The sequence below is a fragment of the Trachurus trachurus genome, assembly GCF_905171665.1.
Source record: "Trachurus trachurus genome assembly, chromosome: 17".
NCBI classification, from domain to species: Eukaryota; Metazoa; Chordata; class Actinopteri; order Carangiformes; family Carangidae; genus Trachurus; species Trachurus trachurus.
This window is the reverse complement of record NC_139900.1, coordinates 17,516,703-17,588,791: the sequence shown is the minus strand read 5'-3', so window position 1 is coordinate 17,588,791 and position 72,089 is coordinate 17,516,703. Positions and strand designations below refer to the sequence as shown.

General features: G+C 41.6%; 1 protein-coding gene across 1 annotated transcript; it reads left to right on the top strand.

Moving 5' to 3' along the window:
• Nucleotides 1-28,094: 28,094 nt before the first annotated feature.
• Nucleotides 28,095-64,636, top strand: tnn (tenascin N). Its single transcript, XM_083991914.1, has 19 exons — nt 28,095-28,191; nt 33,400-33,588; nt 38,590-38,790; nt 39,316-39,690; nt 43,777-43,910; nt 43,997-44,126; nt 45,639-45,821; nt 46,182-46,271; nt 51,831-52,094; nt 53,802-54,065; nt 54,442-54,705; nt 56,277-56,540; nt 59,929-60,059; nt 60,441-60,579; nt 60,715-60,866; nt 61,285-61,381; nt 61,495-61,659; nt 62,185-62,348; nt 63,794-64,636. Exons 2-19 carry the CDS (start codon nt 33,402-33,404, stop codon nt 63,941-63,943), a joined length of 3,354 nt encoding a protein of 1,117 aa, XP_083848040.1. The 5' UTR covers nt 28,095-28,191; nt 33,400-33,401; the 3' UTR covers nt 63,944-64,636.
• Nucleotides 64,637-72,089: the final 7,453 nt, after the last annotated feature.

Below are 72,089 nucleotides of genomic sequence, written 5' to 3'. Positions count from 1 at the left end.
TGTGTGGCTGCCATTTTGGGTCATTTTACCATATCTATTAGATGATATAATAATAATGATGATAATAACAACATTTCTGACAGGATGGTCAGGTGAGTCTAGTCTAGTATCTTGCCAAAGAAGAAACAGTTGACTTATTTGTCTCTACCTTGCAATGTTTGGATTAAAATGTGCAGTGGGTGTATCAGGTTTCCAGGTTCCCACTCTGATCTAAGCCCCCGAATGACTCTTTGCTTGCTTATGTTTATCCTCTTTCGTTCTCTGCCAGCATTTAAGCTTGCTTCAAGGCCCATCAAGTTTTTCTGAGTGTTGGAGAAACTTCTCCAGCTTTGCTCTTTGGCAAAGAGTCAGACTGTTGGTGGTTGATCCCGTGCCTGTTTAGTAGATTAGACACACTGGTGGTTGGCAGATCTACAAAAGGCCATGTTTGGAAAACAGAAGTAAAATGAACTTCTTTGACTTAAACTCAGCTACGACCCCTGTCACTCCTGGGATGTACAGATCTGTGAGTGCGCTGAGGTGAACACACAAGAAGCTCTTAATCAAGTAGCTACTTGGTATTTTCACCGTTTTCATATGAAAATGGCAATCTTTATTCCTCTTTTACCAAGTGCTATATCCCTGAAACAGTATGCAATAAGAAACTTAACATCTTGGGGATTTGGACTCACGGTTGTATAAAAGAAGGAGTTTGAAGATGTAACCTTATCTTTTTTACTATTTTAAAATCATGGACGCTTTGAGAGGAAGCGGAAGTGACATTATCACCGAGGGCTTGTCTTCAGCAAGCAATGTAGCTATAAAGTAACATTGCCCTGTAGAGGTTTGTCATTTAATGTGGTACATTTATATGAAACGGTGATCTCCTGACAGCTGTTACAAATGTGTGAAAAACAAATGTTTTCTGTTATTGTGATTTGAAGGTTAAGAAATGGACATCCTTAATTTTCAACTGGGTTGAGATGCTTCTGCAGGAAACCACCAAAGGTACAGAGGTCATTGGAAATCAGGTAAAAACAATTATTAGCACAGTGTTGTTTATTCTACTCATTGTCATGTAAAGCAGCCTTAGATTGCACTCTCTCATGGTGTAGTGTTATTACAGGATGTTGAGTTGTGTGACGATACTCAGAACTTCAGGAACACTTCAAGTTTATTAGGCCTCTTCTTTTCTGTAAAAACAGACTGATTAATATTTAAAAAGAGTGGTTTGCTAATACTCCAATTACATCGAATTAACTACCTGAAAATAATGTTAAAGGTACAGTATGTAAGAAATCTAAAGCAACTGGCTGTAAAATCGTCCTAATATGTAACAGAGACTCAGGAATAATGTTCATATAACATACTGAACTCACCAACAACAATCCTACAGCCAAGATATTCGCATTAAAAAAAAAATTTTGCGGACCGCAAATCATGTTTATGTTTTGAATTTCTATGGTTGGCTTGTGTCGCCACCCAGCGCTCTCTCCCTGTCACAGCGTCTGTGGCATTTCAGCCTCCGGGTTGCCAGTTAGCTTCCACTGAGCTGCAAATACGGCTGGGAGATAAAACGAGATCATGAAAAAAAAGATTGTGTTCTATTATCGGTTATTGGTCATATTTGCTTGATATCACACGGTAGAAGCGGCTTGTCGCTCTGTCGTTTAATAGGCTGCAGCTTGCTGTTGTGAGCATGTAGCCTAGTTAGTTTGAGCTGCTGCTAACGCTAAAGCTAAAGGGAAGAATTACAAAGTGAAAGTTAGAAAAGAGGGAGGAAATGTGGCGAAATGGAGCCGATGGTAAATGAAGTGATTGTGAACGTGTGGAGCGGTTCATGAGAGGAGTCTGTCCCGGTCAGGTCGCCTGTCTCCGGTCCTCATGTTTTATGATCCGACGTCAGAAAGTGGAGGAGAACCGGAGCGGCTCGTGACGTTTATTCTGCGGTAAGACTTCTCATATGTTGGCTCATCTACGGCGTGATTAACACGCACTACGGCTCCGGTAGATGCGGGGTTACCAGTGGCGGAGTGGCCATCGGGAGGACCGGGAGATTTCCCGGTCGGCCGGCGGCCAATAAACCCAAGTGAGCCGGCCCGCAAGCTGCCCTGCGTGGCCGTGTGGTGCTCACGAGTTAAAAGTAACATTATTCACAAGTCCCCATGATAATCTCCAAGCTCTACCTCTACTCATAATTGAAAGTCCACCCATTATTTGTACCCCTTCATGTCTCTCTACCTCTCACTCATGGTTGCGATAGTGAATCAGACTCTCATCAATCCAGCCTACTAAATGATTTTTGTTTAGCCTCCTATCTTTATCTAATTATTTTACTTCAATGTTACAGAACTTTAATGACCACAACATATAAAATAACCAGCAATTTAATTTGTTTGTTTGTTCTTAAACTAATGTAGAATGGTGCAAAGCCTCATGGGAAATGGGAAATGCGTGAGCCTATCACTGTTAAAGTTATCATTAAACTAGCGGCTGCGGCTAAAAACAGATCGACTCATGGAAGCTACCCAGCAAACCTGATCAGTCCTGCCCGTGTGTTACGTTATCTATAAGTTATTAATTTAACAAGACAACAAAGTCCGTGCTTTACTGTAAGTGGGCCAGGGGGCGTCGGTACGCGGACCGCGGTACCGTTACGAGCCGGAGCCTCTCACATCACAGCAGCAGCTGCTCTGTCTTCTCCATGGGCACGAAGCATGTTGGTGAGTAGGACAAGACCCGAAACGAAACCGTGGCGTTTGCAGCGCGCTGTCAGTAAAATCAATTTGCAGAGTAGAGTAGTTGAGAGGGGGAAATAAAGAAGTAAACATGACTGGATGTAATTTTATGGTCAGCAGTGTTAAGTAGGCTAAATCTGCTTGGGAGGCACTAATTGCAGCTCTTTCACATTCTGTATTTCTGTAATTTCTTTCTTTCTTTTTTTTTAGCTAGATAAAAGTAACAATGTGTTAAAATCATGGATGTATTGGTTAAAATGCACCAGAATATGGGAAATGGTGTAGCCTTTACAAAAAAATTTCTGGGGGAGGACCCCCAGACCCCCAATTAAGTTGTTTCACCCACATTTTTTTTTTTTTGCTTCTGGCACTCATATATTTTGCCATATGGAATGACACATAGCTCTGTTTGAGCGGTGAGCGGTACAGAAATATGTAAATGGTGTGTGTGTGTGTGGGGGGGGGGGGGGGGGTTGGGCCGATGGTGGGCCGGTGCGGTCAGAATTTTCCCGGTAGATTTTGGTGCCCCACTCCGCCCCTGGGGGTTACAGTGTGTGTGTCTGTGTGTGCGTGTCTGTGTGTGTGTGTGTGTGTGTGTCAGCGCTGCAGACACAGCGTCGGAGCGGTGAATGTAACAATAACTTGCAGATTACCTGAGTGACGTGAACTCCGCTCGTAGTTACTGTGAGTCAGAGCAATAAAACAGTGAGGTTGTTGATGAATATTTAGCTTTTTACTCTGCTTTGAGACTGACTGAGTGAGCAGAGCGGAGGTTAGCGCGTCGCTGTCTGGCAACCTGGAGTCTGGTGGGTAGGGGAGGGGGGACAACGCGCTGCTGTGTTTTGAATTTGACTGCAGCAAAAATTTTGGCCACATTCTTACATATCGTACCTTTAACGAACAGAATTAACATGACTGTTAATTTGGAACAACTTTTGTTATTTGATATCCATCCTGTCAAAATGCAACTTGAGCTCTGATAAAATACAAAGTTGAAATAGCAACAGAAGTAGTTATACCATATCGCCATTTAGAAAAGGCACATACAAGCAGAAATATTATTAATTTTGTTTTATTTGATATTTTAATCAAGAGAATGGATAACAGTGAGAAGGGGTGGAGGTCAGAAAGGGCATAGAGAAGTATATGTGCCTCCAGCTCCAGAACCCCTTCCTCTTTTCCTACTCATCATTCCTCTCCCAAAACAAGAAACGTCTCCTCCTTCTCTTAATTTCCAAAAGTTGCCCCTTCAGTTCTTGTTTCTCCACTTCCAGTTCAATTCCATTCAAACAACTTTATTAATCCCACAAGGGGCAATTAGTTTTGAGCAGTAGGTTGTTGTAGTTCATATAGCCAACATGGCCCACAATAAATAGTCAATACAACACATCAGTTGGTCTTTCTCCACCTGCAATAAGTTCCTCTCTGTCTGGAGTTTTTTCTTCTCTTCCTGCGGCACTTGGTTCAACTGCTGCAGCCCCCTCTTTTGCTCCTTTGTTTTTGGTTCTCCACCTGTAGAACCTTGTTATTTTCCTGGATCTTCGTCTCCTTTAGGTATTGTTTGTCTACCTTCAGTTTTTCGTTCACCTCCTTCAGTACTTGAATCTCTCCCCCCCTTAATTGAAAGTAAGCTTGCCGCTCAGGGGAAGATGATCAAACTTCTTGCATCTCATATCTCGGATGGTCCTGAGAGGCAGTTTGTACAGAACTTGCGTTGTTTTGTTCGGCCATGGCGAGTAGTCATACAGTAGTCTTGTGCAGAAAGACGATAGATGAATGCTCTTGAACTGGTGTGTCTGAGATGCAATGTCACTTTGAGAGTTCCATAGGATAGAATGCCACATTCTGGATCCCTGTGTTCCAAACTGTGACCTCATAGAGTAGTGGTCACAGCATTGTTCTTTTGTTTTTGAACTTTTCCTATTACTGTAAAACTTACAGGAGAAATTATAAGTGTCCCTGGTTCCAATAATAAATGTCCTGTAACATTTCCCATAGACAGTGTTGTGACAGTTGGGGCAATTTTAGATCCACAAGCAACTCTGTCGGTTTCTGCCTTGGTTGAAACATTCAGCTGTTGTAAAACAATATGTGGTGGTTTAGTCAAGTATACAAGGTAACTACATCCACCAGAGTACATTTCAGCAAGAAAGCTTCAGTTACCTCACCTGCATATTCTCTCCATAAAAAATAGATACAATGTATTTGTAATGTTTATTTGTGTAAATGTATCAAAAAATAAGTAAATACTGGGACTGGAGCAGCAAGGTAGTGCAGTGGTTAGTATTGTTGCTTCTCACCGGGTATTGTGGCTTTCCACCATGGTCTAAAAACATACATGTTAGGTTGGTTTGCAACCCTAAATTGTCCATAGGTGTGAACACAGAGGAGAAAAAAAACAGATCAGACTTAGTAAATAGATTTACAATCTACTAGTGTCTTTTTAAAACTGGTCTTTGAACTGACTTTTACACAAACCAATGTATCTAGTTGTTCTTTGTCACACTATCAGGTAATGAAAATAGTTAAAGGGATAGTTAATCATTTTGCCATTGCTACAATCCCTATAGTAAAAGGAGTAAGTTCATTACCTTTATTTGCATGGTGTTTATAGATCGGCAGGGCAGAGACACGATGAGTTTGATGAGGGAAAGTTTCCCTCATCAAACTCATCAAATACACAATCCAGTACATGTTGGGACCTGCACATTCACCACCCTATGAAATAACATTACGAGACAGAGTTGTTTTCAAGGCAAATGCCAGACACGGCTGCTCAGCAGAGGGACTTCAAAAGCAAGTAGTTCAGAGCGTTTGTGTCGTCATTTTACATAATTATACGTTATTATTTCATAGCGTGGCAAATGTGCAGGTCACAACTTGTCCACGAGAGTGTTTTGGAGTTGTATTTGAGGGAAACGCATTCTATTCTATTCTACCTAAAAGTACTGTGTGCCGCTGTCTCTGCCCTGCCAATCTAAAAACAGCTTGCAACGACATTTAAAGGTAATGAACCTACTCCTATAAGGGATTATGACAACAGGCGAATTTGCCAAAATGTTGAACTATCCCTTTAACAGTTGCTGTTTTAGTTAAGTGGTGCCAATGCTGTGCTAGTCATGAGAGAACCACTAGATGTCCTCCTTACGCCACAAATACTGACTGATTTTCTAGCACTGTTAGGTGGGATCATGGCAAACACATTCAGTTACTGTGGTAACTATTTCTCTCCCAGGTCCAGGTTGTGTTTCTCTCCTTTTCTCTTATCTTTTCACTTTCTTCCTCTCCTCCTCTGCTCTTCCTCTTCCCTGTTGACTGAGCAGTGAGTATGACTCTCCTTGTCACCGATGACTTCTCTCTCTCCCTTCCTCTCTCCTTATCTCTCTGCTTGATGTGTCTTAGGTTTCATTATTCTTCTGCCTCCTTTAGTAATATTGATACATGTCACGAAAGTTGTTTCTCCTCTGCACCTCTGAAGTTCCTGAGAAGCTAGGAAACAAAAGCAGCTAAGTAGACTGCAGCTGGAAGTGGGAGAAGCACCGTCCGTCAGTCAGTCAGTCAGTCAGTCAGTCGGTCAGTCAGTCGGTCAGTCAGTCGGTCAGTCAGTCATAAATCTGGCGGCACGGTGGCACAGTGGTTAGCACTGTTGCCTCACAGCAAGAAGGTCCTGGGTTAGAATCCCCGGCCGCCTAGGTCCTTTCTGTGTGGAGTTTGCATGTTCTCCCCGTGTCTGCGTGGGTTTCCTCCGGGTGCTCCGGTTTCCCCCACCACTAAAAACATGCCAGCTAGCCTGATCCTCCAGTCAGTGCCCTTGACCAAAGGCACTGGCTCATAATCTGGAGTTGGTCCCTGGGCGCTGCACCGTGGCTGCCCACTGCTCCTCAGGGATGGGTTAAATGCAGAGAAAGAATTTCACTGTACTAGCTGTATATGTGACAAATAAAGTACTTTTACCTTAATATGAGATGTCATTACGATTATAGGACTGGCCCCACTGCTTAGATCCAGGCAAAAAATAAAAAATAAAGACACTCTCAACACTTACTAAGCTAATACTGAGTAGTAGAGTCTCCTTTGCTGTCAAAACAGCCCTGGATTTCATAAGAGAATAATAATCAATAAATAAAGTGGGTGGAAAGGTGGAGGGAGCTACTGTTGTCCAGCCTACATCACAGCTTCAGCTCCAGAGCCCCTTCATTTTCTTCTCCTTCTCCATCTCTTCCTTTTCCTTCCTCTTCTTTGGTCTTCTTCCAAAAACCCTAACCCTAATTTTTTTTAAATGTTTTTTTTTCTCTGAACAAAGGGACATTTGAGATTCATCAGTGATGTACACTGCCTAATTCAGTCAAACTCAAATTCTTCATCAAGCAAATGGGAAAAGTTTGAAGATGTCACCTAATGGAGGTTTACATCCTGGCTTATGTTTAAGCAGAAGTGCTCCATGCATGTGCATAGAGTGAATTTAATTAAATAACTGCTGTGTTTCACTCTGATGTTGTGGAGTCGAAGTCTAAAATGGCAGATGTACCGCCGTGAAGAGATTGAACTAGGAGATAGGCTTGTGCCTGCATGTAACACATTCATTCAATACATCCCATGCAGAGCCTTAACCATACAGTTTAACCTCTCTGGTGTTCATCAGTGGTTCTTTATGCTATGGTGGTTTTGAGGTCCTTTCATCCCATCCTGGACAAGATGGTTTGGTTTATGGTAAACAAGGATCATGTGGCTGCTGATTACCAACATACCACTTAGAGGTGGGTATGTGACAGAAACAGTATGTTTTCTGTCTGTGTGGTCTCCTGAGCGAGTTTGATTTAGACACAGTTTTATTCAATAAGGAATGAGGGAAAATTGCATATTCATTCTTAATGTTTCCATCTCCTGCTTTTTATATCATGCTTCCTTGATGATGAAATGTAAGACAGATGCAGACAACCACCCGCCCCCACATATACACACACACACATGCACACACTTCCAATTCCAGGGTGGACATGACCATGTCTGCCATGCCAATGACATTTTAATAGGAACAAATTAGCTTGTAAACAATAAACACACTCCTGTCTGTCTTAATGGTCCAATTTGGCCCCTTTGACCTAACTGTGTACGACATGACCTGTGAACATTAATCAAACAAAGTTTGTGTAATCAATTTGCACCCAGCAGCACCCGACAGCAGCAAAATATACATTAAAGAACTTATCTTTGGCATCTTGGAAAGAATGTAATTTTGGTCGGGACAGATCGGGGCCATAGTTGGAGTGTATAGCATCACATCTCAGCATGTAGCCTAGTATGCCTCTGGTAGCTCAAATATTTAAAGTCAGTTTGGAGTGCAATCATTTCCAGCTGCCAAAACAAAATGTTCCTTTTATTTCTATACGAAAACATAATATTATATGGGGCCATAATGTGATGGAATTTGGCACAGAAAACAGAAATGTCATGCTTCCCTGAAAAACGTTGAAGAACTACCAGCTCTGTGCTGTAGCCCGGCCATTTAAAGTATATAACCTAGTCACAGTTTCTAATCTAGACACATTTTAACTTCTAAACTCAACTCATAATTATCTATTTATCTTTTAACATTGTAGGTGCCGTGTGACTGATAAAACAGTTCATAATCATTTCAGTACATTATGGAGTATAAACTTTGTATTTCATAATTGTTAAATAATTTAATTGCATTTAAGAAATTAAGTTAATTGAAATTATCATTATTAGTTAATTATTATTTGCACAAACTCAGATAATTCATTTTTGATGTTTACAATAACTGTGGTGATAGGCTACAGATAAAAATAGGCGCCTGTGTCTTTAAGAAAGTAGCTTCGGCACGGTGTTTAGGAAGTGAAGCAGTGTGGAAGACAGGATAGCCTGAGGAGCCCACGGTTTTTCTGACCGTGTTGAGATCGTATTGAAGACGTGTTTGAAGTGTGAGTGGACAGGTAGCCTATCGTTAAAAGCCCGTGGAAAATGTAAGCTTTTATTTTTTGTATTTTTGGCAAATAAACCTGTAACACCTGCTGTCGTGGAGGACGCACTTTTTTCTGTTTTGGACAACACGAGTCAACCATAAGCTCCGGTGGAACTTCGTCAGAAAACCTACATTTAGTCAGAAAAACCCAAGTCTTCTCCGTGGAAAGTACTGGAAAGGACAAGACTCGTGGAAACTGTGGACTGCTTCAGTGGACAACGTAACAGCTAGAGCTCGTTGATGAAAGGTCTTGTGGATATTGATTTTTGAGCCGACGTGGATCAACAAAAAAAAAAGGAAAGGAAAAAGAGAGCGACGGTAAGCTAGCAAGCTGATGATGTTAATTATTTTCAAGTGGACAATATGGATGAAATATGCTATGAGGAGCTAGCTTGTGGAAAGAGGGAAACGAAAATGACAGAGAGGGCTGTCGCCGAAAAAGTGCATCGATTAACTCAAACCAGGAAAGCTAAACTGGGCCATCTAACTAGCCAAGCTAACAAGATCGAGCGGCTAATGGAAGATGATGCTAATGTAAACACAGTCAAGCAGAAATTACGTTTGGAATTTCAAGACTCGCTAGAGGAATGGTGCAAGACAAATGATGCTTTAGCAAGACTGTTGTGTGAAGAAGAACAAGAAAAGGATCAGAGTTCATGGTTTAAGCCTAAATTAATGCACAATCGTGGATTTATGCAAGATGTTGAGACATGGATAAAGGCAGCTGATGATCGAGCTAAACAAGCTAAAGAATGTGATGCAAGTATACAGCCAGGGGATAGTGTATCGTTGGCGTCAGCTGCTAAAAGCAGTAGGAGCAGACAGCGTGGTTCAACTGTTGGGAGCAAGGTGTCCACTGCTTCCTCAGCGCGCCTCAAAGCTGAAGTGGAGAGAGCTTCGTTGCTGGCAAAGGCTGCAGCTCTTCAACAAAAGCAAGATCTCGAACGTCAAGAAGCTGAGCTAAAAGCTAAAAGAGAAGCTTTGGATCTGCAAACTGCCCTTGCAGCCTCTGATGCTAAACTCAAAGTCTTGGAAAATTATGAAAGTGAACGCCTGTCACATGTAAGTGCAGGAGGTGGACTGACTATGGAGTCTGAATACTTACCATTACCTGTGAGTCAAAATCCAGTTAGCGACATGAGGAACGGAAATGGAGAGTTCAGGCCACTGCAACCTGAATTTACCACATCACGACAGTCCAGTGGTGAGTTTATAACAGGTGATCACACCATGGAGACTCTCTGTAGTGTTATGTCAAGACAGAACAACATAACAGAGCTAATGGTCAAACAACAGAGAATGTTGACACTGCCTCCATTAGACATCCCTACTTTCAGCGGAGATCCTCTGGATTACAATTCATTTGTGAGAGCCTTTGAGCATGGCGTAGAATCCCGCACTGAAAGCTTTAAAGATCGTCTCTACTACTTGGAGCAGTTCACTGATGGACAGCCAAAGGAGCTGATAAAGAGTTGCCTTCACATGAAGCCCGACGCAGGCTACCAACGGGCCAAACAGCTACTAAAAGAACATTTTGGAAACAATTATAAAATCGCTGTAGCCTACATGAACAAAGTGTTGGACTGCACACCTATCAAGCCAGAGGATGCAGAGGCTCTGAACGCCTTCTCACTCTTCCTGACAGCATGCTGTAACACCATGACTGAGGTGAGTTATATGGAAGAACTGGACAATGTTGCAAACTTGAAGGCTATAGTTGCAAAGCTTCCATTCAAGCTGCGTGAAAGGTGGAGAGGTGTTGTGTGTCGCATACAAGAGGAATGTGATAAAAGAGTCAAGTTTAAGGATTTGGCAGACTTTATTCACAAACAGGCCAAAGTTGCTCTTCACCCAGTCTTTGGTGACATCAAGGATAACATGACAGCTAAAACAACGTCACCTAAACAAAGCAATAACAAAGAACAGAGAAGAGGCATAATCAGGAGGTCTTTCACCACAAGCGCTGTAATGCTGGAACAGAGGGCTGCAGAGCAACCGGAACACTCTGTTTCACCATCATCACTAGCATGTCTATTCTGTAAAGCAGGGGCGGAGTGGGGCACCAAAATCTACCGGGAAAATTCTGACCGCACCGGCCCACCATCGGCCCAACCCCCCCCCCCCCCCCACACACACACACCATTTACATATTTCTGTACCGCTCACCGCTCAAACAGAGCTATGTGTCATTCCATATGGCAAAATATATGAGTGCCAGAAGCAAAAAAAAAAAAATGTGGGTGAAACAACTTAATTGGGGGTCTGGGGGTCCTCCCCCAGAAATTTTTTTGTAAAGGCTACACCATTTCCCATATTCTGGTGCATTTTAACCAATACATCCATGATTTTAACACATTGTTACTTTTATCTAGCTAAAAAAAAAGAAAGAAAGAAATTACAGAAATACAGAATGTGAAAGAGCTGCAATTAGTGCCTCCCAAGCAGATTTAGCCTACTTAACACTGCTGACCATAAAATTACATCCAGTCATGTTTACTTCTTTATTTCCCCCTCTCAACTACTCTACTCTGCAAATTGATTTTACTGACAGCGCGCTGCAAACGCCACGGTTTCGTTTCGGGTCTTGTCCTACTCACCAACATGCTTCGTGCCCATGGAGAAGACAGAGCAGCTGCTGCTGTGATGTGAGAGGCTCCGGCTCGTAACGGTACCGCGGTCCGCGTACCGACGCCCCCTGGCCCACTTACAGTAAAGCACGGACTTTGTTGTCTTGTTAAATTAATAACTTATAGATAACGTAACACACGGGCAGGACTGATCAGGTTTGCTGGGTAGCTTCCATGAGTCGATCTGTTTTTAGCCGCAGCCGCTAGTTTAATGATAACTTTAACAGTGATAGGCTCACGCATTTCCCATTTCCCATGAGGCTTTGCACCATTCTACATTAGTTTAAGAACAAACAAACAAATTAAATTGCTGGTTATTTTATATGTTGTGGTCATTAAAGTTCTGTAACATTGAAGTAAAATAATTAGATAAAGATAGGAGGCTAAACAAAAATCATTTAGTAGGCTGGATTGATGAGAGTCTGATTCACTATCGCAACCATGAGTGAGAGGTAGAGAGACATGAAGGGGTACAAATAATGGGTGGACTTTCAATTATGAGTAGAGGTAGAGCTTGGAGATTATCATGGGGACTTGTGAATAATGTTACTTTTAACTCGTGAGCACCACACGGCCACGCAGGGCAGCTTGCGGGCCGGCTCACTTGGGTTTATTGGCCGCCGGCCGACCGGGAAATCTCCCGGTCCTCCCGATGGCCACTCCGCCACTGCTGTAAAGGTGAACATGTCATGGAAACTTGTTACAAACTTAAAGGCAAGACTCATAAAGAAAAACTGGAATTCTTGAGAAGCAAGGGACTTTGTTTCAGCTGTCTCAAGCATGGACACATGAGTAAACTATGCAAAGCAAAAGCGAGCTGTGAGGTGTGTTCTTTAACACATCCCACTCTTCTTCACATTAAGAAAAAAGATGTTGTTGCTGATGCAAAAAAAAGGAAAAATTACAGTGACAGTCAGACAGTCTTAAGTGCATTCGTCTGCGCTCAGTCTGAGGGTCATGAGCTGACTGGGGCCGGGGAGGACGACTGCACGCTCGCAATAGTTCCTGTCCAAGTCAAGTCCAAGTTTGGAAGTGAGATAGTGCGGACGTACGCCTTCCTGGACCCAGGCAGCTCTGCCACGTTTTGTACCGAGGCACTGATGAACAATTTGAAGATTAGTGGACGAAAGACAGACATGCTGCTAAGAACCATGAATGAAGAGAAACCTGTCAGTACTTACGTGGTATCCAGTCTGGAGGTTAGTAGTTTGTCAAGTGATGAGTTTATTGATCTTCCAGATGCTTTCACTCATAAGACAATACCTGTAGGAAAAGAAAACATACCACAACAGAAGGATCTTGAAAGGTGGCCGTACCTTAAAGAAATACAACTGCCTCAGATCGAAGCTGACATCGGATTGCTCATTGGAGCAAACGTACCAAAAGCTATGGAGCCGTGGGAGGTAGTGAGCAGCGTTGGTAATGGACCATATGCAATAAGAACCAAGCTCGGCTGGACTGTGAACGGGCCTTTAAGGGAAAGCTGCAGTTGGACAGATAAAAGGAAACCTACCAAGACCATGGCAAACCGCATCTCTGTGGCCAGTTTGGAGAACCTGTGGCTTCAACAGTTTCAGATGGATTTCCCAGAGGGAGGAAAACATGATGAAGTGGAAATGTCTAAAGAGGATCACCGGTTCATGGACATGGTCATGGAGTCCACTACACTGGTTGACGGCCACTACGTCATATGTTTGCCTGTGAAGAACAGAATGGTCAACTTGCCAAATAACCGCATAATGGCTGAGCAGCGAGCACAGAATTTAAAGCGGAAATTTATCAGGAATGACTGCTTTCACAAAGAATACACAGACTTCATGGACGATATCCTCCAGAAGGGCTATGCTGTCCAGTTGTCTGGGGAAGATCTGAAGCATAAGGAAGATAAAGTGTGGTACATTCCGCACACAGCAGTATATCACCCTGTGAAGCAGAAACTGAGAGTTGTGTTCGACTGCGCAGCTTCCTATCAGGGAACGTCGCTAAATGACCAACTCTTGCAAGGTCCTGATTTAACCAGCAGTCTGATAGGAGTCGTCATCAGATTCAGACAAGAACCTGTCGCAATCATGGCGGACGTCGAAGCAATGTTCCACCAGGTTAAAGTGGCTGAAGACGACTCCAATTTGCTGAGGTTTCTATGGTGGCCAGGCGGAGATTACAATCAAGCTCTGGCTGAACACAAGATGACTGTGCACCTGTTTGGAGCCACTTCTTCGCCCAGCTGTGCCAGTTTTGCACTGAAGAAGTGCGCTGAAGATCAGAGTCAACAGTTTAGAGCTGAGGTTGTACAGACAGTCCTACAGAATTTTTATGTAGACGACTGCCTCAAGTCTGTCGCTACAGAAGATGAAGCCATAACGATGTGCCAAGACCTCATGAAAATCTGTGGCCATGGAGGCTTTCGTCTCACCAAATGGGTGAGCAACCGTCGGAAGGTGCTCGACTCCATCCCAAAGTCTGAATTGCCGAAAGAGATGAAAACTTTGGATCTCGACCAGGATGAACTTCCTATGGAGAGAGCCCTGGGTCTCAACTGGTGTGTGGAGTCTGACACATTTAAGTTTAAAATCACCATCAGGGACCGGCCATTCACGAGAAGAGGACTTCTCTCAGTCGTCGGATCAGTATACGATCCACTGGGCGTGCTAGCACCCGTGGTTTTGCCGGCAAAGACTATTCTCCAAGAGTTGTGCAGGTTGAAGATCGGATGGGATGACGACTTACCTGAGCACATCAAAAAGAGGTGGTGCGACTGGTTAGCCAGTCTTACTGATTTAGAGCACTTCAGTTTTCCCAGATGTCTGAAGCCTGAAGGATTTGAAGATTGTGAGTTTGCATAATTGCATCACTTCGCTGATGCAAGCGAGTATGCATATGGATCAGTCAGTTACCTACTCATGCGTAACTCAAGAAACAAAATGCATTGTGCGTTCTTGATGGGCAAGTCCAGAGTGGCGCCTCTCAGGTCGCCCACCATTCCACGGATGGAACTGACCGCTGCTACGGTGGCAGTGAAAATGGATGGGGTCCTGAGAAGAGAATTGCAACTTGACCTTGTACAATCAATATTTTGGACTGATAGTACAGTAGTACTAAAGTATCTGCAAAATGAGACAACACGTTACAGAACGTTTGTGGCAAACAGAGTGTCCGCCATTTTGAAAGGCTCTGATGTGGAACAATGGAGACATGTTGGCACCGACAAAAATCCAGCTGACTGCGCCTCTAGAGGGCAAAAGGTGAATGACTTTATGAAGAACATGAGTTGGATTTCAGGTCCAGAGTTCCTCTGCAGTCCAGTTGAGTGCTGGCCAAAGAGTCCGTTTAGCGATGCAGAAATTGCTTTGGATGATCCTGAGATCAAAAGAGTTACAGTTAACATCATAGGTGTGGAGGAAAGTGTAACTCCATTTAAGAAACTGATCCACTACTTCTCATCTTGGATGAAGCTGAAACGGACTGTGGCTTGGTTCTTGAAGCTTAAAGATTTGCTGTGGAGTCTCTGTCAAAGGAGGAAAGAGCTGTGTGCAGCCAGTGAGGAAGCATGCTTGGACAGTAGTCAGCAGCTGATCAAAAGTCAGATGAACTCGCTGAGCTTTAAAGAAAGCTACAAGAACACACACATTTCAGTGGAAGACCTGGAAAAGGCGGAGCTTCACATTATCCAATGTCTCAGAAGAGACATGGCAGCTCTGAACAAAAGACAAAATGTGAAGCACAGCAGCCCCTTGTACAAGCTGAACCCCGTATAGTTCAGGACGGCGTGCTGCGAGTTGGTGGAAGGCTGAGTCGGGCAGCCATGCCAGTGAGTAATAAGCAACCAATCATTCTGTCCAGAGACTTTCACATTTCGGATTTGGTTCTTCAACAAATTCATAAAGAAACTGGGCATGCAGGGCGCAACCACATGCTGTCTGAGTTGCGTCAGAAGTTTTGGATGACGAATGCCAACACGGCTATCAGAAAGATATGTGGAAGGTGTGTGACGTGTCGTCGCTTACATGGTAAAGCTGGGAGACAACTAATGGCTGACCTTCCACTGCAACGAGTGATACCAGATGATCCACCCTTCACGAGAGTAGGAGTGGACTATTTCGGACCATTCGAAGTGAAACGGGGGAGAAGTATCTTAAAAAGGTATGGAGTTATATTCACTTGCCTAGCTGTGCGCGCAGTGCATATTGAGCTCGCCTCCTCATTGGACACGGATTCGTGCATAAACGCACTCCGGTGATTTATAGCACGGCGAGGTCAAGTGGAAGAGATTCGCTCAGATAATGGGACGAATTTCATTGGAGCAAATCGCGAGTTGAAGGAGTCCATCGCGGACTGGAATTCCTCTGAGTTTCAGCACCTGTTTCATCAACACAAAGTCAAGTGGACATTCAACCCTCCGGCCGCGTCGCATCATGGAGGCACATGGGAGCGGCTCATAAGGTCAATAAGGAAGGTGCTGAACTCCACTGCGAAAGAACAACTCATGGATGAAGAAAGCCTCCACACAGTGTTGTGCGAGGCAGAGTCAATCATTAATAGCCGACCTATCACAAAGGCGTCCAATGACCCAAACGATTTGGAGGCGCTGACGCCTAATCATCTTCTACTTTTGAAAACGAAACCAAACTTACCTCCAGGATTGTTCAACAATGACGACCTCTACGTGCGGCGTAAGTGGAGACAGGTACAATATGTGTCCAACCTGTTTTGGAAGAGGTGGATCAAAGAATACCTGCCTCAACTCCAGGAGCGCCAGTGCTGGGCCACAGCTTCACGAAACTTCACAGAAGGAGACGTAGTTCTTCTCGTGGATGACTGTGCGCCGAGAAATTTGTGGATTATGGGAAAGATCATCGAGACTGTTCCTGACAAGAAGGGTCTTGTTCGCAGAGTGCGGATAAAAACAAAGACTAACATCTTGGACAGACCAATTACAAAGATATGTCTGCTCGTGGAATCTGAATGGGCCAGTGGTAAAGACTGAGCTCCCACGTTGAGCCAAGTGCTGGTAACCTCTGGCTCTTTCTTTCTCTCTCCTCTTTTTCTATCATTCTATCTTTTTCTACTACAGCTGATGAAGACGAAGATTGGCTGCTAATGGACTTTGTATCCTTGTTTGAAGTTAATAGAAAACAGTGGACATTTCATATGCCTATTAAAGGCAGTCTTTCGTGTTTAAAAATTGAATGTTTCAGAAATTGTGGTAATTGTTCAGAGTTACATTATCAGAACAATTAGGGGTCGGTAATGTAGGTGCCGTGTGACTGATAAAACAGTTCATAATAATTTCAGTACATTATGGAGTATAAACTTTGTATTTCATAATTGTTAAATAATTTAATTGCATTTAAGAAAATAAGTTAATTGAAATTATCATTATTAGTTCATTATTATTTGCACAAACTCAGATAATTCATTTTTGATGTTTACAATAACTGTGGTGATACAGATAAAAATAGGCGCCTGTGTCTTTAAGAAAGTAGCTTCGGCACGGTGTTTAGGAAGTGAAGCAGTGTGGAAGACAGGATAGCCTGAGGAGCCCACGGTTTTTCTGACCGTGTTGAGATCGTATTGAAGACGTGTTTGAAGTGTGAGTGGACAGGTAGCCTATTGTTAAAAGCCCGTGGAAAATGTAAGCTTTTATTTTTTGTATTTTTGGCAAATAAACCTGTAACACCTGCTGTCGTGGAGGACGCACTTTTTACTGTTTTGGACAACACGAGTCAACCATAAGCTCCGGTGGAACTTCGTCAGAAAACCTACAAACATTTTTAATGTCTATTAGTGTATTTCAAGTATTTTATGAAGAATAAGTTGACATATATGTTTTTAATACAGAGCATTTCATTTGATGATGCGGGCAAGATTTTTCTTATGTTGGATCAGTCAATGAAAATGTGAACTTTTATGTTCCTATTTGAATTTGTACCAAGAAATTAGTCACTAAATGTCAAGAAACATATTACGTCTTGAGCGACTAGTCTATACAAATGTGGTTAAAAGCTTACAGATCATTTTAAATGTTTTTTTTGAAACCACAATCAAATGCATGCAGTACCTGGTGCAATGAGGAAAAATCTGACAGATATTTCCTGTGTCTCACTGGCTGGGTAAAATAAATACATTTCTCTCCTTGAAATGTCGTAAACTTTGCAGGCGGAGCTACAGCTCTCAAAACCTTCAACTGGTCCATTATTCTGTACCGGACGTCTCTCGCAGACCTTTTTTGCCAAATGAAAAGAGCCGAGCACATGTTACAGTATTTAAAGCTACTTTAATAAATCATCGACAAAGCAAACCATTCAGACTGGGTTTTTGATTATGGAAAACTAGTGCAGCAGTGCAAGTCTATTTAAATACCCTATACAGTAAGTGCACTTTGGGAGAAACTCAGACAAAATTAGGGCGGAAAAAGGATCGACTATAGGCTTTCTTGCACTTAATAAATCAACATAGGCTACTATTGAAACAATGCAGTTAAATTTAGCCCAGTGGTGCGTCTACTTTTATATATTAGACACACATACAATATTTTCTTGCACCTCATTCTGCCCGGTGCATAGATAGTTAGGTATCAGGCACTGAATCAACAGTCTTAAACCATTACTTCGCTGACACGTCAGCATGGGCACTCCCTCTTTAAAGTCATCAGTGTCCATTTGAACAAGATACAGCCCATTTAGTAAGAGGCCATGACCTAACTGACTCAGAGGTCCCTGCTTTCCAGACCTGGGGAATGTCTAGCAGAGTCCCAGGAGAGACAGAAAGATAGAGGAAGAGAGAGACAGGACTTGTATAAGGCGTATGCAGACAAATAAGCACACTTACATCACTTCACGAAAAAGCCCATCAAACACAAATAAGCCTATGGAATCTCTAAAAGAAAATACGCTTTGGTACATTTAGCCAGAGGCAAACAGTATTTATCTACAGTATTAAGAGCGCAAAGAACAGGCTATTCTCTGGGAATAGGATTGTTATGTCTGATGTCTAAGTAGTGTAAAGATGAATAAAATGCCATTTGGGTGTTGGTTGCTAATTTACACAGAATGATAGTAGGTCTGCTGATACTTTATAGTCTTATGAGGAATTTAGAATTAAAACATGAAAGATCTATCTTATATATGTCATGTTTCAAATGAGAAGAAATCTAAAATTCATAGTCAAAATGTCACCAGAAGGTCGGTGGTTCGATTCCTGGCTCCTTCAGTTCGCATGTCGAAGTGTTGTGTGTGGGTTCAGTGTCACTTGTCATCGGATGTGTGAATGTGTGTGAATGATTAGTCCCTAGAGTTATATGTGTGTGTGTGTGTGTGTGTGTGTGTGTGTGTGTGTGTGTGTGTGTGTGTGTGTGTGTGTGTGTGTGTGTGTGTGTGTGTGTGTGTGTGTGTGTGTGTGTGTGAAAGGCTGAATGCCACAAAAAGTGTAGTGAGCAAAGCGCTATATAAGTGCAAGTCCATTTGCCATCCATGAAATTACATCCAAAAAAACTCAGGTCAAAGTTAGATTTCCCATACTTTCCAAAGTATATAATGTTTCTGGAAACTTCCCATCACCACCAAGTCTTCGTTTCAATACCTGAACAATTGTGTTCATCATTATTACTTTCTTAAAGCTGAATGATATAGGCACTAGTGTGATGTGTGATTGTCTTGTACCATCTGTTTTACCATTCTCTTGCTCTGGCAGATAGATTACCCACTACATATTATCAATCACAATATTGTAGGACTTCGAACTGAGTCTTTTGGGTCAAGTAAAAATGATGAGTCCCATCTGCAGATATGCCGCATTCACTTATGCTCTGCCGAGGGGAGCATTTTTCAAAAGACGTCAACTCTCCTATTCTCTCAACTCTCATATTCATGTACTGCTGCACTATTTGTGTGAATCAAGTGTTTGATGCATAACCTCCTGAAGAAAAACATTATCTGGTTTATGTTATGTCCCAATATTTGAAGGGGATATAAAGGGATATTTGTAAAACCCCAAACTGCATTCTCTTGATTTTATGGTCAGGTGTTAATGTCATTGTCAAGGGGAGGAAGTACTTTGAGATGATGAGATCTGAATTTAAATGAATGTAGTGACTTTGGAGGGTAGAGAAAAAGAGAAGGAGACAACAAAGGGAGAGAGAGAGAGAGAGAGAGAGAGAGAGAGAGAGGGAGGTACAGACACATCTGTGATTATACTTAGTTACAGGACCACCAATGCTCTAGGAAGTGTAGTCCGCAAGCTTTGAAAACAAATCTTTCTTGACCCACGAGAATCAGGTGAAGGGTAATTCCTGGTGTCGTTTTACCGAGCTGAAATAATTTCCTCCATGTCAGGGTTTGAGGAAGTGTAGATTCATGTGACCTCTGTTTTTCCATGTTTGTGTTTGAATCATATTAATACGGAAATCAGTGATTTAAAACTCTCTGTTAAAGTGTGTTATTTGTCACTGTCACTCCTTGTAACCGTGTACTTCTGTTTTCCAGTGGAGGCCTAAAGGTCTCAGACTGTCACTCAGAGGCTATCTTAAGTTTGTTCCTGCTGCGGCTGAAATCTGATAACTTACACAGAGATGATTTTTATGCCTGAGAAGATACAATTATGCAGAAAAATTGTTTTCAGTGAACTTATTTGTTACACAGTCCCTTTTTTATTTTTGTGTCTTGTTGCAATCTAGTGCCAGAACGTTTTATTTTATAGAGAAAGTGACAGTCTCCATCTTGCAGTCTATTTCATGACTTGCTCCATTTTACTGTAAAATTAACATGTCAGAAAGTGAGTATGTCACCATGTCACCATTTTTAGTTTATCTTGGGCAAAAAAAAAATAAGCTGGGGAGTTTGCGGGATCAAAAGCCATAGTGCTGGTCAGCTGGTATGGACCAGGGTCAGGTCTCCACACGGCATCTCATGACAGGATGACCCGACCCTGAGGACTGGTATCCCCATCAGCCCAGGAAGCTGTTACAGCTGTTGACACCAGCTCATCTGTCAGGCTGCTGCTTGACTTGCCTTGTCTGTTCCAATCATCTCCTTTGCTAACGTGCTATGCTGCTAATTATCATTCTGGAAGCAAGTTTTTTTCTTCCCCTTTTGTGGGTTGTTTATTTATGTGCTTTATTTTTGTGAAAAGTTAAGACAATTGTATTCACTGTTAGCAGCAAACAGCCTGCAGGTTTTTTTTTTTAAAGTTCTGATTTGAAGCAGATGTGACAAAAGAAGCCACTGAGCTCATGACGTCACACGTCCGAGCCCAGGCCACAACTGTGGCTATATATCATTGTCAGATCATTGTTGTCGCTCTTTACCATGTGCTGTCTAGCAAAACAAAAACCACATTAACAATAATCTTAAAAAACAGCCTGAGAGCCGGGTGTGTTGACAGCTCACAGCAGTTAAACAACATTATCAGATAATCACAATGCACAATTATTCCCCTTATGTTGCTTTTGCTATTCTGAGTGGTCGGCAAAGAAGATAAAACTGAACTGTTGTGCGCATTAGGGATAATTAAAGGCAGGGCGACAGCTTATAGTGTATGAACATGAGCATTGTGTATGTGTGCGTGCCCACAAGTTTGTTCGTATGAGCACATTGTGGTAGGCATCAAAGCAAGCTGAACACACAACATGAACCTTGAATGGAACACATTCAACCAAACCTCCATATGGCATTAGTTTATTTTCCCCTCAGTGACTTAGGCCTTTTCCACACTGTGTCCTCTAATCTGATCGGCTTTCCACCAAAGTCACACACGTTCAGTTTATGCTGGTCAAAAATAAAAACAGCCCCCCAAGCCATTTGACAGCTGTAAACATGCAGAATGTGCCATCGAAGCCGCTATTGGCTCCGTTTTCCCCTGATCTGATCTTGTCATTTCCGTGTAAACAATGGGAAAACATTTTGTCTCTATTTTTGCATGTTTAGATGGTAATGGGAGAAACGCCATGGTGATGGAAAATTGTCATCTTTGAGTTGGCTGTGTTAATCTAGCCTAACAGCCCCTCGACAAGCCAGACATTTAGTCAATCTTTAAACATATTTCATGTGTTAGATATCTGCGGGTGCTATTTGGATCCGTCTGTCAGCTCTAATTTTGCACACAGCCTTTCACAGTGTAGCTCCCCTTCAGATCAAATCAGTCCTCTCAATCAACAGTTCCCAGACCCACAAGGAAACACGCGATCAGTGATGTTACAGCTCTCCTTTCCACAGTTAGCCTGTGTGTGATTAAACATATCAACTGCTTCAAAGGGGAGAGTTAATGTGCTTTTTGTATATTTACTTTAAAAGAATCCAATGAGAGTTCATTGGAAGCGGTTGTCTGAGCAAAGACACATGACACTGGCAGTTATACATAGTTGATAAGGTCAACATGTCTTTACGCTAATGTGGCATATAGTATAGAGTCTGTCTGAAATAAGTGCTTTAGTTACAGGCTATCATTTTAGCTGCACATTGCCAAGTCTTAAAGCATGTACTACATGTAGTTCACAAGAGGGTCTACTGTCACAAGACATACATTATATGGTTGCCAGAGCGTTGATTTGTAGATATGTATAAAATAAGTTAATGACTTACCGTATTCACCGTATAAGAGTGAAAAAATGTCCACCAAAGCCTCGGAGGATGATTTCAGATTTCCTGTTTTGTCTGACTCACAGTGCAAAGCCTGAAAATTATCAGTTAAAAAAAAAAAAAAACATTGACATTTAGAGCCATTTTCCTCGATACATAGCTTAAAAGACTGACAAAGTTGTGGTTCATTGCTTTTCTGTTGATCAGTGTAGCAATAATGCAACTAATCCATTCAACACTAATGATGTAGGCCTACATTACATATTTCTTAGCTTTTTTTTTTGCACGTTTGAAATTGTGACATATGTTGTTTGTAGTAGACGTTGAAGTGCATTGATAAATGCATTCACATTGTGGAAGTTGTGCTCCTTCGTTATTTATCATCATCATCGCCTTCATAACATTTATTTGTTTAGGAATGGCATACAGTGATGAATATAATATTCATCAGCTCAGTTAATGATGCCTTTGGTCACTGGTTCTGTAACATGTTAATTATGGCAAGGCATTAAGCAGCACGAGTGCCTGTTGTAAACAGTAGTTGTCTTCACATACTGAATGGTTGTTGTAACTACAAATATATGAGCATCATGAGAGCTGCTGTTTATCTTGGCCAGGAGGAAAACCAAGATGAGCAGCAGCAAGGGCAGAGGACAATAAATTACTTCCTCTGTTAGGAAACTAAAATCCCAAATCCGCTGGAGGACGCATGAGAGATACCAACATGCTCATCGCTTCATTAGCTCTATAAGAAACACTGCATATGTTAAGAGTATCAACACGTCACTTTGTTGAATCATGCATAATGAATCTTTGATTTAAGGAAGGCGTGGGAGTAATACACTGGAATTTGTTGCAAATTTTACCCAGCAAACTAACAAAGAATCTGTGAAAGTATATGTGAGCTGGAAAAAAATGAATAGAAGCAGTTGGAAAAAGTTTATGCATTATGTAGCAACCAGTTTTATTTTGCTTACAAGACTAACCTTCCACCTACAACCAAGCTTTTCTGTTCTGATAATGAGGAGCTCATCAAACTTGTATCTGCATTTAATTTTTTAAGAGCATGAGAAAAATGTAAACCACAAGCCATAAGGGAATGAATCATGATCAGGTGTTATTGTTATTGTACAGCCCACCGGGAATTTCTGCACTGTAAATTTGTTGCTTTCTTTAATTGTGAGGCTCAGAGTTAAGACAAGAAACAGTCATCACAAATCAGGAAAGGCAGTATTTTTCACCACAAATGTAACTTTAATGGACACTTTTATCCCTGCGGATCCCTCCTTCCATCCTGTGACAGCAAGTGTTTGCACATGGTAAATGGGAATCAAAATAAAGCCTCACAATAAAAATAAATAAAGGAGCCTTTTCCATCACACTCTGCAAAAAAGTCAAAGTACCTCAGTCAAGGACCAACAACTGTGCTGACCTTTAAACATGTCCAGGTTCACATAGTGATGTCAAAAACACCTTCAGCTAACAGCTTTAAATTGAAGGTCTCTGTAAATGATTAGCTTCTTTGTCTGGAAGAAATAGGGGATAAATAGAAAAAAGGGAAACCAGAGATGTGTGTGCTCCTTGTAATGAGAGTTCAGGACTTGCGTGACATTAAAGCAGAAGTGAGTGGTCCGGTCGTTTTCGCTAATGCTGCGTTCCAGGCAGGCTTTTGAAATCGTAAATTACAGCTTCAAGTCACAACTTACGACTTTGTAGCGTTTCAGGCAACCCACTCGTGTTTTTCCGACCTGTTTTACCGGTGAAAGTCACTATAACGGCCACTCGTAACTTCCGACCCGTGAACTCGTACCAGATCGAACCGGTACGACTTCACGGTCGGAAAAATACGAGTTTCCTTGAACGCACCATAACAGTCCTCGTCGCTACGTCACCACATTCATGGCGTTCCTTGGCTGCACACACAGCCCTGCATGCCGTTCTCTCTCCTCATTGGATAAAAACTGTAGGATACGATAAATGTTTTCTCTTCGGCTCAGAGCAGAGCAGAGGGACTGAGAGACCCGTGTTTCAGTCCAAACACTCTATGTAAGTGATTGCTGTCGGAAGATATAACTATTTAAGACTTATATTAACACAAATATATCACTCACTTCTGCTTTAACAGAGACATAATATAAAATTCACCCTGGAAGGAGTTCTGTTACATCTGTTGCCCCATGAGGGGGTAAGTTTCCCGGCATCTTTCAATGGGAAACGGTCATATTTCCCTACGAGCATAATGACATGCATGAAATATTTTCTCATTGTTCCATGAAACACTGTAAATGTCATCACTTGCCACAACAAACGAGTGCATGAGTGGTGTTCAATGTGCCGATCTGACATTCTGTGTGTACTTTTGTTCACTCAAGCTGAGGATTTCCCTTGTTTTTAGGGATGGAGAGGAAATATGTTTAAGCATGAATGAAGTCTGAGAGAATTTAAGACCTTTATACCCTCTCTATATAAACATTCTACAATTGCATGTAAAAGCAGCTACCGTACTGTGGCCACTGACTAATTGCAGAAGTTAAAGAGGTGGCAGTTCAACAGAAACATTGTTTTTTCAGAAATAAGTCATTATTTTCCAACGAACCAAAAAGCATAAGCATAAGCAAAGATGTTTCCTCAGAAGTAATGACAAGCTCCAAACATTTGAAGTTGATGTCAGATAAACATTTAAGTCTGATCTCAACTCACACAGGACGACAAAAAACATGTCGTCTACACCACCACACATATTGAACATAGAGATGCTTGTTGGCTACATAGACCTCCAACTCCTCCTATTGCATGTGGGAACATCCATGTATTACCTTTCAACATTACTATTACTTAATTAATCTCAGTTAAGTTTTCTTGGTATTTGTTGGACATGGTGTAATAGAACATTACATAACTCTCTGACAAAGAAAAAATGCAAAATGAACATTGCATTCACTCATGTTGCAAGGTTACAACTCAACATCCAGAGGAAGTGTAAACTCTCTCTAATGACTGTGTCATTATGTAATGTCCGGTGACTCACTCAGGAATTCTTTGCTTGTAAATGCACGGCAGACACTGCAAAAATGGCAAGAGTTATTTTGCCTCTTATTGACAATGATGTTGTCCTTGTTCGTTTTGCCTTCTTAGCAAACATGCTTGACATACAATTTGCATTTCCCTATTATCACCATGGCATCACAGATAAACATAAAAATAATACAATACTACACCGTTGCTAATATTTCTAAAAACAATGGATCAAAGGATTTAAAGGGACAATGAGGAGTTTGTAGTTGGTTATAAAAAAGTCTCATATTAATGTGGATGAATCTACGTTACCCACACTTGTTAATGGGTCCATTTTCGATAAATATATCTCGTCATTGTCTCTATCGTCATTTTGTTATTATTAATACTTTCGGTTTCGCGGACGCTGCCCGGCGGGTCATGAGAGTAACGCCGCCGAATCGCTGTTTATAGTCGGAAATACGACAGTATCTGATCGTCTTCGAACCTCTGACTTTCATTCTTGATTAATGAAAACATTCTTGGTAAGACGTCCATCTTGCGCCGGTCCAAGAATTTCACTGTGCATGCGGAGGCTCATGGGAAATGTGGTGTGAAAACACTTCACTTTCCAAAACTCCTCGTTGTCCCTTTAAGTGTGAAACTACCACACCGTCATTAGTGTGAATGCTTTAATAAACACAGCTTGTTTTGGCTCAATCAAGTCATGTTTTGTGCAAACTGGAACATGTGCTTAAAGCAGAAGTAAGCGATCCGGTCGTTTTGGCTAACTTCCTGTCAGCCGATGGAGTTAGCAGTCCCCGCCCTCGTCCCTACGTCACCACATTCACGCGCATCCCTTGGCTGCACACACAGAGAGGACCGCCCCTTTATGCCATTCTCTCTCCTCATTGGATAAAGGTTGTAGATACAAGGAAAGTTTTCTCCTCGGCTTACAGCAGAGCAGAGTGACTGACAGACCCGTGTTTCGGACCAAAAACTCTATATAAGTGATTGCTGTCGGAACGGAAGATATAACTATTTAAAGCAGAAGTAAGCGATCCGGTCGTTTTGGCTAATGCTGCGTTCCAGGCAGGCTTTTGAAACCGTAAGTTACGGCTTCAAGTCACGACTTATGACTTTGTAGCGTTCCAGGCAACCCGCAACTTGCGTTTCTCCGACCTGATGCCTGTGAAAGTGCACTATAACGGCCACTCGTGTTTTTCCGACCCGTGAACTCGCACCAGATCGAACTGGTACGACTTCACAGGTCGAAAAAACACGAGTTACGAGTTGCCTTGAACGCACCATAACTTCTTGTCAGCCGACGGAGTTAGCAGCCCCCGCCCTCGTCATTGATCTATTGGTCCTCGTCCCTACGTCACCACATTCACGCGCATCCCTTGGCTGCACACACAGCCCTTCATGCCGTTCTCTCTCCTCATTGGATAAAACTTGTAGGATACAAGAAAAGTTTTCTCCTTGGCTCAGAGCAGAGCAGAGTGACTGAGAGACCCGTGTTTCGGTGCAAACAATCTATGTAAGTGATTGCTGTCGGAAGATATAACTATTTAAGACTTATATTAACACAAAAATATCGCTTACTTCTGCTTTAAGACTTATATTAACACAAAAATATCGCTTACTTCTGCTTTAAGACTTATATTAACACAAATATTCTGCTTACTTCTGCTTTAAAATATTTGAGCATTTAGGATATGAAAAAGCACAACAAAGGTTGGTGGAGACCAAACCAGAGCTAAAAATCACTTTTTAATTTATAACATGGATTGGAGTTTTTGTTGTTTATGCGGGTTTGGACAATAGGCAAGGCAAGTTTATTTGTATAGCCCATTTTCTCCCAAGAAAACCCTGTTTTATTGGTGACAATTTTATCACATCCATGCTTAACAGATTTTGGTGATAAACTTCCCCGCATGCTCAGAGCATGTATTGAATTCTCATATGGTCGAGGTGCCAGATATTGATTAAGAATCAACCAAAAACTCAACACTGTCCACTTCCTATACTAGGAAGTACAATTAAAAGTCTAAACACCATTTGTTCTGCACAAACAGCTGAGCTTCAGCTGCAGTGCCACTTGAATAAACTCCCAGTCCACTGTGTTCCCACAGACATTTGAAACCTTACTATTATATTTAGAGACAAACAGTCACTGTCAGCGTAAACTATGGCCAACCTTGACACCTGGGGGTCTGTGGTAGTGGTCATGGTGGTCTAAGTCTAGGATGCCTGTTTTCTGTTACTGTTTTAATGTAACCTAGTACAGTTGGCTGCATTGTTTCAAAAGTCACTGGGCATACTTGAATAATAAAAACCAAACAGCCACAGCATAGTTTTTCTTCTTAAGCTTTTAAGTGCAGTGTGAGGGGCTAAGTTTTTTTTTATTATTATTATTCTGTCGACTTGAAGGAGTTAGTCTTCAAAAACACAGGACTAACTTGTGAAATCTTTCAGAGAGAACAATAAATGTCAAATCAAGTCAAGACGTTTGGGTTTTATCTGCCAATAATCCAAACAAAGGACTTGAGTGATTATTATCACTGTTTCAGGAAATGCTCCCAGCTCTTTTTGTTTCTCTCTAACACAATCAGTATGTCATTGCTCTGTCTGTGTCATTTGAATCCATATTTGCCCTTTATTTAAAGACTTCTTGTGTAACCCTGTGTACAGGTTTGACTTTTAAAAGTGTATTTTGTGAAATGTAATGTTTCCCCAGTGGTTCTCTCCATCATAAGTCTGCCCTTGGTTTTATTTGGCTTCAAACTCGCCCCCTCGAATCCAACCTTTACTTTGTTTAAGACCCTACTCCTTCTGCTAAAGATATTAATTCCAGCCTTCTCTGTAACCAGAAACATACAGTACAGGGAGGAAACGGAATAATTGTTAAAACAAAAAAAATAAAGACAATGATGAGACGATGAAGAGGGCAGGGTAAGAGGTGTGTTTAGATGGAGGGTGATTAACTCAGGGGGAAAAGAGCTATGCTGTTTCATATCCCTCCTCCTCCCTGTCTCCTTCTCCTTTTTCTTCAATCACTTGAGGACAGTAGACACTCCCAGAGTAACTGCCCATTGGCCTGTAGGCATTTGGGAGAGATTTTAACAATTTAAGAGGGAGGAGTAGAGCAAGTCACTGGCAGTGTAGAGGTCTTTGAATCACTGGGCCTTGCCTGTCAACAGGTGGCAGAGGGAGAAGCTTGGTGACGGGGGTTCAGTCCTTCAGAGAAAAGAGCGAAAGAAGGTAGAGGAGGAGAGCATCTGAGAAAATCCTCAAGGGTAAGTCAACCTTTTTAGATTCATCATTATATACAGTCATTTAAACACTGAATCTGAATGTTTTCATTATTGAATTTTTGAATGTGACTGGGACCTATAGGTGTTTTACATACTCTTACATGCTTTGTTTCTGTATTCTGTTCAATGAGATTTAAAGTCACTAACTCTAAAATGTCTGATCCTGTAATAGACTTAATGGAAGTTGATTTATCATGATAACTGTGGAGACAAAAAAAAACCCACTTTGATGATAAATCTACTTGATCCCAAGGGGACCAATTATGCTTATTGCTTCCCTCTTTATCTTTTTTCACACTACAAATTCCATCTCAGCTATTTCCTGGCTTTTCTTTCCCTCTTCTCACTTTCTTTTTTCCTGCCACCCATCTGCCTTACTCATCTTTCCTTTACTGTCTCTTTTTCTCCTTATCCCTCACTTCTCCTATATGTGTCCTGTCTAAGGCTCCTTTAAGACTTTAATGACGCAGCGTGCATCCATGGCTTTTCACGCTGACTCCGCTGTCAGTTACATGACAGTCGAAACTTAGACCTGACACGTGGAATTCATCAAGTGTCCTGCGACTGAAGCTGTGCTCATGTTAGATCTGGTTTGCATGGCAGCGCTTTGTCTGTGGGAGGCTTGTGAAAATCTTGGTATTGATATGTGATGCCGTTTGAGACAATGAATGAAGTTATGTGAGTGTTTGGTGCTAAGTTCACGAAAACTTAAAAAAAAAAAGTGTTTTGCCGTCTTAGTGAGACAGTAGAAGTACAAAGAAACTGTCATGTCATAAGTTATTTTAACTTTTTTGCTCTATGGAAACATTGTTAAATTTGGATCAAATGTAAGGAAAGTAATAATTTCTATGTTTGGAGATGCTCAGACAATATTACATAAATCAACATGTTTATTTCCCCATTAGGAAAACAGTTCCAGCCTTTAGTGTCTGCAAATGTGTGGCCTATTAGAGTTATGAATTCCTGTTGACGTTCACACTGCATTGTAGATAATCCTAGATTGTCTGCCAACAAAGGTGCCAGCACAAATTTTCCTCTGTGATAATAACATAAATATTTGTATTAAATATGTGCTGGGATGATAGATATTCTCACAGGGCTGTCAATCCAGAAGATTTAGCTTTAATGCTACTGTGCTGGCTCGGGGAATACACAGAAGCCCTCGCAAAATGAACTACAGATGTGGGCCCTCAGCCATGCAAAATGATAGAGAGAGGAAGAGAAGGAGGAAGAGAGAGACAGAGGCAGAGAGACCCTGAGTGGGTGGTTTATAAAAAGTATTCAGATTGCATACATATGTTTTTTATGATGTTTTTTCATTTACCTGCACTGATTGAAAATGACCCCAGGGAACAAGAAAGCTACTAAAAAAACCATTTTTATTATTTCAAATATTAATCGCTACAGAATTTAGGCTGTTTCAATAATGTCCAGGTTGTATTATGTTGTATTATTCTTTTTATTGTTTTCGTCAGTCATTCAGCCTCATTGAAACAGGCGAAAAGTGCTTCTATGGTTCTGATGAAGTTAAGTCCTTATCAAGGTCTCATTGCGGTTTGCACGGCAGCAGGAGGCAGACAGAATCATGAAGATATAAGCTCTGCTCTCAGACGATAATTGCTTTCAGCTTCGTTTTATTCATTTCAGTTTCCCTGCTCAGTCTGCGAGCTGCTGCGAGGGGAAGGAAAAGAGGAAAGGAAAAGAATGCCCGCAAACACAGCAAGTTTGCAACCGCACATAAAGGCATGACCTTGCCTCTCCTCCTTTTCAACCCTCCCCTCTTCTCATCCTCAAGCTTGTTGGTTTGGTCCTATGAGATGCTTCCAGAGTTGAAACCTGGCGAAACACTCGGCCTTTTGTCTGAGGCTTAATGGCTCCCTAGAGAGAACAGGGCAAATGTGCTCTGACTTCTTCTTCGACTGCCGCTCTCTGTCTGTATCTGAATTCCCTATACAAGTTATTTTCTGCAGCTGTTTGTCTAAGTTCTTGTTATCTGTATTGCCCTCCCTTTCTCTTGCTCTCTCAGCCCAATGTTAAGTGCATTCACAGTTTACAAAGTCCTGGGAGTTTAAGGAGATTTTTTGGAAACACAAACAGACGGATAAGCGTCCCTTACAACTTGTCAAGAAGCCTTCAGAGAGAGGAGTCTGTGGATCCAGACAGTATTGTCTCTGTGTGATTAAATTGCTGTTGTTACATCCTGAGGCAAATCCCCCTCATCTCTGTAAGCTATAAATGACAACTTTAACACAGTACACACATGGGCCAAATCCCACACACTCCTTTCTCCCTTATAAAGCAGTGAGCAGTGAGCACACATCACAGGTAGATAACAAACATTTTACAGGCCCATTGACATAGCTCTGTTTTACCATAGAGAGGTTATTGTCAGAGAGGAATTTTTAACAGTGTTTAAGGACATGTTGAATTTTACTTGTGTTGCCCTGAAAGCCAGGTTGAAATGCTATCTGAATGGGCCATGCTGAGTAAGAGCATTCACTGGACTACCGCTCTGGTTTCCCGCTTTATGCTCCGACCAGTGACAGTCCGCCTCTTTACATTATGAATGAGTAGCACGCTGATGCCAAACCAGGGTTCAGCGTCTTCACTGGTTCACTGGAGAAAATCCACTTAATGCGACAAACAATAGTTCAGTTTATAACTATACATCTATAAATCCATCTTTCATAGATGAATCAACCCACTCATATATCCATCAATAATCCTTCTATTTATTTAGTGATGTTAGTAACTCATCCATCCATCCATCCATCCATCCATCCTGGTGTTTATCTGTGTCATCCATCTACTAATATATCTGTCCATTTTTCCATCCAACCATTCCTCTACCTCCACTGTGACTGCACCACTTCCCCCTTTATTTCCCATTTCCTCTCTCCATTAATTCTCCCATCTGTCTCTCTTTCCCACACCAGGACATTCTTAGCAGTCAGTTGTGGCACTCTGCTATGCTTGGAAGGTCACAGCACCATCTCCTCCAAGAGAAATAACAAGAGGGCCTGAAAATGGCGAGCATCAAATAAAACCCTGACAGGGAGCTATAAACATGCTTGTTAAGCATCTGTGTGCGCCAGCGCTCAGTGCCATTCCACATGGCTATAGTGTACTAATGTGGCTAACTGCTAGACTGTCACTGATTCACACACACTCTCTCCATCATTCCCTCTTTTACCTATTCACTCTCTCTCACTCACTTTAGCTCGCTCACCCGCCAGTCTTTGATTTCTATTTCTCTCACTTTCCATTCGTCTCTCTCCATCTCCTTCTCGTAATGTCTCTTTTAACTTCATGTATGGTTTGCCCTCCCAAATCTTGGCCATTGATAAAACACCCACTAAAATCTACATTTTGGTCAAGAAGCACTTTCCTAGTGATGTCATAACTTGGATTTCTTGCCCAGGCACCAGTCTCTGACCTCAAGCTTTTGACTAACCGCCATCAAGCAGGCAGCTAGAATAACCAAGCAAGGTCAAAAGCATTTTGCATTTGGACTGGTTAGAAACAGGTTACGGTAATTACATGTCTATTTGTCTCCAATAAAAAGGACAGGAGTATTTTGAATCAGAGAGCTACTTGAGTACAGCCTGTGCAAATCATCAGAAGTTGAATTCATAAGCCAATGCTTATTTAACTGAAAACAAATTGTGTCCAGTTGAGTGAGTGAAGTAGCTTTTCACCTGAGTTATTGTCAGTACATGGGACCTTTCCGTACCATACAAAGGTCAAGTATTCCCATCATTTAGGATTTCTGCTCAGGATCTCTGTTAATCTGATAATGGTATCATCATGGTGGCTAAAGGATTGGGAGGCTTTAGGTCCACTTGTTGACATTTTAATGTTTTGGCCAATGCTCACACTGTGTCCACTGAGAGTTTTAGTATCTGTTTCTCTCTCTGGACATTTTCTCCTTTTCCATCTGGTTGAATCTTCGCTCAATGAGCAAATGTTTTGATTTTAGGAGTTTGCACTTGGTCTGTTTCTCCTTTTCAAAGCTGCAATGATTCAACAAACATCAGAGTAACGTTTCAAAATTATCAAAATGAAAATAGTAGAAAATAGTTTAGTCAACTTTTATGCAAAGTTTGGCTAAAACACTGAAACAAGGTTTAAGAAGAGAGCTTTGTCTGCTGCGGTTAGTATGTGCAGTGTGGGGTTTTGCAGTGCATGCATGTTCCATAGCATCGTTTCAAACAAATCCAACACATTTATTTAAACATGTAGGCTACTGTACATCACAGTGCAGTTTTCCAGTTGTCAGGCATCACAGTGGGCCCCCAACCCTTTATTACTGAGCTTTCAGTCACTCTATTAGAGGTTTTGTGTTTCCAGAGACCACACAAGCTCAGCACAGTTGGATCAGAAGTTCCTGCTGCCGCTATTTAAACTTTTACACCAGAAAGTTAAATTCAGACCAAAGGACCCCAAAAAAGGCCCAGAAGGTTAAGATGGGCATGCTCTTTTGAAAGCATGTAATTTGGGTTCCCTGGGGAAGCCACTGGAGGTTTTATGTTCACATGACATCACTGTCATTAGACACAATGACATCATCACTGAGGACAGGTCTCTGAAGCTCTGAAACGCCTGACTGAGCACAATTTATGGTTTAGGGCAAAAATATCTCTGGCAAAGTGATGACTGCTCACTTTCTGCTGCCATACTGTGGAATGAGGGTGTAACACACACACACCACATTGACATAATGGTTCAGGTTTGCTGAAATTAAATATACAGCAGCGTGCCCCAATGAATGTAATGTAACTTATGTACCATCCAGACTGTATTTCTGTCCTCAGTTCTCTATAAATTTCTGACTGGAAAGTACAGACTTGACCCTTTTTCAGCCAGAGACTGAAGTCCAGCCAGCCATGACGACAAACATCTACAGTTTCAGTAGTCCGTTACGTGCAAAAGATACAATCAATGCATTGATGTTATTGCATTAAATAACAGATGGGATATATATTTCAGCTCCATGTGTAGCATGGTCTTATGCTACTCCGCCTGACAATCTTGGAAGTGAATTTGATGTGCATTTGTTCTTATTGATGCTTTCTAATGTGTAAGGTGAAAATAACTTTACTAGTGCTCGTACATTTTGGGAAACATGCTCGTGAGGTTATCCACACCCTTGCTGTAACACTAACAATCTGCTCCTATCTTGTCCTTTAGCCATGACCACTAGACTCCTGTGGAGGGCCCTGTGCCTGTTGGCCCTGCTCTGCACTGTCTCACACTCGAGCTCCGCCGACAACCACCCAGCCACAGAGCAGGGAGTCACCTTCAGCCATGTCTATAAAATTGACATCCCAGGGAGCTCCAGTTGTAAACTAGAACACCTGCCCACCCAGGACGAAGCAGGTCATTAAAAGCCTAATACAAATGAGTGAATTAAATTTTTATGGACACAATCAGGAAAGTGTGTATGTGCATGTATTTTCTATGTAGACATACGTTGAGCATGCTGTTGCCCATAAATTGAGAATTTCAAAGGAGGTTAAATCGAAAGCAACTGAACTTAGTTATTTGTCTAGGAAGACGTTTCACCTCTCATCCAAGAGGCTTCATCAGTTCATGTACGCAGCTGACCAGGCTGGGACTGGTCCAACTATCTGGTGTGGAGACTCACTATTTAACCTCTTGTGTGGGCGTTTCACAAGGGTGATGATGTCACTGGTTCCCTTTTGTGCTCCAAGTGCCAACGACAGTAGTTGGAGTGACAGTCGTTGGTGGGAAGTTGGTTTCGACTTCGTTAGTGCCCTATTGTGTTCTAACGACAGTCGTTGGAGTCACTTGCCACTTGTGAACAGTAGTTGTTCTTTGAGGCTAGATTGTTGAGTCTCCTGGGAAGGGATGAAAGGGCAGCATTGTAAATTGGGGATAGGTGGTGTCTCAGACCTCCTCCCCTGTTGAGGGTTGGTTTTTCTACTTTTACAAAAATGGCTTCTTTAACTCCTCTTTCAAACCATCTGTCCTCTCTGTCTAGGATTTGGACATTGCTGTCCTCAAAGGAGTGGGCTTTCTCCTTGAGATGTAAATGAACAGCAGAGTCCAGTCCTGAGGAGTTTGCTCTCCTGTGTTGGGCCATGCGTTTATGCAGTGGTTGTTTTGTTTCTCCAATGTAGAGGTCTTTGCATTCCTCGTTGCATTGGACTGCATACACCAGATTGCTTTTGTGGGTGTGTGGTGTTCTGTCCTTGGGATGTACCAGTCTCTGTCTGAGTGTGTTGCTGGGTTTGAAATACACAGGGATACGGTGTTTGTTAAAGATCCTCCTGAGTTTTTCTGATACTCCAGACACATATGGAATGACTATGTTTTTTCTCTTGTTTTGTCTTTCTTTCTCAACCACTTTGCTGGTTTTCTTTCTGGAAGCAGCTGCAGTTTTCACAAAGGTCCAGTTAGGGTAACCACAAGTTGTGAGGGCGCCTCTCAGGTGCTTGTGTTCTGCCCCTTGGGCCTGTGAGCTGGTGGGCACGTTATCAGCTCTGTGTTGCAAAGTTCTGATAACACCAAGCTTATGTTCCAGAGGGTGGTGAGAGTCGAAAAGTAGATATTGGTCTGTATGTGTGGGTTTTCTGTATACCCCAATGTGGAGGCTCCTGTCCTTTTTCATATGGACGTCACAATCTAAGAAAGGCAGACTATTGTCCTTGACATCCTCTCTGGTGAACTTGATGTTTTTGTCCACTGAGTTAATGTGTTCGGTAAAAGCTTGCACTTCTTTGGTTTTGATTTTAACCCATGTGTCGTCCACATACCTGAACCAGTGGCTCGGTGTTGTTCCTTCAAAGGAGTTTAAAGCCTTGTTCTCTACCTCCTCCATGTACAGATTTGCCACAATAGGGGATACTGGTGAACCCATGGCACAGCCGTGTTTTTGTCTGTAAAATTTGCCGTTGAACTGGAAGTATGTGGTGTTCAGGCATAAATCCAGAAGCTGGCAAATATGTTCGGGTTTGAGTTTTGTTCGGTTTTGCAGGGAGTTGTCTTGTGTGAGTCTTTCCCTTACTGTGGCCGAAGCCTCCATAGTTGGAATACAGGTAAAAAGAGAAGTCACATCGTAGGATACCATCGTGTCATCTGGTTCCATTTGTATGTCCCGGACTTTACCCACAAAGTCTATAGAGTTTTGGATGTGGTGTGGGGTGTTCCCCACCAAAGGAGCCAAGATATTGGCTACGTGTTTGGCTATGTTGTAAGTGACCGAGTTTATGCTGCTGACGATGGGCCTGAGCGGGGACCCTTCTTTATGGATTTTGGGGAGTCCATATAGGCATGGGATTGAATCCTGGGGATAAAGCCGGTAGTATTGTGTTTTGTCAATGACCCCTTCTTTTTGTAATTGTTGTAGACATTCTATCACCTTCTTTTTATAGCCACTGGTCGGGTCTCGTTTCAGAGTTTCATAAGTGTTAGAGTCGCTGAGTAGTGTAGATATCTTAGCCTGGTAGTCAGTTGTATTGAGCACAACTGTGCATCTACCTTTGTCTGCTGGGAGGATTGTAATGTTTTGGTCTTTGCTCAATGCCGTCACTGCTTTCCTCTCCTCAAAGGTGAGGTTAGAGGGGGGGACCTTAGCCTCGGCCACCGCCGCTGACACTTTTAACCTTAGCTGATCTGCCTCAGTTCCGGTTAAGTTGTTTTTCCTTATAGCAGATTCTGTAGCTGTAATCAAATCCACTATAGGTAGCTCTTTCGGTGTCATGGCGAAGTTCAAGCCTTTGGCTAGGACCAACCCTGAGAAAGAGGTCCTAGCCAAAGGCTTGAACTTCGCCATGACACCGAAAGAGCTACCTATAGTGGATTTGATTACAGCTACAGAATCTGCTATAAGGAAAAACAACTTAACCGGAACTGAGGCAGATCAGCTAAGGTTAAAAGTGTCAGCGGCGGTGGCCGAGGCTAAGGTCCCCCCCTCTAACCTCACCTTTGAGGAGAGGAAAGCAGTGACGGCATTGAGCAAAGACCAAAACATTACAATCCTCCCAGCAGACAAAGGTAGATGCACAGTTGTGCTCAATACAACTGACTACCAGGCTAAGATATCTACACTACTCAGCGACTCTAACACTTATGAAACTCTGAAACGAGACCCGACCAGTGGCTATAAAAAGAAGGTGATAGAATGTCTACAACAATTACAAAAAGAAGGGGTCATTGACAAAACACAATACTACCGGCTTTATCCCCAGGATTCAATCCCATGCCTATATGGACTCCCCAAAATCCATAAAGAAGGGTCCCCGCTCAGGCCCATCGTCAGCAGCATAAACTCGGTCACTTACAACATAGCCAAACACGTAGCCAATATCTTGGCTCCTTTGGTGGGGAACACCCCACACCACATCCAAAACTCTATAGACTTTGTGGGTAAAGTCCGGGACATACAAATGGAACCAGATGACACGATGGTATCCTACGATGTGACTTCTCTTTTTACCTGTATTCCAACTATGGAGGCTTCGGCCACAGTAAGGGAAAGACTCACACAAGACAACTCCCTGCAAAACCGAACAAAACTCAAACCCGAACATATTTGCCAGCTTCTGGATTTATGCCTGAACACCACATACTTCCAGTTCAACGGCAAATTTTACAGACAAAAACACGGCTGTGCCATGGGTTCACCAGTATCCCCTATTGTGGCAAATCTGTACATGGAGGAGGTAGAGAACAAGGCTTTAAACTCCTTTGAAGGAACAACACCGAGCCACTGGTTCAGGTATGTGGACGACACATGGGTTAAAATCAAAACCAAAGAAGTGCAAGCTTTTACCGAACACATTAACTCAGTGGACAAAAACATCAAGTTCACCAGAGAGGATGTCAAGGACAATAGTCTGCCTTTCTTAGATTGTGACGTCCATATGAAAAAGGACAGGAGCCTCCACATTGGGGTATACAGAAAACCCACACATACAGACCAATATCTACTTTTCGACTCTCACCACCCTCTGGAACATAAGCTTGGTGTTATCAGAACTTTGCAACACAGAGCTGATAACGTGCCCACCAGCTCACAGGCCCAAGGGGCAGAACACAAGCACCTGAGAGGCGCCCTCACAACTTGTGGTTACCCTAACTGGACCTTTGTGAAAACTGCAGCTGCTTCCAGAAAGAAAACCAGCAAAGTGGTTGAGAAAGAAAGACAAAACAAGAGAAAAAACATAGTCATTCCATATGTGTCTGGAGTATCAGAAAAACTCAGGAGGATCTTTAACAAACACCGTATCCCTGTGTATTTCAAACCCAGCAACACACTCAGACAGAGACTGGTACATCCCAAGGACAGAACACCACACACCCACAAAAGCAATCTGGTGTATGCAGTCCAATGCAACGAGGAATGCAAAGACCTCTACATTGGAGAAACAAAACAACCACTGCATAAACGCATGGCCCAACACAGGAGAGCAAACTCCTCAGGACTGGACTCTGCTGTTCATTTACATCTCAAGGAGAAAGCCCACTCCTTTGAGGACAGCAATGTCCAAATCCTAGACAGAGAGGACAGATGGTTTGAAAGAGGAGTTAAAGAAGCCATTTTTGTAAAAGTAGAAAAACCAACCCTCAACAGGGGAGGAGGTCTGAGACACCACCTATCCCCAATTTACAATGCTGCCCTTTCATCCCTTCCCAGGAGACTCAACAATCTAGCCTCAAAGAACAACTACTGTTCACAAGTGGCAAGTGACTCCAACGACTGTCGTTAGAACACAATAGGGCACTAACGAAGTCGAAACCAACTTCCCACCAACGACTGTCACTCCAACTACTGTCGTTGGCACTTGGAGCACAAAAGGGAACCAGTGACATCATCACCCTTGTGAAACGCCCACACAAGAGGTTAAATAGTGAGTCTCCACACCAGATAGTTGGACCAGTCCCAGCCTGGTCAGCTGCGTACATGAACTGATGAAGCCTCTTGGATGAGAGGTGAAACGTCTTCCTAGACAAATAACTAAGTTCAGTTGCTTTCGATTTAACCTCCTTTGAAATACTATGACCTGGACAAATGAGAATATGCACCGGCTTATAAATTGAGAAGAAAATATTATTTTACCTCTTCTCATGAAATGATTGTGTGACAATGTGATTTATTTTGACAGATAAGGTGTATATCTTATTGATCAATCTCTTCCAAACATATCATTGTAAAAATTAAACCACAATTAACCTTTATAATAATAATAAAAATAGGAATGTGTCTGAAAACAAAATTATTCCAACTTTATGGGCAACCATAGTATAGCATGTTGACTTTTCCACTGGAGACCAATGTTGTTCTTAAATCTGTGACCATTTTGATCAATTGCAGTCTATTTCCCAACTAAAATGTAACTTTGTCCTGTTTCATAGGTCTGCAGACAGAGACCACTACAAATGGGGAGAACGACATCATCTTCAAACACAACATCAGGCTGCAGACGCCCACGTGTGACTGTGGAGAATCTGAAAGTTTCAAGTCTTTGTTGTACAGAGTCAATGGGCTGGAAGAGGAAGTCAACTACCTAAAGACCCAGTGTACTCAAGGCTGTTGTGGAAGAGGTGGTGCTGCAGGTAAGAATGTCACAACCTGAATAGTGAGGGGGCTGACTGACCTGGGATGTCAACTGCTGATGGAAATACTGGAACAAATTATTTTATGACAATGCTGTAATGTCTTAGCCACGACAGCGGAAAAGCGACCAGACTTGCATAGTTTGTTCATTTTAAAACATTTATTTATTGAAATGTGGTGATATCTGATGACCCGCGGCCACTTGTGACGACTCTCTGACCACTCTCTGACCAATCAGCGGTCCGCAATGTTTACACGTCACATTTTAGTACCGCTTCACCCGTTTTGGAACCGCGGCCGAGCAGGTACTAAAAAAATAGTACCGGGTACCAGATTCCAGGTACTTTTACGTAATGGAAATGCAAAAAGGCAGAGTCGAGTTGAGCCGATACCATGTAGTGGAAACGCGGCTTAAGTAATAAAGATGAAGTAATGAGGTCTGCAAGTAATGTCCTTTAAAATTCTGTCTCCCACCTGTAAGATTTATGAAACGAGTGTGACCTTTTTCCTTTCTATTTTTCAAGGTGTGGACACAAGCTGTAGTGGCCACGGTACCTACCAACACGACACCTGCAGCTGCCTCTGCAACCCGGGGTGGGAAGGCCCTGACTGCTCAGTGTCCTCCTGCCCAGACGAGTGCAATGACAACGGCCGATGTGTGGATGGGAAGTGTGTGTGCCATCAGGGCTACACTGGAGACGACTGCAGCCAGCTGCTGTGTCCAGACAATTGCAACGACAAGGGACACTGTGTGGATGGGAAATGTGTGTGTTTCCCACACTTCACCGGTGAGGACTGCAGCATCCAGAAGTGTCCTAATGACTGCATCGGCAACGGCCAGTGCGTTGATGGCCAGTGCATCTGTGAAGAAGGCTTTTATGGGGAGGACTGCTCATTAGGTAAGCTATTCAAATGCTGAATAATGCAAATTCTGCAGAGTATTTTCATTTCATGCATAATAACTCAGTAATGGATTGATATGTCTGTCCATTTAGCCTAAAGGCCTGGACACACCAGAAAGTGGCACAACAATTATAAGTCCTCATATAAATGGTGCTAAAGGCTTGGTGATTAGTGATGTTACATTTGCAAATGATCCGCTTCTCGTCAACGGCTCTTCGGTGCAAGTGAAGGGAACCAAGTCAACTCTGTTCAGCTCTGCTTTTCATTTAGCCCAAATTTCACTACCTGCCCTGACTTCACTCCTCTTTATGAGAACAGAGAGTGAGTCAGTCACAAGAGGTAGGTGTGCTTGAAAAAAAATGAGCCCAACTCCAATGCAGCAGCACTTTGATGTACTTCAGCGATAAAAGCACTGATAAAGCGCAGTGAAATATTTGCAATCAAAAATACCATTAAAATCAGGGTCAGCCATCTCCACTGCCACTTAAAAACACAGCAATGGTGTAATTTCACCACAGTCAGCCAGCCAGTCACTCAGCAGTCGATTTATCGGGCTGGCCTCTAGCTAAAATGGAGCCATAAGATCCAACTCTCTTCAAAGAACCATAATTCCCATCTCCATTTGTGATGTAGGAAGTACTCACACGGCTGTCTGGTGAATTACTGTAGCTGACTCGCACGACAGGGAACACAACCCTCTATTCATGTATGAATATGAGCTTTTTAACCTGACAGTTGTCACTCCGCATAGCAACAACACAACGCCAGCTAAAAGGAGAAGCCTGCTACTGAAGTATCTTGCATCTTTGGGAATCATAAGGATGGAAATGAACGAATCAATAAGAGTTTAGGTGGAATTGTATTTGAACAAACATCTAAATATCTTTACGAAGTGGAGCCGTACTAACAGCACTCCTAAATTTTTCTTCACAATCCCAACTGCATTTCTTCCAACTGACGAACTATGTAGCCTGTATGATGTAATGTACTGCAGCAGAGTCCCTGTTGCTGCTCGATCTGTAACAACTCCTTTAAAGGGAAGTCTACAACAAACAAACAATTTGTAATAAATGGTCAGTTCATTGACACAAGACATTTTCATGATGACCATAGCGACCTACTTCTGTGGAATTCAAAGCATCTCTCCAACAGTTATTTCAGATATAGCAGCTGATGGGGCCCTTCAGTGCACTGACCCCGTGGCCACTGGCAGCATTGGCCTCTGGATGACTTACCACGGGAAAATAAGGGCACCCATCAGTGTTTTGGGCCTTCATCAAGTTTTGACCCCCTGCAGAAGAATCATCATCTTTCCTCCTAAATACACTGCTTGCCAAACCACTATTACTGTACTGCCTCAGGAGCCGAGTACAAAATTGCATTTTATGGCAATTTAAGGCTAGGCGAGCAGAAAGGTGAGCAGCGGCTGCCAGGCATGGACAGTTTAATTCACTGAGTTCACACTTTCAGACTGTGACAGGTTCTAAAGAAATCCAAAATATTCATCTGCAGGTGAATGTCAAAACTGCAGCAGAAGCTTTAAAATATTCTCCTTCAAGTAATAACATCTAGCTACACTTATCTAAGACATTTCTTTAACCGAAAGGACAGAGCGCACACTTTAAAGCAGAGGATTTCTAAGGTTTACTGTGTGTGGATCAACCCAAAAGAACACCCACAGCCGACTTCATGCCCTGAACCGAAGTTGTATAGACTAGAATAGAGCATAAATGGTAGAAGGTCAGCTATGTCAAACCCTTGATGGTGGTTTAGTTTCTTCAGGCTGCGTTTTGCTCCGCGGAGGCAGAGGATAGTTAGAGACAGATCTGCAGTTTCGTGTGTAGGTGCTGTTGAATGCGGTCCAACAATAACAGTGGCACCGTGTCAGAGGAGAAGTCAGGGAGGGAGGGAAAGTGGGAGGTAAGAAAAAAAAAATACATTGTGTTGATTTTAGGTGTAAGTAATAATAGTGGTAATAAGCAGCGGGAGAAGAGGAGCACAGAAGCAAAATAGTGGAGGCGGTCTTTGTTTTTTGTGGCTACTTTCCATTTCAACACCTGGATGATGGATGTCAGTCTGCTCCATGGGTGATGACGGCAACATGACTCCCAAAGTATTCCTTTAGATGGACTGTACATCCAGTATGGTGCCATTCATGGTAATATAGCTTCAATGCAATTTTTTGTATTACTACTATGAAAGGCAGATGTAAGATGGTTTAGAGAATCACGGGTGCCATAACTAAGAAAATATGTTCTTAGCTTAAATTCTTGTCAATCATTTAGGCTACAGGGGAAAGGAGTAACATTTAGTAACCACATCCCATGAGATAATCTGGATGTAATGAATATAATACCTTCTTTAGAGCTACATCAACACATTGCAGGTGCTTTTCATTTTACGTTCTTATCTTGCTCTGTTTGACTGTCTCAAAAAATGTTCCCTTGCTTTTATGGGCGCATTTAAGAGATTGTGTTCAACATAATGGTGCCCTTTGAATTGCCTCAACTCAAAACCATATTTGGCTGCTTTTCTCATGTGAAAAAAGATCCATGTGAAAATATTCTATTTTAAATATTTACAAACGGGGGTGTGAGGGGATATAATAGGACACAGAGGAACAAAGACAGAGAGGTTTATTGAATTCCCATTTAATTTGTCCATAACATAGTTAACATGGATACTTCCTTCGTGCACATTCGCTCCAGATTTACAGTCTTTTCATGTTGTCTCAGCCACATTTTCCTTCTTCAATGGTGTTTTACTCATTTACAATCAAAGGAGACACAAATCACCATTAGTCTTCACTTTTTCCAATCTTAATATGTTAATTTATTCACCCTTCGCTCTTCTGAAATATGATTCGAGGGTAAAGATTGTTGATAGTCGTGCCTCAAGTGGCAACAGGGGGATATGTTCGATGGAAAAGGACTGCAAGATTAGAGGAAAAACATTAAGCTTCCTGTCTTTGCCGTGTGGAGCAGCATCTCAACCTGATGTGAATTCCTTCCCTGCCAAAGTTATGGTTGAATCCTTCACCACCCCATTTCACATTTTTCTTTACTTCTGTTAAATTCACCACCATCTACCATTTATTTCAGTCTTTTTCATACCCACAGAAAGTTTTCTTTATTTGTGGAAAACCAAACTCCCCAACAGTGCTGACTTGCTGTCTCCTGTCTTTTGGCTGCTGTTTTGTTATTGTACTCCCATGTAGTAATATACCTTCTCACCCCCTTTACCATATTTTTTCCATCATCGCCACCGAAGCACTTTGGCTTTGTGTAACCACTGAAAAACAATGTTTCTCTCAATTATTTTTGGCTCAGGTTTGTGAAGAAACCTCAGTGTTTAAAATGTCCATTGTGTTTGCCTGGTTCATGACTCCTCTCCTGTGGTGTAAGACGGACAGGCAGGTGAAACAGAGGGAGAGCTTCAGCTCCCAGGCAGCCACTGGTTTCTGTCACTTGAAGTTCACTTTGTAAGTTGAAACCTGCTTGAGATATGTTATGAGTTCTGAACTCCTGTGCAGTGGACTCTTACAATATTAATTCACATGCTTCTATAACTCCAACCCTTATGAATGAAATGTAAGCAAAAAGTGTATACAACAAGACTCTGCAACTTGCGATTGATTTATAAATAATCATAACTTCTATTGCCTAATCTAAAACATTGTTCATTGATATGTGTTACATACTTTAACTCAAGCTAATTTCAACTCAGCTTGAGCTCATCTTCTTGTTGTAATGCACTGAGCCACTGGTGATAAGACTATCCCTATGCACCATTAAATATACAACATTCAATGTTCTAGGTTGAAGAAAACTTTATTTTCTAAGATTAAGAAAGAAGATGTTTAATACTCTGCATCACGTCCGTGTGTATGTTTGTGTGTTTGTTCATCATCACAATTTAAAATCAAATCTTGAGATTTATAGTTGAGCTATATCCACTTCAAACAAGAAGACAGACCAAAAAAAGAAAGCACATTTACATTTACATGTTACATTCAAATGTTCTACAGCCTTGATTTAACACTCTCTGCCTTTCTCCCTCTTTCACTTTTCTCTCTCTTTCAGTCTTCGGCCCTCAGGGTCTGCGGTTGGTCCGAGTAACTGATGTCTCGCTCCTGGTCGAGTGGGAGTCTGTTCGTGGGGCAGAGTATTACGTTCTGACATATCATCCCAAGGGTGATAAGACTGTCCTGGAGCAGGTAGTGTTTTTTTTGTTCGTATCAATTGGTATGTCAAATAAAGGCTGTAGTGTAGAACTACATTTTTTTTTCAACTTGTGTCACAGGTTCGGATTCCCAACACAGAAAACTCCCACCTCATCACAGGACTGATTCCTGGGGTCACCTACATTGTTCAAGTGTACGCAGTCATCAAAGAAATCCAAAGTGAAGCAGACAAGATAGAGGCTACCACAGGTGAGCTCTAGTAAATCACTGACAGCATTTAACATTTCACTAAATTATTTTTTCACAGTGACATTCATTTCTGGTGAAAAGGAATAGGGCTGTGTGCAACTTGTTGCCTTTTGTTCTGTCTGTGTTTTTTCGAGCAGGGACAGATGTGACCTATTAAAGACCCCTGGAGGCCATGTATGGCCTTCAAGTCTTGGGGATTTAGTTAGACTTTCTGTGGATTAAATGGTCACTGTTGAGGTCAGATGTGAGTACACGTGTGATGAGGCATGAAAACGCTTAAATGCTAAGTTGTTTAAAGTTTAGCAGAAGGAGCTGCAGCCACTTATGATACTAGATTATGAGAAAGATGCTAGTGCAAACCGAGAGGATGTGAGGTCACACATTGTCACGAAATTCAAACACGGACTCAGAGCAGTTACACTTGGACACTCAAATGGCCACATGCTGTTACTTGTGTAAGGTACAAGAGTTTTTTCCTGAACTTGTTTGAACAGATATGTCTCTTACGCAAATACAGTGCTTAAAAGCAATTAACAAGGTAAAGGATGTTATTACTAAGTGTTTCATTAAGCACTGGTTTTTTAACCATTAAATTTAAAGGTAATTACAAGGAAATGAGTCCACGGATGTGTCTAATGGAAATCGAACTTGCTCACAGATGTGGCAGGAGACAGATGTGAAGGGAAAGAGATTACTAGACCGAAATGGTGGGCGTGAGTGGGACAGACAGACAGAGGGAGCGTTTAACTCAAATGTGTGGTTAGCCTGGTTAGCCGTGGAAAACCTCACACAGCATGGCATTCACGTACGGCCATGAGAAAACACACCATCATCTGGCATATGGTTGTGTGCCTAGGAAACAGCATGAAGCAGTCGTTTCACTGGTCACATGGTTTTCAACTTCAAAAGATGATTTACTTCAAAAGAGGGTTTCACTGAATGTTCTTCTGTTTGCGTTCAGAAAACACAATAGCTGACATTTTAAAAACGACTATTTGTTCTGTTCTTTCTTCAACATATGTTGCAAATCCAGGCCATCCCTCCTCTATGCTAATATTCAAAATGTCTGTACAACTATACAAAGTGCATGGAAACCAAAAGTGTTTCTTATCTTTGCCAAATAACCCTTATTGACTGCTGGCTCATTTTTACCATTGAAAACATGTGTTTAAACTTTACCTTGCACTTTTTCCTCACATTTAGTGAACCATGCGGTTACATAGAGACAATAGATAGGCCCCCAAGGTGACTATGGTTTTCAGAATAGCACAAATCTGCATATATCATGTTTGGTTTCGATGTTTTCTAAATGGCCAAAAGGAAAATTCCTGCTTGGCCTCCACCCCAGAAAGGTCACATAACTGGGCTGTAGGGATTCATGGTCTTGTTCAAGGACATGTGGGAGCAGAGCAGGGCAGATGCTTGTGATTACTGTGGCTGTAATACAGGCTTCCCCATTTTTAAGGCTTATGTCTGCTCCACCTTGTTGTCCAACACTTGTATCCTTCCCAGATGTCTCGGCTATTGATGATATCCGAGTTCTTGGCCAGACAGAAGTTTCTATCCAGGTGGACTGGAAGAACCCACCAGCTGAAGTGGATCGCTTCAGGCTCAAACACACTGACCCAGAAGGACAGGAGGAGGAGCTGAGCATACAGATGAGTCAGGAGGCACGCACCAAACACACTATTGTGGGTAGGTCTATAACAGAAAGAACACCATTACTAGTCTATATTTACTTGCTCACAAACAGCAAGTATACACACTCATGCACACATTCAGTATGTGTATGGTAATACACATACTGAAGAGACACTGTGTAAAGTAAAAGCGCAGGATGTCAGAATATAGCACCATGTGTTTATTTTATTTCTTTTTTTAACACAAACATGCATAAGCATAAAGCAGCGGTTCCCAACCATTTTGAGTCTTAAAAATATTACTTTCCATGGGCACCTTATGTTTGGGAATTGCAAGTGTATACTTGAGTATCACAATAGTACAGAATGCAGCTTGTCATGTATATCAGAGTTTAATTCCTGTTTCTTCCTGCAGGTTTGTACCCAGGGACAGAGTACCTGATCTCAGTACAGGCCATCAAAGGAGCAACTGAGGGGAAGGTGTCGTCTGTCACTGGTGCCACAGGTCAGTGTCGACACATCAACATTCATGAGTTGTTTAACTGAATGTGACTGAAGCTATTATCAGTAAACACAGAATGGGTTCAGCTTTCTGAAAACAAACTACTGCTATGCAGAAATTGCGAAATGGGGATTGCGTTTGTGCTGCTGGCCGTGTCTCCATGTGGCTTCAAAATGAACACTTTAAGATGATAGATCGGCCACTTGTGGGAGTGAAAGACATTTCAGAAACGAAGATATCCATATTCCACTTAGTTTTGAATTGGGTGCATCAAAGGCAGCTCTTAGCTCCTGTCAAGCCATCTGTAATTCACCAGTGGTTGAATGCTAATAGGAAAAACACATAATCTGTCACATGCAATACTGACTTACCGTATGATACAACCTGGTATTACCTTCCACACACGGCCAACGATAATAGCATAATGATTACACCCAGCAAGAAGCACAATTACTGGTTTCAGGGCTTGGAATTTACAGTCTAATAATCTGGACAGTTGCTAATGGCTGTGGTTAGCAATGGTCACCTAGGGGAAACATGATACAGACGGGGTGACGACTGCAAGATGCTCTCTGATGGTTGAGGTGAGAGGGTCCATATGGTAATGTTAGACTTTCGCCGTGTGGCACCGAGTTCTGCATATCTGGCTCTGGTCTGGTTTTCAGAACGTGAGGAGGAATTCATTTCGCATATTGCCTTTAACAGCTGGTCTCCATTTAAAAGTTATTATTTAAGTGATTGACGAGTGGTCCGCAACCCCACTCTGGATCTTCAGTTACTCTAATTATTCTGCTCATTTGTGCTTTGTTATTTTCTTGCTTTTCTCTCTCAAGCGCCCTTTCCTTTCTTTCCTGCTTCACCTTCACTCTCAGCTCACCCAGTTCAAAAGCAGTCTTCACGTTGATGGCTCTTCATTTTTAGACCCCGAGGCAGCCAATTTAATGTTTTTTTCAGTCATCAGTGTTAGCGAGGTATTTTCAAGACTCACCTCGTCTCTTTTGAAGCCAGTCAGGTACTCAAGGGCCCCTGTCATTGCTAATCTATTTTCCTTTGTGAGTGTGCCACCTAATTGCAGGAGTGTGTGCGTGTGTGTGTGTGTGTGTGTGTGTGTGTGTGTGTGTGTGTGTGTGTGTGTGTGTGTGTGTGTGTGTGTGTGTGTGTGTGTGTGTGTGTGTGTGTGTGTGTGTGTGTGTGTGTGTGTGTGTGTGTGTGTGTGTGAATGTGCTAATCTACACCAGGCAGACAGTGGCTTGTCCCCACTCCACTAGCTACAATCCTTCATTTTAGGTGTAACTTGAAAGGGCTTAGAGGTGTTTGAGGAGAATAGTCCTCTGCTCTACTTGCCAGCAAGGATGTGTTGGTTTCATGATGACTGACGTGATGCAACCAAGAGCAGAGTCCCTGACTATCTCACCCAACAAGCTGCCTGCCTTGGGCCGGCATGGTTTTTATGTGGTAAAAAGATAAAAGGAGCACAAGGAGGAAATATGGAAAACATAGAAAATGCAGCAACAGAAAAAAGGTGACAGTAGTTGCTGTGGCTACATGAGCAGGAACAATGACATTGCACAGGAACAGTAAGGATACGACGATAAGATGTTTACAGGAGAATCAAGAGGAAGAATAAAGCAGGATGTTAGAATAATGTCTCACAAAGAGGCAATATCAGTGACATTATGTAGCAACACGTAGAGCATTACCGTGGAGCTACTGCTATATGAAACTGATCTCTGTCCTCAGGGGCCAAAGATGACTTCTTCCATTATAGATGCTCCATTGTAGAAAGATTTTCCTACATTTCCTCTTCACTTTTACCATCTGTCTTCTATTCTTTCAGGCTTTTTTTTTTCATCTGAATTTCTTTCACAGTTCACTGTTGGCATATTTTTAATTATACTGTAGTTCCATTCCCCTACCCTCTTCTGATTTATGAAAGGCAAAATAGGTCTCTAAGTCCCAGTGTTTTTGGAATTAAATTTATTTTCTTTCTGATCAATTGATAACACAACATTGAGGTAATTATTTTTTAACTATAACTTTCCTATATTTGTATTTCCCACCCAAAAAATACAAATATATACTCAATTTATCTTGTCTCTGTGTGCGAACTGTATGATGTATGTAGCTATTGATCTCTATATGTTATTTTTTTGGCTGAATTTCCATATTGTACGTCTAGTGTGGCTCCATAAATCATCTTCTCTCAGACTGTGGTATGTTATGCTGGTCTTGCAGCGCATACACGGTCAATATGTATTTGAATTTATTCAAGGACAGCTGAAACACCCAGAATCAAAGAAATCTGTACGGAGCAGACGTTTCACAGTCACGAACTTGCCAAAAGATTATAAGCCGTATAAACACAACTTACCACGGCTGGTTCTGCCGGTTCGAATTCAATAAAGTCACCACCAAGGCCCATATAACCAAAAGCAGATGGGCCTGACTTTGGAAGAGGGAATGAATGCTGGGACTTTATATTTATCTAGACAGACTGTAGCACCTGATGTGGCCCAGTGGGAGTACCATGTCTGCTCAGGCTTGCACATGAGAGGTTTCTGGCCAGCGATGAACAGAAGATGCCAGGAAATTAAATGTGAAATTGTGAAATGAGAAAGTTTAAAGAAAGATCAAACTCCAACCCACAGATTTTTATCTGTAACTGGTCGTTATCTGTTCATTACCGCGGACTAATGAGAGAGCGAGAGATCTATTGGCCTGGATGCCTTATAATGACTAAAAGCATCAACTATATCGTGTGCTGCTGTACCTCTAGATGTTGACAAATAAACACATCATTTCTGTCACAAAGAATGATGAGGCCCTTACAGTAGACTGTAGGGAAAACATTAAAAAGCCTGTAGCAGCCAAGGGACTCCATCTCCACATGGTACCTTATCAGCACATACTTTCCTCCAGCTCCATCCTCACACATACAGTATGCTTCCACCATACAGTGAGTCCGTGAGGCTGCAAGGCTGTTAATGATGAAAGACGACCTGTTACTATGCGGCTTGTGGTCGCTGCCTCTGCTGACACATGCCACGCATAATGGATAAGCTGTTTTCCAAATGGCCAGAGCCACAGCTCGTGTTGTGAAGCCCGGTAGCCACTGTCGCTAAGCAGCTAGTGGGGTAGAACATCCGGAGCAACTCGATCTATCACAGGCTGTAACTTCAGAGCAAATGCAGGATCCCACAGAAGGTAGCAGCACTTGGAAAAAAAGAAAAAAACTCCAATAATATATTGAAACTGTCAGGCAGCAAAGCTATATAGCCTATGAGAGCAGAAAGAACAGCACTTCTTTGTTCAGAGGATAACAATATAACACCAGAGAGGGAGAAGGAGGGAGCATAAGGCACAGCTCCGTGTGAGCTCCAGTCAGATGGTTGCAAACCAAGAACAATTCAAGATAATTTGTAGACTTTCCTTCAAACTGTCAGATGTTTTCAGCTTCCATGGTTCTTGGGCCGTCAGCTCGAAACCCATTCACTTTATTTATTTCAGACATCACTTCGGGTTATGTATCACAAACAAAAAACTGTCCAGTAAAAGATGACGATACACAGGGCTATGCCTCTTTAAACTCTGTACTAATGGATAAAACACATCGTTTACAGTGAAAATGCATTAAGGGCTGTCCTCCAGACAGAGGACTAAATGGCTTGCCACTGTTTTATGTCCCCTCCCAGTCCAGTGTTGTCTTCAAGCACTGATGTATGCACTACAGTATATCTAGGACGTTTTAAGGAAATGACAGTGCTGCAGATGTTGTATGCTATGTGATGAATAGAAATACACTTTTATAGCCAGTTCTAGTGCCCTCGAAATGAGATAACTACAAATATGAGCGACAGCTTCCTAACCCCAACCCCAACTTTAACCCCAATCTTGTCGCAAAATTGTAGCTAGCTCATACTGATTTATTGTCCTATTGAGCAACAGTGTAATTTTGATAACTTGCAGTGTAATATTCAAATACACTCCATGTAACATTTAGTTGCACGCCTTCATCCTGTGCTATTGTGAACATGTATCCCTATAAAGGCATATCTTTTTTTTAATATGTTTCTACATGAAGGAACTATGAAGTGAGCATTTTGACCTTACTTGGCATTGCTCATGGTACTTAGGCTACTGAATGACCCCTCATCCTTAGGCCTTAGAGGAAACACTCAATCCTTATAAAAATGGAGCTATTATAAATGTATTCAGTGGTTTAGCTCATGACAGATTGTGGAGCAGAGCAGCTACAAGGACAGAGGAGTGACAGCGGGCGAAGGGAGGAGAGACAAAGAGGGGGATATGGGGTTATACAGTTGCATAGTTCTTTTCTTCTCCTGGATGCATCATCAATCAGTTTTCATGATGCAGACTATGCACTGACACAAGGCTGACCTCGGCTGCCACAGAGGAATAATCCTAAATGATGATTGCTTTTACATTTCCCCTAACTTCCTCTGTGTCTGTCTTACCTAGACTCTGTGACTCTGTCTTTTATTTTCTGGTTTCCCTCCCTCTATCCCGGTATTTGTTGGTTTCTATTCATTGTAACACCCATCCAAACACGCACGTGCCACCAACTGCTCCACCTGCGTCCACCATATGTCTCCTGTGATTCCTCAGGAACGGCGACTCTACCAACAGACGGTTCTGTGTTCTGCTCTTGCTCCTGTGTCCTCTTCTCTCTGCAGCTCCTGCTGTGGAGTTCAGTGGACAGGACAGGACCACGGGCTGGGTTGTGTGCCTGTGATATTCTTTTGAAGAGCTTCACAGAGCTTTTTTTTCTGTGTGCCAGAGAACAAATTTTTCTTTGGTTCATTTGTCAGCTTCAATGCGTGCACAGAACGAAACAAAACCGTGGATAACAAGGTTGCGTAAATGTAGAATTTGCGTGCCACATACTCTTTCTGTCAGCTGATTGAAAGAGAAAAACAACAGTGACATTTCTTCAAAGAGCTCTACGATTCCTTCTTGCCAAACGCTTCTGCAGACTACAGCTTGTGCTCACCGACCACATGCTGCTGTTGCTGGTTTTGCTTTTTTGCTCATCTGCTTTTTCCACTCACATCAATTCAGTGTAGTTGTGGCTGTTGACAGCTAAAGTCTAAACCTAAACCCACTCTCCATACTGCACTGTACATTATACTATTGTTATACTATGCTAGCACTGACCACAAGTAAAAACGACCCGTGTCTAAGAGGATCCATCTTTTTAATGAGTTCCCCCATATATCAAGACAGCATTAGTCATGTCGTCATATATACATATATAAAATGACTTGTTTTTTTAGTCATGAAGATTATTATTCTCTATGTGCGAACAGTAGTAGTGTGGATCTACTGGCTGGTGGCATTGGAGATCAAGGGTTCACATTTTTTTTTGTAAACAACATTCCTCTCTTTTAACAATACTATGAGCTTTCCCAACACTTCACGGGGTAGTAAGGGTTGCTGAATTGTTTTTATAGTGGTCATTTTGGTATGACTCAGCCTCTTGCACCCTGAAAAGTGAAAGAATGCCTCATTTTCATTGGTTGTTTTCTCTCATCTCCTCTACAGACATTGATGCCCCAACGAACCTTGTCACCACCGAGGTAACAGAGGACACTGCAACAGTCTCATGGGATCGAGTCCAGGCAGAAATAGAGGGCTACATGCTGAGCTACACCTCTGCTGGGGGCTCCAGCTCAGAGATCCCTGTAGGCCGTGACAGCACCTCATACAGGCTGGTCGGCTTGAGACCTGGAGTCCTGCACACGGTCTACATCTGGGCCTACAAGGGAGACAAAGTCAGCAGAAAGAGTTCAACAGAAGCTGAAACAGGTAAACCTTGACAGGACTGGGGTTCGTTCATGGATGGATTGATTTGATCTTTGTGTCGCCACACATAGCCTACAACATCCTTATATGCAAGTAAATGGTGGTGTCAGATTAAGGTCACTGGTAAGGTAAGGCATATACAAGCCCATCTTTTTTAAACTAGTTTTTTAAACACTATGCTAGTGAATCTTCATTGTAAACACAAACATATGTATCCAGTGTTTGTCTCCATATTGACTTGTGATGCTCAGAAATCTCAAGTGTTCCCAGGCACTGTGGGTTGTTTTCTTTCATCTTTATAGCCTGTGAACAGAGGTATTTTAAGTTTGAAATGTTTCTTTGTTATGCTCCTTTGCGCAAGACGCTCTTACCTCAAACATTCTCTTTGTACAATGCACCAGTCTTTTCCTTCTGATCTTTTTCTGTGGTGGGTTCCTGCAATGTGTGCACAATCTTCTTGTCTTTTTTGTGGTGGCAAGACGTAAAAATTATGAATGTTGACATTTTACACTTAGCGCACTAACCCCTCTTTACCTAACTGCCCAGAGGGAAACTTGAACTCCCACTGGAAAAAGGCTGTTTGACATAATTAGGCTGGACACCTCATTTAAAGGCAGTTTAGTTTAGCTTGAGGCTGAATCTCTGTCAGAAGTCTGAGAAGAGCCAATCTCACTTGGTCAACAAAGTCAGCTATGTTGTTTTCTCCTATGCTCTGCTAACTCTTAATCTCCCTGTTGGGAAAGTGAGCAGATGCAGCTGACTGCTTGTATTCATGTTTCTGAAGAAAGGCAGCAGAATAACTGGTTTGAACACTGATTGGCAATTATCCAAATTGTTTTTAAAAATTCAAGTCCAAAGGTTTGAGGGCATTTACAGTACAAACTCAAAAGTACATACAGTATATACCAACGTTAGAAAATGCTTTCCATATTTCCATAGATATAAAGTGTGTGTGTGCGTGCATCTTTTTTTTTTTTTTTGGCTTCCATTATTTTTAGCCAAATTGGTAAAAATATATTGCTGCTTTTAGTTGCTGTTTGCTATTAATAGCTAATAACGTTTTTCCATTTTTCCATTATTATACGCTACTTTGAAACTTTTTTTTATCTTCCTGATTAATTTCCCCCCCTTTTCTTTTTCATGAGGAAAACAGACACATCAGTCCCAATAACCTGAGCCATATATCAAACAGCAGGAGGCAAATATCTGAGGTGGCTTGAAACTCAATTTTCTAGCAGTGATGTTAGCAGCATAACATGTGTTTGTGTTCTTTGAGCAACACTGGAGGAGCAACCTAGACATATTCATTTAAATGAGGGAAAGATGCAATTGAGTTGTTTTTGTTGCACAATGGGTGTTGAACGTTTTCACAAGTGCTCATTACAATGCAGCTACAGTCTTACAGCACCATATAAATGTACTTATCTCTCGTTCCCCCTCTTGTTAGCTCTCCAGAAGTAAACAGAAAATGATGTATTCGGATAATAGCAGGAGCTAGGGAAAAAAGACCGTGAGATATCTGAGTGGATTTTCTGAGCTAAATCTGTGTCTCCATATAAGACAAAATATCAGTGGTGCAGATTTTCCCAACATTAATAATTCATAATCTCTCTGCAATCATGTAGTAGCTGTAGTTTGCATGTCTTTAAATTAACACTGAATGATGTGATGTCTTTGCATAGTTTATACTAACCATAACTCCCCATGCAGAGCTGGATGGCCCCACTAACGTCTTGGCCCATGATGAGACCGAGTCAAGCTTCATTGTGTCCTGGGATCACAGTCAGGCAGAAATCGATGGCTACGTCCTAACTTACAGCTCCTCCGAGGGCTCAAGTGAAGAACTCCCAGTGGGATCTGACCGCACTTCTTACAATATCACTGGCCTGAGGCCCGGGGTCCACTACACTGTCAACATCTGGGCTGTCAAGGGGGCCAAAGCCAGCAGGAAGATCTCAACACAAGCTGAGACAGGTCTCAGATCTATGACTTTCTGTTCAAACCCAAAGCACTTTGTGTGTGACACTATATTAACCAGATATATTTCTTTGTCATATCAAATGATACACAGATGGGTGACAAATCAAAGGAAAACACTCTTTGTGTAGGTGTTGCCACCAGAAAAACAAATTCTGTCTATTGCTGCACAATTAGTGATATTAATGATGATTTCATATCTGGTGCTGAAAAAGGCCACAATAATAACTTACTTAATTTCCATGATGATCAAACAATTAGTGACCCACTGTGCCAACTACTTATTCATTCAGGTTTTTCAGTGAATTTGTCACCCATCTATATAATGTAGTTTGCATCAGGATTGACTACATCTACTAACATCTTCCTCTAGAACTGGATGCTCCTGCTAACCTCTTAGCTCGAGATGAAACAGAGACCAGCTTCAGCGTCTCATGGGATCCGGTCCAGGCAGACATTGATGGCTACATCCTAACCTACAGCTCCTCTGAGGGCTCCAGTGGAGAAATCCCGTTGGGGGCTGGCAGCACCTCTTACAGTCTGACCAGCCTCAGGCCGGGAGTCCTCTACACTGTTTACATCTGGGCCATCAAGGGGAACAAAGCCAGCAGGAAGATCTCAACACAAGCAGAGACAGGTGTCAAGCATCACTTTTCTTTTTTTTAAACCAAATTACGTGGTTCATTATTACATCTATCTTTAATCCTTTAAATCTTCAAGTATCCTATAATTTTACAGTTTTTACAAAGGAACCAGGGAACTCCCTTGTTAACCCCAAAACAAGAAAATGTATTTTTCACATGGGAGACTAATCTCTTTGTCTGCTTAAAGCAGTTACTTGAAGGATCATGCCCTCCGTTCATCCATCTTCTTGCCAACTGCTTATTGGGGTCACAAGGAGCAAAGTGACCCAGAAGTCCTTTTCCCCAAACTTACTTACAAACTTACTTCTGTGCAGACCCACACTACCTCAGAGAAATAATCTCTCCAGCGTGTCCTGGTACTACACTCCAGAAAAACATCCATCCATCCATTTGCTTCATACTTACTGTAGTTCTGCTTCATTCCTCATCTTTCATGTAGTTCCTCTACATGTCTTACTTGTGTATACAATCTTACATCTGGATTCACACCTTATGGGATCTACCCTCTCAACTGGATTTTGGGAGAAAACTGTCACAGAAGAGGATAATGGAAGACCTTGAAGGACCCATTCTTCATTTTGTCGGTCATCTTGAATGCTGGTCTCCGCTAGCAGTCTCTTGCATTCACAGCAACTCTCGTGCTCAAGCAACCGGCCCATGTAGCTGCTTGTGTAACAGAGATGAGACTTGAAGTTATTCTAGGCAGATACCACACACTATCAGCAGGATCAGAAGACCAGATATTGGGTAATCCCTGCAACATCTAGACACACCAGCGTGCAATGTGAAACAGCTGTCGTTTTAGAGCTTCTCCTGAATATGATAAGAGTCCAGAGTCAATGAATCTGATTCCAAAATAAATTCTGTGTCCTGACGAGAGCTCAACAATATTTAGCCTGAGCTACTTGGTTCCCCCAGCTGCAGGCCCGGTTCCTGGAAGGGGCTCCCCTGCTCCCAGATGTGTCGTCTACAACTCTGTACAGAGCTAGATGTTTCTATTAACCTTTTTGGCCCAAGGAAGTGAATCCATCATTAGTGTGTCCGTGTCATGAGACCAAATCCAGGCGGAGATGAATATAGCTTCTGATCTGATTAACACTACCTACAGAGAGCCCATTAGGAGCCCGATACTGCATTGATAGTGATCATTTTATGGTGAAAGATGTTTAGGTTATCATCTTTTTTCTTTGTTTTCTCGCAGTCGTGTTACTAATGTTTTGCCCCCTTGGAAATATAAGGTTCTGTTTGACATTTTTGTCAGAATTTATTTATTCACATACAGTATATTTATTCTGTGACAGCCTATTAACATTAACATTATTAACGGGATTTGTTTTGTTTGCATTTTGGGACTCCTTATTTAGAAAGACAATTTCTCAAATTCTTCTCAAGTCAATCAATTGGAAACTGCTCATATTACTGAGAGATCCTTATAGCTCCAAGGAGACAATTTGTAGAAAATGCACACTGAGTTGTTTCATTTCCCTTTGCAGAGAGAAATGAAAACACTACATCAGTTTGCATTATTAGTTTATTGACTACATCTACTAACATCTTCCTCTAGAACTGGATGCTCCTGCTAACCTCTTAGCTCGAGATGAAACAGAGAGCAGCTTCAGCGTCTCATGGGATCCAGTCCAGGCAGACATTGATGGCTACATCCTAACCTACAGCTCCTCTGAGGGCTCTAGTGGAGAAATCCCGTTGGGGGCTGGCAGCACCTCTTACAGTCTGACCAGCCTCAGGCCGGGAGTCCTCTACACTGTTTACATCTGGGCCATCAAGGGGAACAAAGCCAGCAGGAAGATCTCAACACAAGCAGAAACAGGTGTCAACATATTTTTTGTTAAACCAAATTACATGATCATTACAGCCATGTTTAATCCTTTAAATCTTCAAGTATCCTTTAATTACAGTCGTTTAGGTGAGGTAACCAAGCAACTCTCTGCAAAACTAAAAGTAAAGTAAAGTAGTTTTCCCACAGGAGACTTACCAGAATCTCCTCGTTTGCTTAAAGCAGTTTTCCGATGTATGTTTACCCTAAATTAATCCATCTTCTTGCCCACTGCTTATTCGCTACACATGGAGTATGGTTAGTCTTGACGACCAGCTGACATGATGTCTGCATTACTTCAGTCAATTCCTCTAAAATGTTATTGCTCTCATGCATTGCTTACTCTAACTTTTGTGTAAAATCCAACATCTGGATTCACACCTTGTGGCTGCTACCAACTCTTCTGAATTGTGGAAGACGGCAGCAGAGGATAATTGAAGACCTATAGGGACCCGTTCTTCATTTTGTCAGCCATATTAAATGCTGGTTTCCACAAGTAGTTTCATGGGTTCCCACAGTCACAACTTCTCTTCACCCTCAAGCCACAGCCTCGTGTAGCTGCTTGTGTAACAGAGTTGAGACTCTAAATTATTCTAGGCCGAGATACCACACACTATCATCAAGATCACAAGACCTGATACTTTGGGTAATCCCTGCAACAACTAGACACACCAGCAGAACGTGCAAATGTGAAACAGCTGTCGTTTGTGAGCTCCTCCTGAATATGATAAGAGTCCAGAGTCAATGAATCTAATTCCAAAGCAAATGCCGTGTGCTGAGCTTGACAATATTTAGCCAGAGCTACTTTCACCCAGCAGCAGGCCCAGTTCCCAGATGTGTCGTCCACAACTCTGTACAGAGCTAGATGTTTCTATTAACCTTTTTGGCTCAAGGAAGTGAATCCATCTTCAGTGTGTCAGAGGTGAATATAGCTTCTGATCTGATGAACACTACCTACAGTACAAAGACCCCTTAGGATCCTGATACTGCCTGAGTCCTCTTCTTGATTTGATACTGATCATTTTATTTTGAAGGATGTTTAGGATATCATCATTTTTCTTCATTTACTCACAGTCATGTTACTAATATTTGTAGAAAATGCACACTGAGTTGTTTCATTTCCCTTTGCAGAGAGAAATGAAAACACTACATCAGTTTGCATTATTAGTTTATTAACTTCTTCCACTAACATCTTCTTGTAGAACTGGATGCTCCTGCTAACCTCTTAGCTCGAGATGAAACAGAGACCAGCTTCAGCATCTCATGGGATCCGGTCCAGGCAGACATTGATGGCTACATCCTAACCTACAGCTCCTCTGAGGGCTCTAGTGGAGAAATCCCAGTCGGGTCTGACAGCACCTCTCACAGTCTGACTGGCCTGAGGCCTGCAGTTCTCTACAATGTCTACATCTGGGCTATCAAGGGGAACAAAGCCAGCAGGAAGATCTCAACACAAGCCGAGACAGGTTAATACACTACTACAGACAGGATTTCTAGCTGGTAACCTTGAAGATACCTTTTCTCTTGAAATATGAAATCCGAGCAGTCAATGAAAAACTGGCTGTCTCTGGGCCATGCTGAAATCAACCATTAATGAACACTGAAGTGGATTGTTGTTGTTGTTGTTTTAGGTTTTTACTTTATCTTGTGCAGCAGGGAATTGGTAGTGAAGACTGGGATGACAAGTCAAACAAAAGTAACAAAAAAAGCCTTATTTTGGATTTCTTTGTGTCTTTAATAGCCTTTCTTCTACAGTAGGCACCAAAAGCTTTGCAGGGCCACAAGCACCACAGGTGTGGCATTGATTTAAAAAAATAATGTGAACTTAGCACAGAGCTGCCTTTCAGTAACACACAGACTCAAACAGTTTACCACCCTATTAGTTTTAAAAATAGAAACCTTTGTCTGAGAATGGTGATAAATCAAGATCTACTATACAGTATAGGGCCGTAATTTGGGGGAGTATTGGTTCTACGGAGGCAGGAACAGGTCACTATCTCCGATCACTATCATTTGCAGATGCAGGAAAGTTATTTCTTTCCACATGATGAGGCAAGAATAACAGTAACTACAGCTGATAGGAAATCTCATTTAGAGAGGTCCCATGGGTGCTTGCATTGTGTTTGAGACTTGCTGAAGTTTTTCTTGTGTACGGCAGTTGGAGCTTCTGAAACTGTTTTACAAAAGATTTTCTCACTTTAGAAATCCCGGTACTTTTGATTTATACACACTAAATGGCAATCTATAATTTGTCGTATCATATGGTGTTTGATTTATTAAACTACAATTTTACTTCAAAGCCAAAATTAGTTTACTCTTAACCACCAGGAATCAGCAAAACTCCTACTCTGACAGGAAATGTTTCCCACAGGCCAGGCCAGGTCAGCGGGTAGACCTTGAACCTCAGTGTGGGGGAAAATAGCAACAGCAGCACATGGTGGATGGGCGACAACAGGGGCGTCTTTGTGTGTGCCAGATGATCTGTAAAATCACCTGGGAGCGCTAAGTGAAAGCTGGATCTTTTTCAATTAGGCGGCAAATGTCTGAGTTTTGGATTGTAAACTTGTCTCGTCGTAACTCATTAGGAACCATCATTGGCTACAGACCGGCTCAGCGCTGAGTTCAAATAGGAAAGCCATTGTGTCAGAAGGAATCACCAGGGATATATTAAAGTGTGTGTTATTACATTTGTGACTTTATTGGACCCAGTAACAAGCATCATTAATGTGTCAATTGTGTCCCACAGACCTTTTCTGCAGCATTGCCTCCCACTAATGGTGCTACTAAATTTGTTAATATTCACACTATTTTCCCAAATGACAATTCAATTACCAGAAAAGCTGTTTAATTCTTTCAGTGATAGTAAAACTGACAAGTGGAGAAACCTGAATGAAAACAGAGGGCAGGGTTTTTAGCAGATGAGCACTGAAAATATGACTCTTGTTTTCTCAAGCCACGGGAGGTTAAAGCTCCGACTGTTACAGCATCCGTGTTTGGGTCAAGCAAATTATTTCAGCATCTGTTTCAGTTCAAATCTCTTAAGCATTCAACCCAGTTTATCTGTGAAGCCAAATTGTAACTCCGCAGGTGGAAGGTATACTTGTCTCTGCTGTTGCGCTTAAGGTGAAAAGGGGCTGAAATGTTATACTGTCAAATGCATTAATATTGTGATATTTAGAGTGCATGAAACACTTGATTCTCGGGTTTATAAAATGTGAAAATAACAAAGAATATTAGAAGGAAAAACACAAATATTATGTGTATTCTGCTAAATATCTTCTACTTACCCAACCCAGAGCTGATTTTTGTAAGACATTAATTTGTAAGAATTAATGAATGTTCTTTTGCTGCAATACACTTTTATTTATGTTCGTGTCCATAGAACTTGATGGCCCCAAGGACCTGAAGGCTGCAGATGTAAAACTGGACTCTGCTTCTCTGACCTGGATTCCTCCTCTGGCTGACATCGAGGGTTACATCCTCACCTACAGAGATGAGGATGGTAACATGCAGGTACTGAGCCATGAGGTTTACACACACACACACATGCACGCACACACACAGTAGACAATAGACAGCACTGGGACTTAGGGCCTGTCTTTACCTTAACACGCATGCAAATTAAGTTACTTTCTTCATTGTTTGAAAAAGGCTGAGGCTCAGCTCTGTAGAACGCTGACCTCTTGTGGCTAGAAATGAAATTAATCACCTGGAAGTAATGTTCACATGGCACATTGCTGATCTTTTCCTTCATACTTTAGGGTTTTAAGGAGCTCATTTCACACCTTGATCTTTAGGAGCTTCAGACACAACTATACGTTGTATGAGACTGCCTCTGCTTTACACTGAGTGCCCTGCAAGAGTCATTTGTGTTGCTTTGTGTGTTGTGGCCAGGCTGTTGAACAGCAGCTTGGAGCTGGTGAGAGCAGCTTTGCCTTATCTGGCCTGGAGACGGGGAAGAGCTACATAGTCACCATCATCGCCTACAGGGGCAGCAAGAGGAGCAAGATGGTGGAGACCATCTTTAAAACAGGTCTGTGCAGTTTACTTCAGATTAGTAGCCCCTCGTACACCACGCATAACACACGTGTTGCTCTTTCCTACCTGGATATGTTATTGTCTTTACTATTTGAAGTTCTTAATGTTCATATTATATCCTCTTCTCTAGTTGGTGTCATGTATCCCTTCCCCATGGACTGTCTTCAGATCATGAAGAATGGCAATAGTCAGAGCGGCATCTACACCATCTATATCAACAGCGACAGCTCCAAACCTATTGAGGTCTACTGCGACATGGACACTGATGGCGGCGGCTGGGTGGTACGTCCTATTGATAAACTAAACTAAACTAAATAAAGTACCGGTATCATGATATTTAAAAATATGTTTCATATAATCACTAAGGGAAGAAATTTTACCTGCAAATATTATTGTAGCATCTCACAATTTTTTAGTGTCATGTAATTCATCTTGTGAAGAGCTTCAAAACTTGTGAAAACAGATGAATAACATTCATGAGAAATGAAAAATTATCCTGTCGATGTTGAGTTGCTTGACTACACAACATCTTGGTTTCTCCTGCTTCTGTTTTTTTCATTCATACTGCATTTCATTCAATCTCATTTTTTGAGTTGCTGCCACTCTCATTTAGTGATTGGAACGGTAAACAAAAGCGAATGCAAATTGTCTGAAATGTTTTGTGAAACAACTGTGAAACAACACTCCTTGTTGCTCTCAGATGCTCCAGCGCCGTACCACTGGCAAGCTGGACTTCATGAAACGCTGGAGACAATACATAGCAGGTTTTGGCGACATGACAGACGAGTTCTTTATTGGTGAGCATGCAAATGATCTTGGGAGTCCTTTACAGACACTGAAACATGCGTTTATGAATAGAAATGGAGTTTTTCTTCTCCCCTTCACATTCTCTGTTTTTCTGCTCCTTCAGGCATGGATAAGATATATGAGCTCACCAACACTCCTACTCAATATGAGTTGCGGTTTGACTTGGGCCTGGGCTCAGAGAGAGCCTACGCTGTATATGACAACTTCAAGATTGCTCCAGTGAGGCAGAAGTTCAAACTCACTATTGGCAAATACAGTGGGACAGCAGGTGGGTCTTTTGATCTCCAAGTCTTATCCAATTTACAGTATGAAAGATTTAGACGGAGCAGACAACATGTGCCGCTTTCAGGGTTTTTATTTTCTCCCTGACACTTTACTCAAATAGGAGTCATAGAGAAGAAGAAAGGGCAGAGACAGCAAGGAAACAGACAGGAGAGGGAATAAAGGGGTTTGAAGCTCAAGGCATCCAACCTGTCATATCGTGGGCTGCTGGAAAAGCAAATACAGTACACACCTTCAGTAGGTGGGATATTTGATTTAGAGACTTATATTCACTCAGCAATAGACAGTAGCTATATAGGGACATTGGTATCTGACAGATAAGAATGCACAGTGAGTGTGAGACACTGTGTCTACATACACACAGTGTGCTGAAACAGCAGTACACTGTTTACTTCTCTGTTTTGTGAGTAGAGGCCTTTGGAACTGCATCAACTCTGTTCTGTTGAGTTTTTGTTTTTTGATATGTCAACCATGCTAATTAATATTGCTGATTGTTATTGATGATCCCCAGGCGATGCCATGACCTACCACCAGGGCCGACCATGGACAACTATTGACAACGACAACGACATCGCTCTGGGAAACTGTGCCCTGACCCACCGTGGCGCCTGGTGGTACAAAAACTGTCACCTGGCCAACCTGAACGGCAAATGGGGAGACAACAGGCACAGTCTGGTGAGTGAGCCGGGAGGCAGCTCTGCTCTGCATTGCATAAGCTGCACTTTGTCGGATCGTGCATTTCAAAAATGTAATTTTCTTTCATGAAGTGCAATAATCCAGACAGCATGAACAAAGAGTTGATAAATAAATAAGTAAATAAAACAGGCAACCAGCAGAGCAGGACATCTACTGATTACAAGGTTGGGGGTTTGATCACAGGGTTTTCCCACCCACATATGTCCTTGAGCGAAACACTGAATATACATTACAGTGCATTAAATCACACTGACATCAGTGCTCTGATAACAGGTCTTGATAGTTTAACTCCCAAGGACGGTTATAGACATTAACTCAGTTTTCTGGTGTAGTGTGCCCTCATGCCAATAGGTGGCAGTGATTATACAATTCTGTGACACGTTTATATTAACCAGTTACCAGTTAATCTGTCTTTGTATCTTGAAAATGAGGCTGTCAGACATCATGTCCTCACTCCTATTCCTATTAAATTATTTAATTTTCCAATGTTGTATGATTTCAAGTGACTTAATTATAGCGAGATACACAGTGGACTTCTTGTCCAAACAATATTCATCTTCCCTTGACATGAATAATAATGTATAAGTGTAAAGTGGATCTTAAAACTGTTTTACTATCGGCGTTTGCCATTCTGGATCAGGACAAAATGACTGTAAATATCTGCTATCTCATAGAAATAAATGGAATTAGTAGTTACACACAACACTGCTCACAACAAACTATTTTTCTTGTCAGGATTGACACCTGCAAAAAAAAAAAAAAAGATTTACAACAAACACAGCTGGCCATCAAGATAAAGAAAATGTGTTGTTTTTGTTTGGGATCCATTCTCAACATCCACACAAAGAGACAACATGAGCACTGACCAAGAGGCTGCTCCCTGGTCAGCAATCAAAGACAACTCCACCGCAGCCCACTTCTAGTTATTTTGTTTTGGATTGTTGAGGTGAGGCAGAAATGGCCTGAATCCATCAGCAGTGATAAGAAAACACATTTCTCACACCAGCTATAAACCATAAGTGTTTTTACCAGGCCAATGGGGTAACAACAATAGTTATTATGTCTAAGGGAGACTGATAGTGAAGGAAATGCCCGGGGATTTCTCTGCTCTTGTCGAGATTTCATCCATAATATTGCCACTGCAAATGTCTCCTGCAATGTCTGTTGGTGAAATGCAATAACAGTCAAAACAAGTTTGTAGTCACATGAAATGAAGCCAGAGGCTGGTATTTATTAGTGTTTGTCATTCTGCCTGTCCGTCATGCCGCCTGTCTGCTCTCTGACTTCATGTCTCTGCGTTCTGTTTCTCCTATTTCATCACAACGTGCCCTTCCAACAATCCTCCCTCCCTCCCTCTCCCCTCTATGCCTCTCCCGTCCCTCATTCTGATCTCGTTCTCTTTCAATCTGCTGTCCTGCTGACAGGGAGTGAATTGGGAGCCGTGGAAGGGCCACCTGATGTCCCTCGACTTCACTGAGATGAAGATCCGACCTTTGGGAGCCTTGTCCAGCAGGAAGAGGCGGTCGTTGTTGGCCAGAGAGAAGAGCAGAAAAGCAAACCTCCAAAAGAAATAGAGGAGGAGCACCTATTGCGACAACAGCCGTCTTCAGCCATGTTAACTGCCGTCACACTAGACTGGGATTTATCTTCTCATATTAGTGTAGCTTAGACGACCTGTCTTGGTGCTCTGACCACACAGGAAGTCTCACTGGTCTACATGCCTCTGTGTGTCTCACACTTGGACAATATGTACACTCTTTTTGGGAGGGAGGCAAAGACAGAAAAGCTCATATACAACAGTAACTTATTGTTTGTTTACCTACAGTGAGATTCATCAAAAAAAAAAAAATCCTAGGTTTAGTGTGATTGTGGAAAATTAGCAAATTCCAAACTGCCTTTGAGTTGTTTTGTGTGAACTGAAGTTGAACATTAATGGGTTTAGTAGATCAGTCATAGCGTATTTGTAATTTGAAAAACTCCTGTTTCACTGATTCTGGTTCAAACTCCAATTACAAATCAGGGAACAGTAGATTTAAGTAAAAATTGGAAACCAAGAAATTGAGTTTTTCTCCAATTACTATTTTCATTTTTACGTTTTTGTTGTTGTCCTAACCTGAGGACAGCAGCCCAGGTTATTTGTATTATATTTGTTCATTTCATGTTGTATGAAGAATTTGAGTAGCAACTTTCTGATATGTCTCTGTGTATAGTAGTATTGTCATAATAACATGAATGTTTAAAAAAAAAAGAGTAGAAAAAAGTTGTAAAAGTGGTTTGTGTGTTTTGTTTTAGAGCAGGTACCAGAAATTAGAGCCTTGAGTTTATTGATTATGAAGCTGGCTGACTGTGACACATTACACTGCCACTGTGCCTCAAAAACTGTCACATCACATTAGCTCATGTTGGACAAGCCAGTGAATAATAGTGAATGGCTGTCAGGAATAGCCACATTGCTCCTGTTTTACATTCATAAGACTGGGACAGTGCATATCAATCACTGCGATGTGCCCATATCAAACGTCAATAACAATGAAGTTTGTTTGCCCCGTCTTCAGGCTCTTAATGACTAAAGTCTTGTTTCCAATCGGGAAAGCTGACAAAGATCATTAATACTGGTTTGAATCTGGCTTTATTACTTAATTACATTTCTTCACACTTTCATCACAAACTCTGTTGGTTCACATGACAAGGACGAAGCGCATCAATCAACCTGCTAATCTGCCAGAACTGATTCACAGTCCCTGTCGCTCATACATTAGCATTGCCTTCACTTATTTTAAGCCCTCCTGAGGTTTATGTAAGCTGATGCTCAAAAAAGCTTTTCAAGGACTGGACCTTCACTAAGAATTAAGAAAACTGTATGTGATTTTATTATTTTTTTATATTGTCAAACTGACATTATAGCTGCTCGTTAATAACCATGCCACGCATTAACTCAAAATAAAATAAATCAAGTTTTTGTTACATGAAGACACTGTCATTTTCCTTAAAGAAGTAATAATTAACAAGGAAGTAGCTCTGTCTCTTTTGCTCCACAGATTTTGAAGAGCTGGTGGATCGAAGACCGGACGTCTCACCTCAGATATAATAACATCTTTCTTCTCTACTACTGTAGTGCTTTCATCTCACCTTTAATTTTCACATTTCACATTTAGTCTAATCCAGGGTCAACTGTCAACAGCATCACAATGATCATAAAATGATGGAAGTTGCTCATTTTACAGTGTTGAATTGTTGAAACTGACATCTTACAGTAAAACTTACGCATGATGCATGGTGAGGTTGATGAATAAATGAGTGCTGAAACACTCCTCAGATGATTTTCTCTACAGGGTGTTTCCCATTTTACTAAACATTTATCATACTAATGACTGTTTGCCTTCTGATCCCTGGACAGTTTCCTAATTCTGTATCAAATAACCTGTAACAGCAACAGCTCGCCGTCTGTCTGGGCAGGAACCCTTATACACCTATAAGTACAGGAAGGATAAACAGCACCATTACACCATTTAAACACAAATAAGATACTGAGAGGAAACCACTTCAGGAAAGTCCTTCCTAGCCCAAAGGCCAAATGAAAAAGTAGAAAGAGACTATTTTTGAGTGTTTATTCATCCAATTCAAATAAGTGTGTCAGAAGCCAGCTGCCTAAAATTTGGCAGCAAATATTTCCAGCATAGCATTTCATTTCAACTTTGAAATGAAATGTCTCACAAAAGCTCATTGATGCGAAAGGCCTTTTCAACCACAGTGATTGCAAATTACTTTAAGGAGATTGGTTCCTGCCATTGCTCTGTGAGGCAAGTGGTTTGCTTAGTGCCAGGATAAACAGAGAGGGGAAAAGCAGTTTGCCCTCTCTCTGCCTCTCTTTCTCTTTCTCCCCCTCTCTCCCCTATGCGTACATATACAGTATACAGTACAGTATAAGCTTTCTGACACACAGATATGTCAGCCGGTACCTCTTGGGTTGACACTTGAGTTGGTGCGTGATGTACTTTTTCCATGACAGAATTCAGTAATGTGGCAACAAGGGAGTGTTTGTTTTAAGGGGTGGAGTGTGCGCAGTTCATGGAAAAATAGAAGTGGTGACCAGAGAGGAGGGAAGAGAAGAAGAGGACCACCTCACCCTAAGTTCATGGTATGAATCCCTTTAACTACACATAGAAAGAACATTATAACAACACAATTTCTTAACCAGGCATCCAGGGAGTCGGTGGAAGATTGTTGAGATGAAAATGTGTATATATTGATTTTTGTTTGTTTTCTCTTTTTCTTTGTTGGCCTTTGTTTGGCAGGAGGAGCAGACAGGAAACAACAGGAGATGGAGAGTGGGCATGATGGGCAACAAAAGGCCCCCAGCAGGAATCAAAGCAGGGATGTTGTTGTTATGTGGTTGGCCATGCATGTTACCTATTTATCTGTCCATATGGATATTTGCATGAGTAATAATCTTCCTGTGTCTGTTGGGCATTCTGGCAGCGCCATGCCTCTGTCACATCTCAATTTAAATCCACAGTTTCATTATTCAATGTGCAATTTCCTGTTTATCTTCAGCCCACCTCTGCAGTCACATTCTGTATTGTGTTGTGTTAATTTTCCGTACAGGCTGCATATTTACTTGCTGGTAAGTGCAGTACTATCAGGAAAGTACCAAGAAACACAGATGACCAGTTTATATTGCAGATGTATTTAACAGGCTGAGTGATATGAATGTGGCTGTTGCTGGGGATACTGGTAATGGGATATGTCAGCTGAGCTACAGGCAGATAGACTCTCACAAATACTTGAGAACCACAGAGCTAAAGTGTGAATTTACTGTCATAACATTGATTGTTGCTTACCATTTATCCCACCTTGGCCAAACACATCAGTGATAAAAAAAAGAAGATTTAGGGGAGTTGGATACACCTCCTGATCACTTAATACAAGATGCCTCCTTTGTCTCTTCTCCTTACATGCAGAAGTGAGTGTAAGATCATTCTCAAACATGTTTACATGCTTTAGGTTATGTCAGAGCTGTGACAACCCTGAAAAAAGCGCAGGTTAAAAATCATGATCCGTGAGACAGAACAAATTTCCCAAAGTACATATCTGAGCGTTAATAATGTCAAAGATGAATTGCTCCTGAAGCCAAACTGATTACTTGCATCAAAGATTGCTCTGCTACGGCCATCAAAATGATGATGGAAATTACATGTTCATGAGGATCACTGGAGGCGAAAGTGCTTATTAATTACTCCAGCTTTGCAGCCTTCAAGTTTGTTTATGTACACAGCTTTTACCTTTTTAAAGCCTCTTCCACCTCTTTTATTTACTTATTTTCATAGTTAATCCCTGTGCATAAGTAATATGAAATGTAGATGCTCAGAATCTTTGCACAGCAGCTATTACACTGTACTGTATGTGAATGCACTAATGCAACACTTTGCTGGTTGTTTTCCTTCGTATTCCACAGTCAGTTACAGTTTGTGTGGTCTCAGTATGAATAATGTGTCAGCAACTGAGTGAGAAAATGATCACAGGCGTTGTTCCCATTCAGGTTGCTCTATAGCAGCCACTTTGAATGAAGAGGCCTATGCAATATATGACATATGCACACGTACGTCAAAACACTGTTTAGTTTAATTTAAATTAAACACAGCAAGATGGGATTCCACAAAAATAGAAAAATACTTTATTTCTCTCCCTGTCATCTTCCAATTGTACTCTCCTTTATCATTGTTTCTCTATATGTCAGGATAAATTATGCATGCAGAGCTACCAACAAAGCCCAGCCAGGCACATAATTAAAAAAAAAAGGAATAACCTCAGCACTTTTCAACTGTGGAACAACAAAAACATGTCCTAAATATACAATGGCATGCATAATTGGATGGGATCAAAAAAAGTGATGCTATTGAATAGAAAACTAACCAGGACGGCAGATTTGCTGTTCAAACAGCAGAAACATCCTCCAACCTCTGCTCCCTCTGATCACAGCAAACTGACAAAGGGTAAAATAATTATACATACTGTATATAAATACATACAGTATGTATGTATGTATGTATGTATGTATGTATGTATGTATGTATGTATGTATGTATGTATGTATGTATGTATGTATGTATATATATATATATATATATGTGTGTATTATTGCCTACCTTTTGACTCCTGTAACTGATATTATATTATTATACTAGTGAGGGACGTCAAAACATAATAACACATCACAAATACTGCCTAGAGGTGTTGAAAATCGTGAATGGTGTGGAACATGTTAACAGAAAACAATGTGAAATCATTAATGCAAATAGCAGTTCATCATAATACACATAAAACACCCACAATAATGTATGAGAGCTGTGAGATGTGTGATAATAAGGATCAGTAGCTCATGGCCAGCTGGCAACTGCAGGAGGCAACTGAGATGGAATGAATTAAAAAATTATTAGCATTCATGTGTGAATTATTGAACGTATTTAGTCGAAACAGAAAACAGTAATTTTCCTGCCTGGGTGAAACCACCGCAGAATACTGAAAGTGTGAGATTCTGCTACACAGTGAGGGACAAAACTCAACGAGGTGTTATTTCAAAGCTTCATACTGAACTTAAACTCAATGATCCGTTTGGTTTTAGATCTTTCAGCACCAGACTCCCTGCTGCGGCTTCCTGCTGCAGCGTCTCAGTCTAGAAAGCCGGATTAATCTTCTGAATCTCCTCCCAACGCTCACAGATATGTACATGTTTTCCGTAGTTAAGAGAGATGGTTTAACGTTCAGGGAAATATGGTTGTGCGCTGTTTTTCTAAGAAATAGATGAGAAGATTGATATCACTCTCATGTCTATGAGCATTATTTTATGTCAAACTATTCCTAATAGTAAATCTCTTTAACTATGTCACTTTATCTGCAACAGTAGATAACCATGAGAAGAAACTCTGTAGACTGACTGTAAACCTCTCTGTGACAAATACAAACCACATGACAGTTTGTCTGGTCTTTCTTAGGAAACCTTTCAGTCTGGGCGGTAGCACTGATTAGTCATCATGTATTGCTGCATGCTGATTTTTTTTTCTTTGCAGGGCAAGCTTTCAAATTAAACCCAACATGTACAGTTTCTCTCTATGAACATGAAGCAGAGGAAACAAACCCCACTTCCCACATGGGAATGTATCTGTCTGAGCAGTAATGAAATGAGTGGAGCCTGTTTTCCCAGCAGCACTTGAGCAAGAAGATCAACTTAGTGCCAGTGTAAACTAATGCATAAAGATGATGATACTGCTGAGACGCTTCTGCTTAATTGGGCTTTGAGATGTCATACACTTAAAAAATAAAATGAACCTCCGGGCGCAATCCAGTCAAAGCCCAAATCATTTGATTATTTCAGGGTTTCTTCTCTTCTTCAATATTTTAAGAAATATGTTCAGTTAAATTTGCTTTGAATGCTAAATTTATTCTTTTTTTTACCACATAACTTTGAGGTAAATTCGCATGCATAATGGAAGAGTTTGACTTACAGATGGAATAAATTACCATTGTGTTTGTTTCTTAGCTGAATGTAATTATAATTCTGCTGTGTTGTAAAATGTTATTAATGCAAATAATATCATGGGCCGGTATTTATCAAACCTCTAAGAATTACACTTGACAATGTTCAACAGATACGATTTCTTCTTAAGCAGCTTCCTCCTCTAAACCTTACCTTTTTGATGATCAGACCATTAACAACAATAACCAATGCAACAAATAAAACAACAGTACAATCATTTAGAATCTTTTTCATTCTTTTGTATGTTTTTCTATAGAGACATAGATTTTAAATTTTAATTTTTGTTAATAGAAAACAATGGAAACTGGAGCAGGAAACAAATTATGTGCTTGTGTTATACATCAGAGAAATCATATGTATAATTTAGTATCTCAACGACAAGTGCACACTATAAATATGCATAGACAACAATGACTGCAAGCTTAATTTGCGTTGTTTGCTCTCGATAAATACATAAAATATAAACATGAAAAGAGGTGTAACAGTCTATTAAATGCTATTCAATCAAATGCCAAGTACAGTAGGTTACACAACCTCTGGAGCTCCCTTTTAATGAAGTGGTTTTAATTTATTTTTAGTAGAGATGTGACACACTTTCGATAGTTATCTTTCACCTTAGTCTCAATTGTAAATAAATACTGGCCTAGAAAAAAAATGCTGATTTTGAGCTAGACAAAGCTGTTTTCAGAGTTGAAAAATCTGACAATCAATTTGGGTGTCATAGATTCTAGTTTTAGTTTTGCTTTTAGGTGGTTTTTACTCTCACCCTCTGATTATGAATCGTACCTGTAAGGCTGGTTTGACCTGAATACTGGAAGCTTTTCGAAAACCAAAAAACAGAAGTGATCTAAAATTGTATCAAATAAAGCAAGAACGAGAAATCAAAACAGAAGAAGTTTAGTTATCTCTATGCATTAATGGGTTTAACCTTTTGGAAATCAGTGCCTTTTCCCATGAAAGTGAGAGTGAATCTCACCACTTTGCACTGCAGCCTGAATGTGAGTAGGCATGCTACAGCCATCTGAACACTGGGCAGACATTAAATTGGCTCTCTCTCCCAAATACAGATGCAATGAATTTCACATGTGAGCTCTAAGAACAAAGTGCTCTCTATAATACTGTACTTCTCTCAGTTTCACACATACACACACACACACTGACCCACTCACATACACATTTGACACAGGTAGACATATAGTATATATTCTCCTGTCTGGATATTTCTTGCTTTATGTACAGCGAAACAAAAACTCACACCAAAAGCTGTAAACAATGTCATAAAATCTCCACACGTGACAACACAAGAATAAAAACTGACAATAATCTGTACACTTTACACAACTGAACCAAATCTGTGCCCATTGCAACGCAAAGTCCTGAAGCAATGTCTTCCTCCTCCCTCCTCGGAGTTGAAGATACAGTAGTTTGAGTTTTGCACCATTAAGGCGCTCGATCAGTTCCACGCCACCAACTGTTCCAGGATCAGTAATCCCAAAATAAAAACGCACTCCTAGTCCATAGCCAGGGCGACCCTGTCAGGCGTCATCGGCCCCGTCTTGACAGAGATCCACAAGTCTTCGGTATTGGCCGAGCTCTTTTTCTTCTTTGTCTCCGACCTTGTGGTTTCCATGGTGTCTCTGCAGCAGCAACAGCAGCTGTTGGCATGACGACAGCAGCAGCAGTGGCAGCACACCACCAGAGTGGTGAGGAGGACCAGCAGGGGCAGAGTCAGGAGGACCACCAGACAGGCGGTGTTGTACACCCCCTGGTTGTGTTTCTCTGTAGCAAAGCTCCAGATCTGGTTGAGAAAATCCTGGATGCTGTCAGTTTTCCCATCCATGGCTTTGGGACAGGCAGCGGTGACTCCTTTTTAGTTTAGTTGGTGTGTGGCAGTTGTTAAAGTTTTTAATAAATCCTTCAGAGAATTGTGAAGTTTACGGGGCAGTGAATGTGCTGCTGGAGACACCAAAATAATTAAGATAAGGTTTTAACTGGAGTTGAAAATATCTTTTTATGTGATCTGACTCCAATTTTAAAGTTTTAAAGTTTTACTCTCAGTGTCTAACAAAAACTTTCACCAATCCAGCAGCCGTCAAGTCAAATATCTCTTGTGCCTTGACACTGAACTTTCATGTGCTTCTCTTCTGTTCCTGCAGATCTGCGTTCAGATAGTCATCCTGAGACAG

Excerpts from the sequence above, each read along its gene's own strand:
- tnn (XM_083991914.1), top strand. The coding sequence starts at position 33,402 with ATGACCACTAGACTCCTGTGGAGGGCCCTGTGCCTGTTGGCCCTGCTC. Across the intron at positions 54,706-56,276 it reads CTCAACACAAGCAGAGACAG|AACTGGATGCTCCTGCTAAC; the intron begins GTGTCAAGCATC and ends ATCTTCCTCTAG. Across the intron at positions 60,867-61,284 it reads CTGATGGCGGCGGCTGGGTG|ATGCTCCAGCGCCGTACCAC; the intron begins GTACGTCCTATT and ends TGTTGCTCTCAG.